Below are 67,591 nucleotides of genomic sequence, written 5' to 3'. Positions count from 1 at the left end.
TCCCCCTAGTATCCTAGAGCAGTAGTGCTAGTATTTCTCTACATACGCATACACCAAACCAATGCTCCAAAACCCACCAAGGCCCCTCTCTGAGGTGTCCCGTATTCTACCAGTGATCCATGTGAAATTTTATGGATTTGACTATGACGAAACAATGATGTATGATTTCATTATCTCACAGAACTTCTTTCTTTTGCCATATCTTACTATTTTGGATGGCATATGTAGTCTTCTATTAGAGACTGCTAAAAAATGTTAAAACAAACCTACTTCTGTGGACAATGAGTGCAGAGACTAATGCTCCAAAGTATATAATATTGCACCAAACCACTACTCCGAAATATAAATCATAACTAGTGATACTTTGAAAAGGTCAAAGCAATATTTTTTTTGTACGTAACAAGCCTATGAATCCTGTCCCGCGCGGCTGTGCATATATACGTCCTGTGTATCATACACATATCTACGTATACAGTTTTATGGTTCGAAATAATTTTTATTAAAGTCTGCATGCAACTACCAATGGATAAAAGGAAATGGAGGCAAATTAATTAAGAAGAGGGGAAAAAAGACCTACCATGTCCAAGTGATGCATCGGCTCCATGGATTCCATTTGTAGCAACCCTGCCTCCAATGGGCCAGCAGTCGAGCAGGGTAGGCAGCAGAGGCTCCGTAGCTTCTTGTGATTGCTGAAAGATATGCTCCAAAAAACGTATAAAATATTTTGCCCGTACGTAGGTTTCAACGGTACATCATGCATCAGCATCCTCCTACGGTCTACTAGTCTCCGGCCTCCCCCGGCCTACGTGCGCTGCATGCCAAACAACCAAGAAGGGGATTAGATAATGTCCGGGTGTTTGTTTGCAATTGCAAGCCTTTAATGGAAGCATTAGCAGCAGCAGCACATGTCTCAAGATCACTAGGCAGTATCTTAACCCAGGCTACCATCTCCTAGCAAGTAGCACTAGAGACACAAACACCTGCTGTGTTGGGTCTGAAAAAGGGATCATTAGGGGGGCGGGCAGGGCCCATCCCCAATCCTCTTTCCAAATGGTGGTGTTCATGTGATGCATGCTTAGCAGTAGCAATTATAATATGTGTGTCTTTTAAAAGTATAATATGCGTGTCCCAATTAATTGCCTGCCTGTACCCACTTCATGCTGATGCTTCAGGGAAGTAAAAACACAATGCACGCATGCCATCATTCTGCCTACACCATCTGTCCCTTGATATTACTGTGCTAGCTACATGGATATATAGTGGATACATGAGACATTTCTTCATTTGATTATGTGATGATAATCCAAATCGAGCTTCGATCAGGGGGTAGTAGTAGGAGTAGTACAAGATGATGTTCATGCCCCGTGCAAACAGTGCAAGACATGTAGGAGAAGGAGCCCAAGCATGCATGCATGGGTACACACATATACAGCGTTACAGCTGGAGTACTGGGCCACTGGGGTCTAGCTAGCTCCTCCGGTGCCGGCACATCAAATCATTTGACCATGCATGCATGTACTCGGCACACAACCGCAAAGCATTCATGATAAAAATCACTACTCTAGCACCTAATTAAGCCCACAACTGTGTTCATTTTGCAACAAAGATGTCCCAGATATGCATGCTTAATTAGGATTTGGTTTAGTACTACCATTCAGCAAAAGCCAACCAATTTATAAGCCGTGATGTAGTAGATGTACTCGCCCATACTGTAGCATATAAACTGTGGACTGTTTGTTGAGGGGATTCTGATTCTGCATCTCAGCTAGCTCCCCGGTGAACAGTGCGACGCCGAACGGCCGGCATGTGCGGGTGTCCCGCTGCGCGCGCGCACGCACGGCACCCGGCTGTATCAATCAGCTGCTGCAGGCCAGTGTGTTGCGACTCCACGAACAGCCCGGGTCAATCGACGCAACAGCTGCATGCACGCACCAGCAAAGCTGCTGCGTGAATGCGCGATGTAACCCCCGGGCCGGCCCCTGCTGGCCATGGGGATCGACAAAGCTCGCGCACACGTGTGCTGGGCCAGGCCGGGTCTGTATCCGCGGGCCCGCGGGCCCTATCGAACGACCATGTCGATCTTGCCGCCGCCCCCCCCCCCTTCTTCCCCGGGTCTGAACTCTGAACCATACAGTTGGGTGTTACAGTCCCCTGAATGATGGTATTTCTGCACTGCCCAATGTCGATTATCGAGCCGTTTTCTTTCTGCCAGGAAAGAAGGCAGCATAGTGAGGAAATTGCGCACCAGTGTCTTCATTATCAGCAGAAAGATTTGACCAAGGAACCTTGGGACGTGCAGTGCTCCATCGACATATCTGGCCATAAAGGAAGCTGACTGGTGAACATGTAATACATACGTACTGTTCTGAATTGCGGAGTTCCAACTAATGTTGCTGATGAACCCATCTCTATCATCTCTATCAGACAATGAGACCAGTGAGCATTGAGAGGGATGTAATTAAGTGGGAAAGTTTTCAAGATAGCAATCCAAGACAATTCCAAAATGTGGCACACGCTGGAAACAGCTAATAGTAATACACAGAAAACGGCAGTGTCTAGCTTGTCTGGCCTGTTTGGCAGAATGTGGATAACTACAAGGGACAGAAATTCTGGTGGAACACAAGACACGGCAACATACTTGCACTAAGGATGATGGCAAACGTTAGAGATCAATATGTTAACATTACCAAGTGTTCGTATTGAGATGTACTGTAAATGTTCATGTCCTTCAAAAGTATTGTACATGTGCAAGTTAGTGTGGCAGCTCAAGAACAGCTCCAGATTTACCATGTCTTTCTCCAATTCCTGCATGCAAAAGCAGAGTGCTCTTTAGTGAACAACGCAAAATTAACACTGGTAAGCTTGCAAAATCAAAACGGAATATGAAATTACTTCGATATAAATAGATCTTGCTTATATTTTTGGACTATCAATGTTCTGAACATATTCCCTTGAAATGGTCAATAGGATTATAGGACCACTGAACCGCAAGGAACAGTAGCCAACAGTTTCAGATGGAGGAACACAGGAGTATAGGACATACTGTTACACTGTGATCGATGCAACAAGGTCCCCATTTTGCTTCAAGCCTTCAAGGAAAATCTAGAAACCTATTATCATCCTGCCTAGACCTACGTCCAACAAATCGAGAACATTAATTGGCTTCCAGTACAAATACAGCTTTTTCCAGGGAAGACACTAAATATACCAGATACGGCCAAATGAAAGATTGAAAAAATAAATCCTGAGTAAGACTCAGATAGAGCAATAGGCAGATCAGTGTTTTGATTAAAACAAATCTCAGCTCTTTCACTCTTTTGGCAGTTTCTGTTGTTGATTTGCCAGTTCCTGACAGACTGAACTGCTATACTGTCTGAGGGAAGAGAAATCGCAAATGTTTTTAGGGAGTTCATAAGGAACCAACCAGGTTGTCCCTGGCAAACTTCGTGCACATCTTACATGGGAAAGAGCCCTGGCGGATGGTTTGATCAGCCCCACAAACTTAGACAAAAATGATAGCCACCGTTATGCGTACACATTTTTCTTGTATATATACAGTAAGCTAGAAATATTTTCTTGAATGAGTAAGCTAGAGATGTTTGGTTAGTATACAAACAGTGCCATACTTTACCATGACATCGCCAACTTTGAATGAGTTAGTCTTTCTTCCAAAAAAAATTAGTCAAGTCACATGTTTGGTTCGTGTCATACTTGTGGGAAGATTCTTTTCATGCAATGTGGGTCCCATATGTCAGTGACTCAAAAGGCGTGGCAAGCTTTCCTCAAGTGTGTCAAAATGTGGATTTCATTTTGATTGCCTGACCTCAGACATGAATGGAAAAATGTGTGGCGAGCATTGGAAACCTTAATATACTAACCAAACATATCATAGCATAGTGTGTGCTAGGGGCCAGTAGCTTGAGTAATGCATTAATATGTGTGAAAACTTCCTAGTTGTTCTTCTTAAGTGTGACTCCTTTTCCTTTTCGCAGTGTTTTGGTTTTACCAAATTTAGTAAAACTAGCATATCCCTATCAGTCTTTCGTAAAAAAAAACCTTAAAACCAAGGCCTGCTGTAAATACATTTATTTGCCATCCTGAATAAGTTTTCCTGGGACCTTGCCAGTAAAAGCGTCGCCTGTTCGACCAAACCACCTGACAGAAGATTGTCATATGATCGTCAGTTAAAAATGAAGAAAATCTAGGCGAATAAAATACCCAGTCATAGTTTACCTAGCTTGCTAAACTCTAAATATCATGCTATGGGGAAAGATGAGAGTTGTTTATGCGGTACACAACGGCAAGGTTGTGATCAACTGAAGAGGAAAACCAAACTTCTTAACTCTGTGCTCAAATGTTAAATGCTAAATCATATATATGCATGCTAGCCTTGTTCGACATATCTGATCCTGAATGTACACTTTCAATTAACTTACCATTGAGAATAATTCTGACCATGAGTAGTTTTTATGGGTCTGTAACTCTGCTTGAAGTTTTTTTTTTGCGAAGAACTCTGCTTGAAGTACAAATATCACGATGTACAAACCACTGGTGCCAAATGCTGCATATGGACAGATACAGACTCTTGTTGCCATGTCAAAAAGCGTCATATACTTCAGCAATCAAATCATATGGACAGATGCAAACTCTTGTTGCCAACTAATATGCCTAATCAAAGTACTGCCAACTAGAGAACAAAGTGTTTCCCGAACCCGAAAAGCAGGAACGGTTTCATGCCTTCATATAAAAAGGGAACCAATGATACTACTGTACCATTATTTAGATTAATTTTGGACGATGGGCTGCGAATGTGTTCATATCAGACTCCTCAACAACGAACCGATCCCTTGTTCGATCTCTTCTCAGACTGTCAGACATCGGCACCAAAGTCAAATTCGATCGGTTCTGACGCACCCTTCTCATCGATTCACAGGTAGGTACACACACGCGATTGCAAACAAAGGGAAATTCACATCCAGAATAGTACCAGCAGACGCAATTTCCTAACCTCGCAACACTTGGATTGGCGAGCAGGTCGAGGAAGGCAGGCTGACAGGGGATAGGTGAAGAGAACAAACCTCCGTGGATCGGCTTCTGGGTCGCCGTCGCCGGCTGGGGCGCCTTCTCCGTCCCTCCTCAGCGCGCGAGGGCAGCGGCGTCGGAGAGGCTGACAAGGGAGCGGATCACCGGAGCAGCGAGGGCATGTTTGGGCCTTTCGAAACGACATGGGACAACGAAGCTGAAGTCAGAGAGGATGAAAACGTGTAAGCAGAAGCCCGGTGAAAAAGGTGAAGTATTAGTGGGCTTGGCCCAAGTAACATGCCGACCTGCTCGGCCAGTACCGGTCAATTAAAGGGTTCCTTCCTGTAACAGAACCTCGGGTACCCCGTACCCCTCAAAAAAAAACAGACAGAACTTGGGTTTCGATCGATCGAGTTCTACAACTCTCGACTGAATCTTTCATCAGTACACTGAGATCGATGTAAACTTGTAGGACTCCGTACTAATTATATAGACAAACACTTAAACAGTACCATCGGTAATCCAAAAAACGGGGAAGAACATTACATCGTGCTTTACAATGTATACTGCTGAACTACTGAACTCTAAAAAAAAAACATTGTGCTACTATTGAACAGTTAAACAGTACCATCAGACTACTGATCTAAAAAAAATTGTGCTAGTACTGATCTCTCTCTAAAAAAATTTGTGCTAGTAAAAAAAACATAGTACTACTGAATCTGGTCTACCTCTGAAGCTCGTCGGCTACGTCGCTACCTACGCACCCACGCGGCGGCCGTGCGAACTACGGCCAAAACTAGCCACGGCCATGATCGCCGACGACGGAGCCCTGCACGTACGCGCGAGCCTCGTCCACCAGCGACACCTCGGTGCCGGAGCAGGACGACCCGCGGCGCCTCCACCTTCCTCGAGCCTAACCCCCGCCATGGCGCACGTGGCGCGCACGGCGGCGTCGCGCGCGCTCGCGCTCCCGGCGCCGCCGCCGTGCCGGAGCTCGAAGGCGACGTAGGCGATCCAGAACGCGGCGTACTCGTCGGCGGTGCCCTCGGCCGCGCACACGCAGCCCAGTCCAGGACGAGCTCCCGGGCGGCGGCCACGTTGCCCGCCGCGGCCTCCATGGCGACCCACGTCTTGTAGACGGCGGCGTAGTCCTCGGCGCCGGGGACGGAGAAGGCGCTGCGGAGGAGCTGCCGCGCTTCCTCCCTGCCCTCGGCGGCGCGCATCGCCCGCACCGCCTCGCGCAGCCGCTGCGCGCTGCCGGGCTCCAGGGCTGCCGCGGAGTCCAGGTCCAGGGACTCGTACGCGCGCATCCGCCGCCGCTGGGTCGTCTCGCCGGGTCCGGGCTTCGCCTTCCCCATGTCGATGGCGCCGGATCGAGCGACGAGCGGAAGGCGGAAGCAGAGAGCAGAGAGCAGAGAGCAGAGAGCAGGGAGTCTAGCGATTAGGATCCTTGCAGCTCCTAGGGGGCAGCAATTTGTATGCAGAGCTGCAGGGCGCGGCTGTACGACGCGGTTCCAAATCGGAAATCTCAAAGTCGGCGCTTGTACATACTACGAACGGAATTCCAAAACGGAACGGAATTCAGCTTCAGTTCTTCTTCCCGAACAGGGCTCGGACAACCGACCAGACTCGCCCCGGCCTGCCCACGTTCATCTCAGGAGCCCGCCTAGGAACCAACGGAAGTTTAGAACTATCTTCGACGGTTTGTCGTAGCCATAAATTGGATTTAATCGTTGGTGTTGACTTGGTATACTATTCCATTGTAGTTGTAAATAAAGATCTTTTCTAAATCCATTGCAATCTTTAAATAGAGATCCATTCGAAAAACAGGGGACTAGTGGAAGTAAGAAGTCTACAGTTCCATATTTTTTTAGTGGAACCTTAGCCGGTTTAAAACAAGCTTCTAATAAAAATTATCCCTAAATTCGAAACTAAAAGGAGCGTGCGGAGTATAAAGCAATGCTTCCATAGATTCGATCGTGTTCTATTTACAATTATAACTTCCACACCTATTCATTTGGCATTTGGCATAATTTCCCATAAAAAGAAAAAAAACCATATACAAGAAAAGAGTACTTCCTCCGATCAAAATTACTTGTTGAAATATTACACGTATCTATACGCTTTTTACACATAGATACATCCGTATTTGGACAAATTTGAAACAATTAATACCGGTCGGAGGGAGTAAAAGAAATGATGTGAGATATTTCCCGTGCCAAATCAAAAAACACCCGTGCCAACAAATCTGTTGATCCTGAAGCGACTAGGCTGATTGTATTGAGAAATACCATGGAGGTAATTTTGCCCCCCAGCTCAATGCCCAATAGCTTGCAAGCCTAGAAGGTCCTAGCCCAACAGTCCAACCGTGAACTGCGACAGAGAAAAGATCGGGACTAGTCGTATTCTCTCTTCGCCAGGTCGTATTTGATCGACTTGTCGTCTCCTGTTTCTTCGCCCACACCTCTGTTGTCGCCTGCTGTGATGTTGTCTGCTCGCCGCCGTCGCCTCCTAATTTTTCCATCTCCCAAGTCCCAACAAAAATCATAAAGATCAAAGGGGAGTAGCATCCACTGGGCTACTACTTAGGTCTGTAACGGTGAGACCATCTCCAATGGCATCCCAAAGCAATCACAAATGTTTTATCTGAGGATATGAACGTTTTGCCCTCAAAATCATCTCCCAATAGCGTACCCTAAACGGACAAAATGTCATATTTGTCCGGACACATTCCCCAATTTGGGGGAGGTTTGGAGTGTCCGGACATTGTCTGGTGCTCTCTTTTGGCCGGGACTCCCGGCCCCACGACAAGAGATGGGAAAAGAAGAAGAAAAAGAAAAAAAGAGAAGAGAAAGAAAAAAAAGAAGGAAAAGCTAATTTGGCATAGGAATTTGGGAGATGTGGTTTGGTGATGAGAACATGTCCACTTGCTCCCCCAAATGACAAGAAAAAAGATATTTTGGGACAAAATTTGTTGATCCCGCTGGAGTTGTTCTTAGTCCTTGCTTCATCATGTAGTTTGAGATTTGATTATTAGTCAAATTTATGCCCTAAAAATTAAGGAAATAATTTCATTCGTATTCTAGAACAACCGGCATATTTGGCTATATAGACCTTATGATTTGTACGTGCTGTATGTTCTAAGAATTCAATTTTTTGACAGTTCTACTTCTAGCCGCCCCCTATCTTCAGTTCACTCCGTCCCTTACGGTTTTGAACTAGTTCTAGTTCAAATCGAATTTAAAATCGTGTCAACCTTTATGTAACGGAGGGACCGAGCGAGTACTTTCTTTTTCTTAGTAACAAGTCATAATAACAACTTGTCATAGAGGTTATTATTATAAATAAATTAAAATTACTCTCTTCTCTAAATAATAGCCACAGTGAGGTACTACTTGTTTGGACGCCCTTATATCGTTCAGGCATGCAAAGGATCAGATCATATTTGCTTGGGGGTTGATACGTTAATCATCGGTACAGGTACTCACTCAGTACAACATTCCAAGCGCCTGCAGGATACAACAAGCTGTCGGATGATCACGTGGTTAGGTGTAGATGTGGCTCATTCCGGCACACAATGCCGAAAAACTGTCAAGATGGTGACAGATCGACAGTAAACATGGATGGATTGTGTATCCTAATTAAGTTTGCTGTTAACTAATGAGATTATTTGCTGCATAAACGGTTGAAAATCAAGGGATTTGTTATTCTACGGCAATCCTCTCGCACATGACCGAGATAAAGTGCGACGCTGTAGCAAGAGAATCGATTATACACTATAATCGTGATTAGGCAAAAGATGAGAAGCTGTTGCAGCACGTGCATTGTAAACAAGGCGACGAAGCAAACAGGTCAAGAAGAGGCTAAAAAAGAAAAATGGAACCAAGATCTTGGCTTGACACGCACGCCACTCGGACGGCTGGATCTGATGCCCCACGGCCATCGGATGGCTAATGCTCGGCCAAACCGAGAAAGAAGCGTCGTCCGTTATTAATCCAAAAAGGGTCACGCGCTAGCCCAACGTGCAGCAGCGAGTCCCTCCGTCCAGCCAGCGACCGCCTCAAGGAAACGCGTGACGTTACTTCCATGCTAAGTTTTTCTTTTGCTAAGTTTCTTTTCCTTTTTTGAACATTCGTGCTAACCGTTAAGCTTCAATCGCCGGCCAATCACATATGGCGATTGATAAACGAGCCGTTCCTATAATAATCTTTGGTACTCACTCTGATTCTAAATTTTTGATTCAAATTTGTTCAAATATAAATGTATTTATTTTTTAAAAACATCTAAATACATGTAATATTTCGATAACAATTTAGAATCGGAGCAAGTAATAATTTCCTTTTGCGGGTAAACATAATACTAATCCTTTTTTATTATTAATACTCTGTAATACACCTCTGGAGGAAGAAATGTACTCCGTACATGCAGTTAGCAACAAGAGTCGTTAGTTTGTTAGTTACAACTCGCAAGCCCTTTGATAAATCTAATGTTTTATACATAATTACTGCAATCTGTAGGGCTCAAATCGAAAACGTCCCCCACAGCGCCGCAGAAAACTAGGATCCTAATTACGCTAAAGTATGGGGACCAAATCGAGTAAACTACTCGTATAAATCCTCTCTGGTAAACTACTCGTAGTAACTTTGCTCATAACCCCCTCCCTCTAGCCTCGCCTCGCCTGCTCTTCCCACGCCCCCACTGTACCCCTTCCGCATTCTCCTCTCCCGATTTCGCCATTCCTCTCCTCTAATCCGCTCCGCGACACCGCACGCACGCGCGGCCCTTCTCCTCCGCTTCCGGCGACTCGAGGTTAGGGTTCCGGCGACTCGAGGCCTAGCCCTGCCCCCGGGCGATCGCGGGTGAGATCCATGTCCACAGACCCGCCCCCGCTCCCTCCGCCGGCGCCGCCGCCGGGCGCGGTGGATCCCGAGCCGCCCGCACCGCCCCTCGAGCCCCCTGAGGTGATGCACAAGACGAGGACCGTTGACTTCCTCGGCCGCCGCACCCCCATCGTCTACCAGAACGACAACGGCCCGTGCCCGCTCCTCGCCATCTGTGAGAGTCCCCCTCATCTGGTCCCCCGCTCGGTTTTGGCCGACTGTTTTTTCTCGATTCCGCGCGTGGCGTCATGGTTGCTAGTGGTTTCACCTGGGTTTTGGCGCGCTTGTTTTTTTGTAGGCAACGTGTTGCTATTGAAGAATGTGATCAACCTGGACCCGGATGCTGGCGAGGTGTCGCAGCCGAAGCTGCTCTCGCTCGTAGCTGACCGCCTCATTCTATCCGACAGCAGTATGCAGGTTCGATCAGCTGATCCGCTCTCGTCCAAGTAAGGTTCTGGTTATTTATGGTGTTCATTTCTGAACGGGGTTGGATTGCGACTTGCAGGGCAAGGACGAGGAGTATGTCCGTAACTGGGAGCACAATATCTCAGACGCTATAGACCTTCTCCCGCGTCTTACCACCGGCATCGACGTGAATGTGATGTTCAGAAAGTGCGTTTCAGGTTTCCAGATTGTCGGTCGATGGTTTTATAGGCAGGCGCGTGCGCGCGCGTGTGGCATTGACTTTGTTGTTCTGAGGTGCATTTATGTGGACGTTGCAGGGTTGACGACTTTGAGTTCACCAGAGAGCGCGCCATATTTGACCTTCTGGATATCCCGTTATACCACGGATGGATAGTGGATCCTCAGGTATGCGATCTTCTTATGGCATATTAGGTTTACATGTTCATTTGCCACAATGACAGAACACTGTATATTGAATTACTCCCTCCGTTCCATAATTCTTGTCGAAATATTACATGCACCTAGACATTTTTTAGGAATAGATACATCCATTTTTTGGCAAATTTGAGACAAGAATTATGGAACGGAGGGAGTAGTTGTTTGATGACCCACAAGTAACCTTGGTTTTGCTTGGTTCTTACTGAGATAGGTATAGTCTGTCTCACCTAAATGGCATACAACAGCCTAAGATAAATAAAACCTTATATCTTTTTAGTGAAATGTGTCATATTGTATTTAAAATTACATGACCTTGGGTTCACGAAACTTGAGAAATTAATATTTAGGTCCCTGGACTTGATTAATGTTGCAAGGCTATCTTACATATATACATCCTTTGAAGCTATTTTCTTCATCCTATTTACGCTGTCAACGTTTCTAATCATTTATTACATGGATGAATGATGCAGATTATGCGTATCTGGGAATGATTAAAGTTTATATGAATAAAATTCTGATCGATGTAGGGTGTAGAATGTTTTTTGTTCTGATGGCATTTTTATGCATGTGCATCTCGATTTTTTCAGCTGTGGTCGGATGCCTATATAGAGTGAGTTGAATTTTTCATCTTTGAAATGTTGGGTTCTATGAGTTTAATAATATGTTTGTGCCACTGGTGGACTATACCACCCTCGCCTCCCCATATGTCAGTGCTTTATGATTTGGACTAGTTAGTCCCCTGGCTGGTCATTAATTTGGTCCTGTGCTCCCGCATAGTAGCTGGTTAATTAGAGGGAGTTGTGACACTCAATGCGATTAACCTGGTGCCATCTCTATGGGGTGACGTGGATGCAGTAGCAAGACACTACATAACTATCTAGTAGACCAATATTTGTTGCTGCCTACATGCAGTAATTATTCACAACTCAATTAATTACTAGAGTGCAAGCCTCCTCTATCCCTCTCAGTCAAATGTGTGTTGGGGGGGGGGGGGGGGGGGATAGTCCACGAGGGGCACAACATCCGCTCTCTTTATGAGCTTTGAGAAGAAACATTTTCTAGGTGTTGTTTATAGCTTTATATGACTTCATATTTCTCCTCTGAAGTAGGCGATATTTCTTGCTATTGTTTGTGTGACTTTATATTCAGTCCCTGAAGCCATTTTTCTTGCGACTGCATGCCCTGTATCTATTTGACAGAGAATTGACCTGCTTTTGCTACCATTTATGTGATATATTTTTTTCCCTGTGAACTCTTGTAAATATTTGGATTAGTGGTTCAGCTGTACTAGATGTCTGGTGTCTCTTTGTATTGGTGATATGTACCATAATTTGACGTTAGGTTGTGACCTAAACCTTCTATTGTGGTTTTGAGCTATTCTTTTGAGATAAACTGTCAACAGAGAGAGCTGTCTCTTCTATTCCTGTGTCTGTATATTTGTGAATTTTAGTGTCACCTGGGTTGTTTCAGCAAAAGTTGATGCTTGCATGCAGACATGATATAGAAACCATCTATTATAGGTTTGGCAGCTTTGTTGTTTCTATTGACTAAAACTCATTAATGAAAGGTTTATTTATCTTGTGCCGTGCAATTTCACAAACTATGATGCACGACAAACGTGGTTTTTGAATGTACATCTGTAAATGTTAGATGCACTCTTGTGCAACATGTGTAATGTTGTCTACAAAAATGATGCAAAATTACTTTACTAGTCATGCCTATAACACCATTTATGTGCTAACACTGTTTCATATCTATTTATAGGATACTGACACTGCTACGGCCATTGGATCCAAGTCATACAATGCTCTTGCTTCTGGGCTTGCTGAATTTAAGTCAGGGAAACCAACAGAAGAGGATAAACATGTTATGGCGGAAGAAACTGTTGATTTTGCTGCTGCAACAGCAGCAGCATTAGGGGTTCCTTCACCTAGTGTTTCTCGAGAGATGTCATTTGATGAAAATACACTCGCAGGTTCAGCTGAACTGCAAATAAGACGAGGCGATCGTGAGGAGGACGAGGAACTAAGGAGAGTCCTCAGTCTATCTAAAGCTGAAAGTGCGGGTGCTGTTGATGGATCTGTTTCCTTCAGCACTTCACAGAATCATTCATCTTCCAATATGGAGGAAACAACACATAGTGAGAGCTTTGGATTAGAGGCACCTGAGGTGGTAGGACTGGCAAATAAGGAGGAACATGGCAGCCATGCTTTGATTCATGGTCCTATATTACAGAATGCAAATTCTGTTGCTAATGTTAGCAAATTTGAGTCTTCAGAATCCAAACAAGCTTCGGTGTCTAAAGAAATAGAGGATGACGGGAAAAGAGATATGTTAGCAGAGCACTCTGATATACCTGTTCTATCTTCAGAATCTTCTCTTGCTTGCCCTCCTCGTGACTCTTTTGTTACCGATGACCAACCTGCTGCTCCTGCTTCTGATCTCAGTGAAGCTAATAAAGAAACCTGCCCTGATCTTGCTGAAGCTAATAAAGAGACCTGCAAAGAGCATTCTGCTATGCAAATTCATGAACCCCAGGCTACTAGTGCTGAGACCAGCTGTGACTCAGCAACTGTAACTAGTCAAACTACTACTAGTTCTGCTAGACCAGAGTTGGATGAGAAAATTGATTCTTTAGATGCTCCTGAGCTTGTCTCTTCAAGTATTCAGGGAAGTGAGCCAATCTATCAAGGAGAAGAACACATACTTGGCTCTGCAAACATGGCATATCAAAATCAAGAGCCGGTGTATGAGGGTGAGGTGGTTCTTGCTGAACAGGCTGACAATGACAAGACTGGGGAAAGTAGTGAATGCTTGGAAAATGGGGCTGCGGACCATCAATGTTAGTCTTTTCCCTGCTGCACATGTGTAGTTCATGAATATTTATGAACAATATTTAGCTTTACACTCGGTTTATGTGTTCGCAGGGGACCTGATTGATAATTTTCTACAGAACACAGCTAACCAGCTGACTGTCTATGGGTACAGATTTGATCAATAGGTTTAAGCACATGTATTTTTCTCGTTCATATCAGTTATTAATATGTGGCCAAATTTTCTACATTACAGTTTGTTCTGTCTACAAGAGGGTCTTAAGGAAAGAGAGCTATGTGTTTTCTTCCGTAATAACCACTTCAATACTATGTTCAAGGTATGATAATCAGTTAAATCACTTTATTTTATTGCTTTAATAAGCTATTAATAGCTGTTTTATTTATTTCACTTTTTCTGCAGTACAATGGAAGTCTATATCTCTTAGCAACTGATCAGGGTTTTTTCAGCCAAATTGATTTGGTATGGCAAAAGTTGGATGAGGTATGTAAATGGGCTAATAGCCCTCTCCACCACCTTTTGATTTCACTTGCAATGGAAGTTTCTGATTTATTTTGTTCCCAATTGACAATTGTCAGGTGAATGGAGATGGTGTTTTTCTCACTAGTAACTTCACACCATTTAAGGCTGAAACTCCCAGAAATGATTCCTGGAATGAACAGCAAGCCATGACGACTACTGCTGTATGTGCAATATTAATAGACTGTTACTATTGTCACTGGTTCTGTAAGAGTAAGACTAATTCTGTTTGTATTCTGTCATCAGGACTATCTTTCTCAATTTGACAATTCCACTCTGCCAAACTCATCTGGAAAGTATGCCCTTCCTCCTCTTTTACCAAGTGTTATATTAATCTGTTTGCAGGTTGTGCTAAAATCACTGCTGTGCAACATTTTAACCTTTCCAGCCATGTGAATACTTGTATGGTCTTATATTGTGCAGCTAAACTCTGATACTGTGATGTTAGTTGAAGCTAGAGTATTCTACCACTCTGCTGTTTTAGTTATGACTTCTGTAATTCTTGGCTATGATCTGCTTGTTGTAGCCTTTAGATGGTTGGCTTATTGCATGCCAGTTTGTTGTGAACCAAGTGTCATGGCTATTTCCTACAATTAGTTCTGTGCCTAGTTAGGATCTTGAAGTTCGTACTTGACTTCTCATTTGGTTCTTACCTGAATGATGAATGCATAGGTGTGGTGTATGGGGAGTATGTGCCTGCTTAATGTGCTGTTGTGCTAGCTACATGACATGCAGTTAACATGTTAAAGTAATCTACAGGCATCTGGTTACTTAAACTGCAGCCAAGTATATTTTTAGTGAATGCATGATCAGTACAGTATGATGAAGTTTCTGATTTAAACAGATGGTTGTAGCAACTACTCCCTCCGTTCCATAATTCTTGTCGAAATATTACATGTATCTAGACGCTTTTTAGGAATAGATACATCCATTTTTAGGCAAATTTGAGACAAGAATTATCGAACGGAGGTAGTATGTGGTCTGGGTTAACATGTTATTACTAAGTTAACATGCATTTGCTTGACTAACAATATGTGCATTACTGCATGACCAAGGGAATTGCACAGAAGCAGGCGAAGTACAGTAAAAGAATTATGATACGATTATTCCACATTTGCTCTAGCCAATCCTTGATATTTTAATCATCTCGTGTACTTCTTTCTGCACATGTACCAAAGGCCTAACTTGTGCACTTGGTTTTCTTTTATGCTGGCAGCTCTGATCTAGAGCTAGCTATAGCACTTCAACAACAGGAGTTTGAACGGCAACCTCAACGACAGCAGCCTCCACCACAGCAGCAGTCACAGCAACAACAGCAGCAGCAACAGACGCAGCAGACATCCAATCAATCATATGGCGCAGGCCGGCCAGCCCTTGTTGTTGGTCCAAGGGTATGTTTCCTTTGGCTTTGAAGGACTATGCTAGTGTAGCAAATCTCTATTCAGTACCACCAGTGAACATCTGATTACCATGGCCTGTTACAACGGTTAGATTCAGTTCATATGGTGTATGCCATTCCATAGTTCACACTGGTAGATGAGATTAAGCATGTGTGCCTTGGTGGGCATCCTGGTATATAAGGTTAAACAGCCAGCCTGCGCAACACGTGTGTTTTGTATTAGGACTGGCATTTTAGATGAGTGAAATATGATCCAACCCATAGTTAGGGATGGCAAATTACTTTACCCTCTGCCTTGGTGGGCTTCCTGGTATATAAGGTTAAACATGTGTGGCACTGAGCCAGCCTGTGCAACAAGTGTGTTTTGTATTAGGACTGGCATTTTAGAGGAGTGAAATATGATCCGACCCACAGTTAGGGATGTAGCCTCTGCTGCCCATGAAGGTACCTAGGGGCACACATGAAGTGCATCTCTAGAGAATAGAAGCAATCAAAATTCAAGCAATTCGACAGGTCATTAGTGACCCAAGCAAACCAATTGGTAAAACCGCCATCACTGACCATAATCCTGGGTCACATTGTTTCCCTGCTTACGAATCCTGAAAACTAAGTACTTTGCTCAAGTCACATTTGTTCTCAATTGGTCTTTTAGGGTCAAACCTTGCTGTTAGAATGTTAAAATCACATGCTCTGTGTAAGGTAGTACAGTAGTTTACATGTGAACCCAACAAACTAATCTGTAGAACACAGCCTTTACTTCCATCAACATTAGCATCCGCTGGGGATGCATTGTCATCTATATAGATCGTACTGTGAAGTTTACCTCATTCCTGTTGTTTTCACCTCCTGTATCAATCACTAATAATCAGGCATATCTTGGCCTTCGGCTACTTCACACATTGCTATACCCTGTGTAATAATAATTATCATGCGTATTGCTTCATTCTGCACGAGAACACTTGTCTGAATCACTTGTGGTTTCAATTCTCCAGCAAAGGACGAGTGCCCCACCACCGGCAAGAAGCGAGTCGAAGAAAGACAAGTGCATTGTGATGTAAAGATATCCCGGGAACAGAAAAAAGGAACAGACAAGAAGCACCATATATATACTGTATAAAAAAGAACTTCTTGTCTCGTGCAACGGCGCGGCATAAAGCTGATTTCCCCTCTTCATTTGTCTTCTTTGTTTTCTTTCCCTGGTGTAAATAACCTCTCAGCAAACATATAAACAGACCTTGTCGATTGACAACCCTCTGAGGCTCTGACATGTCATGTGATTGATTGACTCCGTCTAATTACTACTCCACTGCATGGGCGCACTCTCGTTTGATCATTCAGGTTTAGATCTCAGCCATAAAGTTAAAAAAGTGGCAAGACAAATAGACGCAAAAGTTGCTTGCATTTCGAGTACTTCCATTCTCTACTGATAATATTTCCGTTACATGGGAGAAGGTTTACAGGCTTCCTATGTGCACATCCTGTTTTGTTTTGTAATACATGCAGGACCCAGTGTCCCGACTCCCATCATTCCTACTATCTATATAAAAACCCATCAAAAGAAAAGCAACAAAATTGCCGCACAGTACTGGTTAGCCAGTTCGCAGGCTGGGTTTTGTATGTCTCGATAAAATGGGTTGTGGAGTGTCGCATTCGTCCCCTAAATAAACCGAGGGGGCATTTACAACTCCATGCTCCATAAATCATCATACTATCTCGATGTAAACTTCCCCGTTGATCCGGGCGGCAAAGAGAGCGATCAAGAAAGGGAACCTAGCAAGGCATGCTATGAAATCGTCCTTGCTGATTTTATCGTCAGCATCAAACGTCTGGAACAGCTTCGGCATCTGAAATCAGAGCCGGGGGTGAGTCAAGTCCGCGCAAAGATGTCAATAGGAATACAAAGGAACCTGAAGGCAGAAAACTTTACCGCGATATCTGCTGGCGGAAGAATGCTCGACCGGAGTGCATCGGCTAGCTGCACCGGGGAGATGGTAGATGTTTCAGGGTCCTTGCACTTCTCGAACGCGGTTAAACACGCACCCTCAAACAAGGGCTGCTTTCTGAGGTGCGCACACCCGATCAGAAACTGTAGATCAGATAATAGACGAACATAAATCAAGACACGATTAAAAGAAAAATCATCTATGTAGAACCAGAAGGCAGATATGAGATCGATCACATTCAAGTATGTACCTGACGGAATGTGATGGACTCTTTATTTTCGAAATCGAAGTAGTGAAATATCTGAAACAGATACGTCAGTTCAGCAAAGAGGGAAGTTCCAAGTAAGTTTGATGGCAAAAATTTAAGTAAGCTAGAAGGCATTTGCGGGAGGAAAAATTAGTACCTTCTTGCATAGAGGACTGCAGTCTAGACCAAAAAGAGCCCAAAAATCTCGTGCTTTAACACGCGCACTGCATGGATTGATTGATGTTACATATCACAAAATTGTGGAATAATAGAATAGCCAGGCACATACTCATAAGCGAGAACAAAAGCAGCTTTGCATCCTTTAAACTATCCTTAATGACCAACAGTAGCTGTCAGTTAAGGGAAGGACTTACTTGCTGTCCGGATTCATAGCCAAAAAGTGCTCCAAGAGTTCCATTGCTTCTGTTGTGCTGACGCCATAAGCCTGAAAATAGATATACAAAATCAGATACCAAATTGCTGTAATGCTACATGGAGCATGAAAATTTAAATCACAATTATTCCTCATCTTTATAGCAAAGTAAGAGATCTATGCCGTCTAAATGCATAGGAAATCATGCATAAAGCAGGGCTGTACCACAACGTTTGTTCAATGGTAGCATAATTTTATCAGCTCCTTTAATTTTTTTGACGGCTTGTTCATCACATTCTACAATGACATGTGGTGAAATTTAGGAAAGACTTACTTCTTTTACCCAAGCCATTTCCACCATATAATTTGAGCAATTCTCCTGGGAACAAAAGATTCACTAATTAGACTCCAATTCTTACGACTGAAGGCAGGCATGTCTCGAGTAATGACATTTGAAATTTGCGATGACAGGTCAAAGCTGATACATGAGTTAAGATTTCAGAATTTTGACCGTGCTATATCTGGCCTTCTTACCTTTCCAGCTTCTACTGCTCTTGCCATAATCATTGAGTCAGCATATGAATAAGACGTCGGTAAAACATTAAGGGCATGTGCCATAGCATAGCTGGTCTGTAAAATCAAAATATTACTATCATTAGAGGGCAGAAACCACATGATGCTGAATGAAAAATTCATTTGAGTTGCATATAGTTACATTCTCTGCAAAATGAAGGGCGTTCTCTTGCTTGATCTCAGGCGGGTAAACAATAGGGAGGTACTCTACCTGTAAAATATAATATTGATATTAGGCTGAGTGTGCATGGAGTTGCCCCATATAGACATGACACACATTGCTAGGGTGAGCTGAACAAGAAAGCGCATACCTCCATGAAATTGTGAAACTGGGTGAACATCTTGAACATGAGCTTCCCTAGTGATATATTTCCCCTGAAACACAACAAGGGTTAATCAAATAGAATAGCACTGAGGCAACATAAGAATAATGTATTTCTGTAGCGAAAACTTGCCATGACTGGTCAAAGTGCACATGTGGATAACGAACAACAACAGGTTGAACAGGGTAGCCAGGTATGAATGCTCCATGTTGGAATGAAATCAGAAATCTCCCGTTTGTTGTGGTGCCTTCAGGAAACAACAGGACTCGCGGAAAGCTATTGCCAGCCGCCTTTCTCTGAAAGCACATCCTAAAATGTACCATATGAACAAAATAACTAATAGACAATCTCGCTGTTTGCATTATTTTACAGGAGTTGCATGGAATTAACTTTTAGAATAAATTACAACGTGCATTCTAGATGACAGTAAAAACAAGCTGCAAACTGGCGATTTGAAGCACCTCTTATGGTTTTCATATACATAAATCTACTGTGTCAACAGTCATGTATAGTAATTTGAATCCTAAGAACTATAACCAAGAGAAATTAACAGGAGAACATGCATGTGATATGTTCATTTTTACCAAATAAAACCATGTTTAACACCAAGAAAGAGAAAAAAACCCGCCAACTATATCTAAAAGATCACATACACAATTTGATAAATAATGCAGAGCAGCCATGGGGCTGAGGCTGATGGGAACCAATCTAACCTTTATTTCATTCACAGCTGCCTTCCTTGAAGCTTGAGAGAATCTATCAACATATATAACCTGTAAGATACGAACACGTTGTCAAAAAGTTTGACACATGAAGAAAATTACACATTGAGATGCTTTAAGAGGAGAATAGAAAGGCACATACGGACCTGCATTGCTCTTATGATTGTCCCAACAAATGGTATGGCATCATGGGAATCCGAAGAAACAATGGTGGGGAACAATTCATAGAAGAAGAATATGGGATCTATGTACGATACATGATTGGAAACAACTATAGGTGCAAGTTCCCTAGCCGCAGGCTTTCCTTTCTTTCTGATCCAATGATACCTGACAGTGGAAACGATTGGCCAACAAAGATCAGACGGTACTCAGTACAATCGCAAGACGAGAAAATATGATAAACAGTACAAAGTCAAAACCAGCAATCAAGTAGGTAGAAATAAGCAGTAGAAACTATTGTACAAATAAATTTTCATTTCGAATTCTATGCCAGTTATAACTATGTGGTAGTCAGTATTCCAAAAGGAAAACTATGGTGGAAAACGAAATACATTTACTGAATGATCAGACAATACAAAAAACAGGGCAGCAGGATGAAGCTTGGGACTCGTTAGTGAGCATTTTTCATGCCGTGAAGTCTTTAACAGAATGCATGTAATTCTTGTATTACTGTGTAAATCAATATATTACTACAAGAACGAAAATATTAAGTCAGTTGGTTTTTCACTTTATTTCATGGGCAAACTTTTCAGGGAAGCTCAATAAGCAAGGTATCTGTCTGCTGCATCACCAGACACCACCTGCACATAACAATTTTTGCATTTTCTTTGACATTGTTTTGAAAATATCAATTACTATCCAGAATGTCCAACTGAGAGATTGCCAACTGATTGCCAGTAACATAAAGCGTACGTCCCACAAACAGAATTAGGGACTAGGCGAATTTGTTAACTTCCTGCATGTGGATATCATCCTTAACTGAACCATGCACACACTAAGGACCACCTGATTCCTGCCCCAAATTAACCAGCATGTTCCGATCTAAATTCCGTGGGAAGCAAACCAGAAGCACCGTACAGAAATCAGTTTCGGATGTGAATTGCAATACCCTGCCACGCCTCTTTTTTCCTGCCAGCCCCTTCCCAGCCTCATTAAGTGCAGGTCATGACAAACAGCGTCACGCACACGGTCCTTCACCCTCCAAACTGATACAGCGTCGGCGTCGTCCCCACCAAACAAATCAGCGATTGCCACGGTCGCCCACACCACACGTGCAACAAATCCCCCAAATTCAGCAAACCAATCAAACATCTCCCGATCGCGCCATACATCCGCAGCTTTCGCATTCCTCTTCTCGCAACCCAAATCTAATCATCTAAAATCAAATCGAGACTTCCCAGAAGCTAATCGATTCGTCAAATGTTCCAGATCAGATCGAAACCCGATTCGGGGCAGAGCTAATTGCGCGTTTACTGATGTACGTAGTAAGCAGAGCAGGCACTAACCCGAAAGAGAAGAGGATGAAGCGCGCGGAGATCCGCGTGACCCACATGAGCCGGCGGCGCCAGGCCGGCATGGGGCCGGCGCCCTCCCTCGGCCGCTCCCTCGAGTCGGTCCACCCGCGCAGCGCCACCCACGTGGCGGCGTACCCGATCGCGATGGCCAGCCCGAACAGCACCAGCCGCGCCACCGCGACCGGCAAGAGCAGCAGCGTCCTGGCCCACCCGTACGCGTCGCCCCACGACGGCGTCCCGTTGCGGAACGGGTCGGCGGGGGACGCCTCCCGCGGCTGCGGCGGCCGATCCTCCGAGAGGAACGCGAAGGGGTCTCCTCCCTCGCATACCGACGCGGCGGCCTCGTGGTGGTGGTTCGCGTGGCCGTTGGCGACGCGGGAGGGCGTGATGGAGTCGGAGAGGAGCGGGGTGGAGAGGGAGGCGGGGATAGGGTTTCGCGAGGCCATGGATTGTGGCCGTGGCGGCGGAACCGGGCACGCGGCGGAAGAGGAAGGTTATAAAAGGGAGGGAGAGGGAGCAATGGCGGAGGCGAGTTATGGCTTTTATGAAAGCGAAGCAATAGCGACGCCAGGAAGGAGACGATCCTTTTTGTGGTCGTGGGCTCGGTTATTTGCGTTCTAGCCCTCCCAGATCTTGCATTTTCTGTGTTCTACGGAATGCAGAAAACGGTCGGTGAGTTCTCCTTGTCTTCTCGCCTCTGGGTCTTTTTCTCCGGTAAGCACGCTTTGTTTTTCTTAATCGCCTTATCTCCAATGCATGGTTCAAATCATTTTTCAGGTAAGCTTGGTTTAGTTATTCTCGTTGATAACTTTAAAACTTGCCGATATGCATACTTTTTAAATTAACTTTTCAGATTTAAAATTGTTTCGCTTCTAGATAAGGCAGCTTTGCAACATTTAAATACGGAGTAGTTATGTAAAACAATGACATGGTGACAGGGAGCTCAGTGCTGGCTGGGTGCACATCTTCTTACACATAGAAAATTTTGGTTAAAGTTTGATCAAGTTTATACAAAAATTCAACAAAATTTAGAATGTGAAACAAAAATCACGAGATCTATCACGAAATGATTTTTTTGAATGATTAGTTTATTATTTTTAAATTGTAGGTTTGATAAATGTAAGACCGACCAAAGTCTAGAATGTTTGAAATTAAATAAAAATTGTGCGACTTACTACTGCTCCCTCCGTCTCATATTAAGTATCGAAATATTACATGCATGTAAACGCTTTTTAGATATAGATACATGTAAATTTGGACAAATTTGAGTACACTTGATCTGGGACGGCGAAGTATATTTTTAAACGGATGGAGCATGGTTGCCGATACAAGCGCCTTCCTCAAAATCAAACAAGCCATTTACGAATTGCATCGGGGGCACAATGAGAAATATTCCTGGCAGAACCGCAGAACACTCGGGCCGGTGATTCGGGCCGGATTGCTGCGCGCAGGTCGACGCCCTCTAACTGACATCTGGGCCCCAAGTGGTGTAACTCGACAGGTACGGGTGACCTGGCGCGGGTAAGCTGGACGTGAGAGTAAAAAAGGAAATACAGAAATGGGCGTGGGGTCTCATGGCCGCTTATTTATTCTCCTTCTCTGGGTCCTAATAAACACTGGCGCGACGCGACACGCACTCGAGATGTGCCCCGAGAAACTGGCCCGTAGGCCCCGCCGAAGGGAGAGCCCTCGTCCAATTGATCGTCCTCGCTTTTTGTACTCTGCCCGTCGTATCGTGTGGAACATAGAATTGACAGCCGTGTGCACGGTGATGTGGTGATTGGTGATTCTTTACTGCTACTTAATTTGCAGTTGCGTCCGTGGTAGACTGGTAGGCTCGTACGTCCATCATTTAAATGAAATTACATCGATACCACCGCCCAGGCGCCCACCCAGATCGCTCTCCTCAGCCCTCGACCAAACCATCTCACCCCACCCATAACCCATTCCCTCCCATCGCCCCATCGCCGCCGCCCACACCTTCACCTTCCCCTGCAGCACGCAGGCGCTCCTCCCCTACCCTGGCACGCCGCCCATCCCCGTGTTCCGCATGGACCTCGTCAGATCTCCGACCACCGCCGCCTCCTCCCGGAGCACCCACCCCTTGCTCCCTGCTCCTCTGGGTCGCCCCTTCCTCCTCCCTGTTCCTCCACCTCCCGCTTCTTGGTGGCATGAGGGCCTCCGTTGCGACCCCGACCTCGCTGCCACCCATCCCCTGGCCACGGCGACGCCCCTCGCCCTGCGTGCGCTACGACTTCCAAGCCGCCGCCGATGGCAAAAAGATGGTAAGCGGCGGGATCAACCGGAACACGCCACCAGCCCGGCCGGCGATGTCGTCCAGCAGGTTCTCGCCGGCGCTGCAGGCGTCCGATCTCAACGACTTCATCACCCGTCCGTCGCCTCCTGGTACCGTCAGTCTCCTCGGCGAGGACCCTTCTCTCTGTGTTCTCCCAAATATTTATCATTTTTTTCCGCTGCGCGTGCGACTCTAGCGTCAACTTGCCCGTCAGGACCAAATGCGGGATGCTTTGCTGCTCATCGATCCAAGTCCAGCGGTGATTCAAATTCAATTCCACATTATTTCTCTTTTGCAGGGGACCACCGCCTCGCCTGAGGGTTGTTAATTGTCCTGAACGCTACAATTTGCAGGGTACTGGAAGTTTTCTTAAGATGCTGAAGGTTCCTTGCTACTTAAGTTTCAAGGAGATGAAGGGCTCATGGGAGCAAAGGGGAGGACAAGAGAGTTACTAGATACAACTAGAGATCACATGGAACCCAAGAACAAGATGTGGGCTTATCATTAAAGGTACATTTTCCTTTTCTCCTAATTTAATGTTAGACCATGTGGATTTTTCAAATATATGATTGTGTAGTTCTGCTAATACTTATTCGATAAACATGCATCCAACAAAATTTATGATATCTTAGTGATTGCAAAAAGAATTGCACGGTCAGTTGGTGGTTATGCCTGATACATGCATCATCTTATTGCAGTTTTTATTGCACTCTGCTTTCCCCTTTACGATGTTGAACTCGTAAGTTTAATACTGCAATCAGCTTTATCAAGATCAAATGCATATATTTGTAAGCCTTTTCTTTTGATTTGGTTTCAAGTTATTTGCTTCGGAAGATGTAATGTTAGCTGCATTGCTTTATAGACTTACAACTTCTCTATTTGTGTTTTCTTGACCGAAAACTGTAGGAGAAGCTCCAACATTACACAGCGAAGAGTTACAGGGGATGTATAGAAACCAACCAAATACACATGGAAGAGTTACAGGGGGATGCATGATTTCCCTATTTGTGTTGATGGGGTTGGTGATCTTAATCACAAGTACAAAACATCTGGTTGTTTACTTAACAAACAGAACAAAAGTTGAAATGACATAATTAGACCAGTGTACAATATATCTTAAGTACTCCCTCCGATCGTAAATTGTTGTCGAAATATTACATGTATCTAGACGCTTTTTAAGAATAGATACATCCATGTTTGGGCAAACTTGAGACAAGAATTTAGGATCAGAGGGAGTACAATTTACTTGTAGCTGCAAGGGCACAATTAGATCAGTGTACTTGGATCGATGCTCTGGTTAGTTGATGGCTGTAGCTTCAATTTGTAAGATACAGTTGATGGCTGTAGCTTCAATTTGCAAGCAAAATCATTATTTCTTTCATGTCTAACCATATTCATGTATTTCTGTTAGATATATCAGAAGCTGGCATATGTTTTCAAGTTGAAGAATGGAGTTGTGATTGCTAAAGTTGATGTTCCCATGCTCTGGCATTGTGTTCAGGTAAACAAGGCTTTGCGATGTTATACTGTAATAATAACTATGGTCTACCAGTTATGGTGCCCTTATTAAATCATTTCCGTAAACAAGCCAAGGTTGCAACAGCTTGGTTACGTTTTTTTTTATTCAATTTGCCCAAATATGAATGTATCTATACCTAAAAAGCGTCTAGATACATGTAATAGAAAGTCACTTAATATGGGACGGAGGGAGTATATAATTGCTGACTAAAATTCACATCAGATAAATGGAGTTCTTTGTCTAATAAACAAGTGTATGGCAGCTTTGTCGAAAATGAGGTACCCCACTATATTCCCCATCTTTCTTAATTAATCACATCTCTTTGTGACTTAAACTAACCATAAATTGTAGTATGCCGTCATATATCTTTTCACTATGTGAGAAAAACGGAGGGAAGCATCTGCTTCTTAAAATAGCATGCTCTAGATTGTCCATGTTTCCTTGCTATTTGTAAGAAAAAACATGCCAGCTAGCCATAATACCGTTACTTGGTCCAGAATGTTGAACTATATTAAAATCATCACATGAAATTCCACAGATTGTTTAGTTTACTCTCTTTTACAGCTTTGCTACCATTCATGATTCATGTGTGATGTCTATTTAGAGATAAATCGTTCCACAGTCCAATGTATTTCTTCTGTTAGCTTTTTCTTGTTTGGAATATGCTTCTTACCTACATCTTTTAATCTTGCACGATACTAACTAACTCATGTGGCCTAAAGGCTAGAGGCATCCAAGGTTGGTGAGCATCTATACGTCCAACCTCTGCAGCACGGTAATTTTCATGCTGACTCCTGCATCTGTTTCTGAAAGAAAGCTTGCCGGTCTATTTGATGGTTCATCGAAGGCATTGTTTTCTCAACACATGTACATGTTTTGATGCTACAGTGGTAGTAAGATCACACTTTGGCTTAATTAAAATGGTGGCAGTCCACTTGTACTCTTAATTTAAATGGATGATGTCGTGGTGGTGTCACGGCAGATGCCATAGGATGGCTTAACTTGGGGCCGATGGACGATGGAGGATCCAGAGGAGGGAGCACGTGAAGAGAAACACACAGAAGTTGCACAAGCACACACGGATTTACCCAGGTTCGGAGCCCTCTTGCCGAGGTAAAACTCCTACTCCTGCTTTGTTGTATTAGCCGAGATAGAGAAGCTCTACAATGGCGCTCCTTGAGGTGTATTCTTGAAGAAGAAGAAGAAGAAGAAGAAGAAGAAGAAGAAGAAGAAGCAGAAGGAGGAGGAGGAGGAGGAGAAATCCTAAAGGTCTAAGTGCAACCCTCCTTTCTACAGAGGGGTAAGGTTCTATTTATAAGCCGCCCATGTAACACTGACATGTGGACCGAGTCTAACGTCATCTTCTTTGGGCCCCGCCGGGCACGCGGCTTGGTTCCCTCCAGGTGGCATCGTAGGGGACAAGACAACTTTACTTTTTCCTGGCACCCTGCAGAAAGTATTGCTATCCTCTGCCGGCTTCCGTTAGAGATTTTCTTTCGGTGCTTCCTCTCTGCAGTTGCCTGGCATCGGTACGTAGGTGCTGATCGCTTTTCCTGAGATGATGATGGCGCTGCTTTACTTTGCACCGCGTGGTCAGGATAAGACCGTTGAGAGATCTCGGCTATCACCAAGATCAAGGTGCTCGTCCTTATCCTACAAACTCATAAGACAAAATAGTCATGCCGGCATACGCCTGGGATGCTGGTTTAGTGTTAGTTTGACTTTACAATGCCAGCATATATAACTATGCCGGCCTTGCCTCCGTCATCTCGGTTAGAGTTGTGTCGCCATGATCCTACCTGGGGTCATCCCCCCGACAGATGATATATCATCTCCAAAAGAGCAGTGTACATGTTTTGATGCTACAGCGGTAGTCAAGATCACACTTTGGCTTTCTTAGTGAATGTTCTTCGTTGTATTTTTCATCATTAATTTGATTACCAGGGAAAAGAACGTCCAAATTTGGTTCTGTTATTGTCTCGTACCTATGGTGCACACAACAAATAAAGAACTAACATTCATCAAGACAAACTGGCAACATCATATACGCTGTTATTTGAGATTCCATAGCAACGCGCGGGCACCTAACTAGTTAAGATAAAACGTAACATGCCGATTAACTTTGGCAACTAGCTGGGGAAGACACGTGCTTCTCTTGCTTCTTCTTCATCGATGGCTTCCGGTGCGGGGCAAAAGATAATTACCCAACAAACTCATCGTCAAGTATCCCGTCGAACTTTATGGTTTTAAAGCAAATTCTCAAGTGATGGTTTTCTTAGAAAGACTTACTTATGACTAAAACTGAAAAATGAGTTACTCCCTTTGATCCATATTAATTGTCAAAATATTACATGTATCTAGACGCTGCATAAATACATCCATATTTAGGCAAATTTGAGACAATTAATTTGGATTGGAGGGAGTATTACACTTGTTCCCTCCGTACACAAATAAGTGTAATTTTAATTAAGAGTAAATTTCACAAAACCACACATATTGGGTCAGGCTTCTCAAGAAGGTACCGGTTTTGCTAAGTTGCCCGAAAAACCACACGTTTTCAGTCACAATGTACCAACAAGCCCAAAATGATGTGTTTAGGTAATTTGACAGTTTTCCTTACAAGCCGGGTCCACCTGTCAGGTGACACATCGGACAAAAAAGACCCGACCCGATAGCCCGTTATGCCTGCGTCACTGCTGCACGCCCGGGACTCTCCCTTTCTCTCGCTACGCACCGGGACTCTCGGTTCTTCTCCCTTCTGTTCCCCGTCCTCCCCTGCTTCACGCCCGACAGAGGGCGTACTGGCGCCATCTCGCCGGTGTCCCGTCGCGGACCACGCCGTCGCCTCCGTTCGGCCAACTCCATTGCCGCTTATCCATATCCTCCCCCTGCCGCCTCTCCTATCTCCTCCCCGGGTGCTCTCTTTCTCCCCCTCTGTATCCCTCTTCTTTCTTCTCCCCTGGCACCTCCGCCTCGGTGCTCCCCCGACCCTGCCGCTTACACCATGATGACTCGGGAACAATTAGGAAATAACCATTGATTGCTAGTTGCCTAAAATTGCAGTTACGATTAGGAAACATGTTTTAATTGATAGTTGCCTAATCAAATTGATTGATTTTAGCTGTGATTGGAAATCATGCCGCGACCGAGTAGTTTCCTAATTGCTGGGCAACTCCACTGCCGCGATTAAGTAGTTTCCTAATTGCTGGCCAACTCCACTGCCGCGATTGATAGGGCTTAATTGTTGGGTCGATGACCAGCACCACCACCCCGAACGTTCCGGGCTTCTATGCGCACGACGTCCCGATGACCAGCACCACCACCCCGAGCACCCCTCCCTCCTCCACTGAAGAAGGTGGCGATGTCCGTCTTGAGCCCGCTGGACGCGAAGTAGAGCGGCATGAGTAGCTCCTCGACACGTTCCATCACAGGCCCGCGAACCATCGCGAGCCCCATCCGCATGGCGTCGTTGTTGTAATCGCCGCGCCACCCACACGCCCGCGAAGTAGAGCGGCAGGTGCCGACGAACACCGCGCCCAAGAGCAGCACACAGGGGGACGTCACCCGCGGGCTGCCAGCAGCCCATGCAGCCAGGGCGGCGGCGGCCGGACGGAGCAGGAGGAGAAGAAGGGAGAAAATAGAGAGGATAAAGGAAAAAAAAGAATAAATGGCTATCTGGTTTAACGGGCTATCGGGTCGGGTCGTGTTTGTCCGACGTGTCACCTGATAGGTGGACCCGGCTTGTAAGAAAAACCGTCAAATTGCGTAAACACATCATTTTGGGCTTGTTGGTACATGATGACCGAAAACGTGTGGTTTTTCGGGCAAATTAGCAAAACTGGTGCCTTCGTGAAAAGCCTGACCCAATATGTGTGGTTTTGTGAAATTTACTCTTTAATTAACTTCAAAATTTGTCCATAAATAGTATACTTCTCTATTTGCAAAGTACTTTAGAGTAAAAAATTGCTTCTCTCTCATCACACGGAAATCAAATCCAATAATATTTTTCCATGCACTTAGCTCATTGGAGGTGAAAAAATTAGAAAGGAGAGAGATGGTGGTTGTCATGTTCCCAATGCATGTTCTACTTACTTCATAATTTGTCTTGAAATTCCCATATGTACACTTATTTGTGGACGGAGAAACTATTCATTTATATTTGAGCGAGTAAATGCACTTGATTGAAAACATGTGTAACATGGGCGGCTGCACATTCCGTAAGCTCCGTGCATTTTTTTTTGTTACAATCTATTTGGGCTGGCTAATCGCAGTGTACGTCTTCTATGCCTGCATAGCGTGCGTCCGATCAAGCGAACCAATTGATCACAGCATCTCGCACACCCCGCGTGCCTGTGTCGCTCTCGTCCTAAGATGCAGCACCTTCTCCAAGTTCTCTTCTTGCATGTAGCATCTCCTTCCGACATCCTCTTGCATGTAGCACCTCCTACGAGCGTCTCCGCGTCCCACATCGTTGCGCAATGCCCTCTCCCAAGCACCATGGATGGCTCATGGTGGATCTTGAGTTCACCCCATCGATCCTATGATCACGAGGAATGGGTCTAGGGTGGTCAGGTACTCGGAGACTTAGATCTAGCTCTTATGAGAGGTCTCTGTTCATTGGATTTGTCACGTGAGTACCCAAGGTGGTGAGGTTGGTTTCAAAAAAGTGTTGGATTTCGAAGTTGGTAATCTGAGTTTTTTCAATGTTGCAAAGGTTAGTTTGACATGTCGCAAGCTCGTACATGTTTTGTTGCATACACACAGAAGACATGCTGCAATGATTTTGGGCATCTGTTGCAAAGACTGATCGTGCCTACAAAGTTGTTTTAGTCTTGCTGCATATTTTGACTCCCATGTTGCGGCATTTCTCTCAAATTTATGTTGCAATCGATAGATATTTGTTGTATATATATAAAAAGTATGTTGTGATGTTTTTGCATAATTTTTGACACACCATGAGACAAATGTTCTGTATGTATAAACAAATTGTTGCGTACAAGACTATTTTGTTGTAGTGAGTTGAAAAATGAAAGATGGGATGATGCAAGTGTGGCCGATTTTCTCCTGCGGCCGCCCTGTCATTAAGGAGCGCACACCCTTTTTTGCGCAACTATAACGCATAAAAGAATCGATGTACATTATTTGCGCAACCACAACGCATACAATAATGAGTGTACATCGTACACTTGTAGCTAGTCTTGTAGCATGCATGTGACTATTAGCTTATTGGAAGACACTCCCTCTGTTCCTAAATGTATTAAGTCCGAGTTGTGTTTTAAGTCAAACTTTAAACTTTGACTAAGTTTATAGGAAAATATTCCAACATTTACGACTGTAAATTAGTTTTATTAAATCCTTATGGTATATATTTTCATAATATACTCGTTTGATATTCTAGAGTCGATACATTTTTCTATAAGCTTGTTCAAACTTAAGAAAGTTTGAATCAAGACAAAATCAGAATTCCTTACGTTTAGGAACGGAGGTACTTTCGGTGTGGTCTGATGATATCTCTCTTTCCTTGAAAGAAAAACATGTGTGCGTTTTCTAACGGGAAAAACACGTGAGATAATCATCAGTGTGTGGACTGAATCCATTACAAAACAGCGCGCGGCTGGATTAAGAATCCGAAAACCACGTCCCTGTTCTTCTGTAGCTCCCACCATCGTCCTCAATTAACAAACGGTTTCCCCACGTAGATCACACGGTCGGTTAGTGGGCCGAAAAGGACAGATCTTGCATTCTTCTTCCTTTTTTTTTAAGTTCCGAGACACAACGAGATCTCGCGTGGTCTCGCCCTTAAACTCCGTCTGATTCCTCACGGCCACCATGTTAATTACTCCAGCTTTAGTTCCGCAAAGCATGTGCAGGAGACGGAAGGCGCACATGAGCCGCCGGCGCCGGAGATCTGGAATCAGGACCGGGTTAATTCCGCCGAGATGAGATCGGACCCCTCCCTGATGAGAAAATGGACGGATCATGGGCGTGTGGCTTCAAGTGGCTCAAAAACACACCGCAAATTGTGCTTGGATCTCAGCCAGCATCGCTGGCAGAATCCTGATGGCGCCAGCGGATGGAGAGCGATGGACGTCAAGCAGGCTTGCGTACCCGTTATCTCTTTGGTCAGATAGCTGTGATTGGTTGACTAAGAACAATTCAAATCATCTTTTTATGTTGCTTTATACAGAAAATCCTCTACTTCCTTTATAAAGAAAGGTACTATGCCGGATGTCCAAATGGAGAGAGGCCAACAGTATTTTGGACGCCACACCAGTATAGGAAGAAGACGAACAGACGTGTTTGACTGTCCAAAAGGAAAATGTGGTCTATCTACATGGCAGCCGTGTGCCCGTGTGGCTCCCGGTTCCCAAAGTCGAAAAGTTTTTGGGGTGGTCGAATTCGCGAACCTTTTGACGACATGTCGTTCTCATGAATTTACTGGTACAGTACTATGCTACGCAAGCCTGCAACAGAAACAGGAACAATTGCAGATTCTTCAGTTAAGGCAACGGTGCAAAACCATACTACAATCAGCAACGATTCATGGACGAGGTGTTTGTACTTTGCTCTGAATTCAACCATGGCCACACAGAACGGACACAGCTGGTTGGTGTTTGCACTTGAATGACACCATGTTTGGATCCTGCTGAATTCACGTGTACTTGATTTTGGCTTGAATTCGCGTGTCACCCGGATAGTTTAACCCAAAGGCCAATCTTTCAGTCAGTACCTACTGAATTGACAGAGTGTTCTGAAATTTCACCGAAAATGAGAACTAAATACAAGTACTAGCACTACATTATAGCGAAGATGATCAGGGGCAAAAGCCCCCCGATTATAGCGAAATGACACCAAATTGTTCGTGCGAGCACGGGAGACGTTTTTCTACTGCGCAGCGACGGCCTCGGCCTCGGCGGCCGGCGCGCCGGCGTCCCTGTGGTCCTCCTGGTCGTCGATCCATGCCCAGTAGTGGCGCTTCACGGTGATGGCCACGCCTCCGCCGTCGTGGCCCTCGCCCTCGCCGGCCTCCTCCGTGTCGAACTCCCCGTCCTCGGGGACGCCCTCGACCACCTCGGCGTCCACCGCGTGCAGCACGTACCTGGCGGGGAGGCCAGGGTAGGACGCGGAATCCCGCTCCTCCACGCGCCGCGGCTCCGCCTCCGGGCCCAAGATCCGGACACGGACGAGCTCGCCGAGCTCCTCGCGGACGGCGCGGGCGGCGGCGGCCTCAGGGGTTTCCCCCGGGCGCATCTTCTCGGACAGCGGCCGGGGCCCCCGGCGGCGGAGCGTGCCGTCGGAGAGCAGCTGGCGGGTCTCGACGAGCAGCGCGCCCCGGCGGTTGCGGATGCGGACGGTGGCCACGTGGACGGCGCGCACGACGAGAGCCGCGGGAGGGGAGGAGGCGGCGGCGGGGAGGAGCGTGCAGTCGCCGCAGGAGAGCTCGAGGAAGAGGTTAAGGAGGTTCTTCGTCCCCGGCGCCGTGCCCCAGGAGGCGAGCGCGGGGCCTGGAAGGCGCGGCTTGAGGTACGCCGCCAGGGAGTCCAGGGTCGGGAAGGCCAGCGGCCGCGGCGGCGATGGCGGCCGCATCGGCAGAGATTTGGGGATTCTCCACGCGGATTCGTTTCTCCAGAGGCTCCGGCGATGGAGAACTCTCTCGTTTTCTTTTTTGAGGGAATGGAGAACTCTCTCGTGGGTTGCGCGGTGCAGGACTGGGACACGTTAGCCTCGAATGATGAAACGTGGCTCGGACAAATGGGCCAGTGAAGGCCCATACTGACCAAAATTCAGTATCACGGCCCAATACGAGTTGGATTCGGGAGTGGAAGCCCAATAGGAATCGGGGTGCGGTCCAAACCAAAACAAAAGAGAAGGGACGAACAAGTCGAAGATTTCTGGAGGAGACGCGTCCGATTCCTCCCCAATTGGCACCGGAATTCTAGGCGCGTCAAATCCATCCCCGGCGGCGGCTACCACGTGCGCCGCCGCTATCACCGAGGCCCGAACGGGCATTGAGGCTGCCCCTCCTCCTCCCTACAGCAGCGCCTTTGCGGCCGCGGACAGGGGAGATGGATTTGGGGACCGAGAATCGCATCGCGGCGTTGCTCCTCGAGGAGGCGCGGCAGCGCCGCTGCAGGCGGACAAGGAAGGCGTGCTGGCCTATCTGCAGAAACCTAATGTCAGGCACCGCCCCAATTCTCGGTTCCTTGCCGCCACAGTTCTCGGGGTTCAACAAGGTCGGTTAGTCCCTCGCTTTTTTTTTCGATTTACTCTTTATGACATGGACTGTAGTTGTGGTAGTTTAGACTCAATTCTTTGCTAATCTGATTGACTAACTAGAATGCTAGGCCTCCCTACGATAGATAAACTTCCATTTGAGAGATGATCTTTTGGTGGGAACTCACCTATATGTGCAAATACTTATCTACTGTGGACATTTTTTTTGTCTACAGCAAATCGAGTTGTGGAGGTTGATGAGATGTGGCGTGCCAGGAAGAAGGAACTGGAGCTGGAGTCTAAGACGAAAAGCAGAATTAATGGTCGTATGCAGTTGAGATCCGAAGAACGCAAGGATGACTCAAGAGACGAACTTTGCGCCTCTAAGATTGAGCAAGACAGATCATATGCTATGTCTTCTTCATCGAGGGATTCAGATGGTAGTTCTTATGTGGACCGGGAGGATGGGCTTGGCGATAATGAAATCGAAGAGTTTCTTCGTTCAAGGTTAGTTACGACATCCATCGTTTAATCGCTAAAAACATCGATGCATTACATTAGACACTGATAAAATTCCTGCGTAGACTGAAATGTGGCATCTCATGTTTATCTGTTACTGCTTATATTCGTGGGCTGACAATGTCTTCATCATCTTAAAAAGAAATTTCTTCGTTGATGCATTTTCCAATTGTATCATTGGACCATCTCTCTGCTCCGGGTTCACTAAAGATGTGTTCTTGTGTGTTTGCTAGGGTGAAGCGGGGACGAGGGGCCATTGGTTCGAGGATGGATGAGCCTGGCCCGTACCTGACGACTCCTCCATCAGGTAGGCGAGACAACTCATCAAGTCTAGATGTACCAGTGGAAGAGTGGAAACGCCGAGTTCATGGTCCAGAAAAACCGCTATTTTTTAGATCTAAATCCTCAGATGAGTTCCAATCCACATCTAAGCACCAGAGAGGAGAAAAGAGAAAAAATGACAGCAACAGAGAGAGGGAGGAGAAGGAGAAGAGCAGGTCCAAACATCACCACCATCAACATAAAAAACGAAGGGAGTGATTCTGATGAATAAATAGAACAATGTATACAGGAAAGTGTTACGGATTAACGCGACTAATTTGTGTTCTGTTGTTGCTCACTTGATTGAAACTATTGTACCAAAACATGACACCATGAGACAAATTAGGCGGTCATTGTCTCGTTCAAGTTCTAGCTAGTCACTTGCATTGCTTTTTTCAGTACTCATTTGCAGTTCTGAAGTACTCCGTAGTTTCGAATAAAACACGCGCAAAACATGTTTTTCATTGCACTAGACTCGAAATGGCAAGCTAGAAAATGGCATCCATTCAGAGATTTGCCATGTACACAGGCACAAGTTGTGAAGTTCATTGAACAAAATAACAAGATAGGTACATATTTATTGCATGGTACAAAATTGCATAACAGTGTAATTGTAGGGAGCTCATACTAAGCCACAATCATCAACCAGATGAAACTGAAGCCTACTATCAAGGAACGTGCAGCCATCAAACTCATGTGATGCCCGGTGCCTCCGCTGGTCGTTGGCATGGCCGCTGCAGAAGCACGTAAGGATCAGTCACAAGCAATAAAAATTTAGTTAAGTTTGTGGATGGGTTCAGAAAGATATGTCCAGGCCAGCAATTCATACTGTTGTAGTATAAATACTGGTACAGATCTGTGTTATCCAGGTAGCGCTTCTTCTTTTTTTTTTACGAAACGGATGCAGCGATCCATTTTATTGCCAAAAAGGGTCGCCGCTGCTAACACTCCAGTGTACTATTGGTCAGTTGGTAAAAAAGGAAGCACTGCCAGTGAAGTAGTACCAAGTGGCTTTTTGTCTTTGACAAGACAACATCTTTTTCTAGATTCTTGAAAAGACAGAAATAATGTTGTCTGAAGCAGAGGTGTACGTACCCGTAGAAGCAGCAGTTCCCGTGGATGCTGAAGAAGCGGCAGTACTAGTACTACCTGCAGTGGCCGCACCTGCAAGAAGGATTAAAACCACCGGTGATCGATCAGCACGCCGTCAGTTAACTGCTTGAATATGGCAATGACGTGAAAAAAGATCCAAAATCGTTATGGTTCTGATCTGACGAAGATCTAAAATTAGACACCGTGTTCTCTGCAGGCAACGCTTGTGCAGCAAGCTGGCTGTTTCTTACTGCATGGTGCATGCTAACTGCAGAGTGCAGCTCTAGAAATTGACGGTCAAGCTAGAAATTGAAGGAACAAAGAGAATAAAAGGAAAAAAAAACATTGCAAGCTTTAGGAGGAGGAAACGACACTGTTTGGGGCGGCAAGCAAGAAACAAAGGACGAACTTTTTTTAGTCAGGAATAAGCCACCTTGATCTGATCCAACGACTGCTGTCAGAGCTTTGGACGTACGTGCGTGCCTACTGCCACTGCCACGCTAGGATTAAGCAAACACGAAACGGGCACGGAGCCCGATCTCCTGCCGATCGGCAGCCAGCGAGCGAGCAATGAGTAGTGAGAGGCTCAGCTAGTCAGCTCAATTAGTTTAACGTACCTGCACCGGCGGCGGCGGTGTACTTGGCGCAGGTGGAGGCGTCGGTGTTGACGCCGCAGCGCAGGGCGAGGCCCATGCCTTGCTCCGGCGCGACGCCGAGCGCCTGCAGCGCGGCCGTGTCGGCGAGCACGGCGCACATGCACGCCGCCTCGGTCGTCGCCACCTCCTTGAGCGGGTCGCAGCACGACGCCGGCGGCTCGGCGCCCGTCGTGTCCTTCAGGTACGCCCCGCACGGCGCGAGCTTGGACGCGCACGGCGGCACGCCCGACGCCGCCGCCGTGGCCTGCTCCTGTGCAACCGCCGCGGACATGCAGGCGCCGGCGACGGCCAGGGCTTGCAGAAGAAGGCGCGTAAGGCCACGGCTCCACATCGTGCCGCGAGAGTGGCCGTGTCTGGGTGCTTCGTCGAGCGGGTGGAGGTGGCGAGCGAGCTGGTGGTGCTACTCTTGGGCTCTTGGCTTAAGCTTGTACCGAGCACTACACATTTGAGCTACTACTACTAATGCCGTAATGCTGTGGACTGTCCCACCAGGAGCGAGAAATTGGGCCAGAAGCCCCCCGCGCCCACCGGAGCGCGTGCGCAAGCCCAACCAACGAGTCTACGGGCCTGATTGTAGCTGAGCTTTTTTTCTTTTCTTGGAAAAAACAAAGGAAGGCAGCTGGGCGAAGGAAGGACGCCGGAGACTGCGCCGAGGGGACTCGAGCCTCGACGCCGCAGCCTCTGCATGAGCTCCTCTATGTTACGTTCCGAGCTCAGTGATATATATCTCGTGTGTCTACTTTGTGTACGATGGCCTGCTTTAGTACACATGTCGTAATTTAATGCAAACTTTTAGAGTGTTCTCAATATTTAAAAAAAGAAGATATTATCGTGGAATACTCTAGAATGTGAAATAAATAAAAGTAGAAACCTTCTAGTATTTAGATATGTATGAGGATTTGTTTACAAGTTTTGGAATACTCTAGAATAGGAGATAAATAAATTTAAAATAGGGAACCTTCTAGTAGCTAGATATTTAGGTAAAAGTGTGTGGAAGGTTTTAGATACTTGTATCAATGGCTATGATCTTGACACATGTCAAAGATCCAATGGCCATGTAACCCTGTAAATAGAGGCCATTGCCTCATGCCTAGTAGTAGAGAACAAGGAGGTGAAGAAGGTGGAGAACAAGGTGTGAGCAAGAGTAAGGTGTGTATGTTTTCTTTGTACTAGTATTCATAAATCAATATATTAGTACTTTGTTCATATAAGTCTTCCGGTTAGGCCTAGTTATTTCTAAGTACTTAGTGCGTTTAAGTTGTGATTTAACGTGAGCGGATTCGTCCGGAATCACAACGGTCTTGTTTCAACGTGAGTGACATATCCGCCCAGATTCAAGACTTGCTTTGACGTGAGTGGCTCTACCTCAAAAATCCTCATATATATCTAAATACTAGAAGATTTCTACTTTTATTTATTTCACATTCTAGAGTATTCCATAGTAATGTCTTTTTTTTTGTAATATTGAGAACACTCTAGAAATTTGGATTGTATTCTCCAACATGGCCACATCGCAACGTGCAGCCATGCATCAACGCTAGTATTAGCTTCGCTCCTTACAAAAATCGCTTTCACTTTATATGTTTTCTACACATTCGAACTCAATTGACTGAACTAATGTTGAGATATTTGGGCGTCCTATATACATTTGTCTTAATTCGGCCTTGGAATGGGATCAACGAGGACTGTAGGAGGTCTTCACGGGGTAAAGAATAAAGAAAACGAAAATGAATTCAGTGCGCACATATAATCGCTTCCTTAGCTAGTATAGCTTCCAAACTAGACTTTGGCTGACAAGATTAGCTTCAGTTTGTGCCCTGCCTCGGCAAGCTCCAACATACGGTACATCTAGCGCAAGTATTCTCTGACTTAAATCATCTTGTCACAAAGTACATCTAGCGCAAGTATTTTCTGACTTAAATCATCTTGTCACAAAGTCAGGTGACTTAAATCAGAGAATCCACGCCGCTGGCGGCCTAAAGCGACCCAGTTTACGTGGTCGTACATGCATTTAAGGGGTCAAATTGCTGGCGCCTGCTTAATTGGCAGGTTTGGCAGCTGATCAGGGAGAGTTAGGCTCACGTCCTAATATGCAATTAGTAGTAACAGATAGCCACCGTAGGCATTGACACTGAAACTTGCACGTGCCCAGCCCGTGTTACAACGGATCATGTACAAGGCTAAGGTCGTGCAAGTCTGAAACGGGGCATTGTTTTTGCTTGCAACTGCGTTGGTTCAGACACTATAGCTAGACAGGGCACCCAATAGGTCTCTTTCCTCTTCTGTTTATCATTTTCAAGAGGCTGGCCGGCGACCATTATTGCACTTCATTATCTGTTTCCCGATCTGCAGAGCAGTGTCAGCGAAAGTCAGCAAAAGGGTTGAGCAGGGTACGTACGGGGCAGTACTTGATAGATTCAATTGATTGTTAACTGACACGGCCTAAAAGGGGATCGAGGAGGAATTGAGTGACGTGTAAAAGAGGGTTGAAAAATGAAGAAACATCGTTAGGTGTTGTCGATCCAACCCACAATGAGAGCGTGAGTGTGGACCAAACATTAGGCCATATCCAACGTAGCGTATTTTTTTCAAGGTAGTTCAAAGTATATTTGATCATTTGCATGGTTCTGTCTTTATCCTTTTCTGCCTCCACCCAAGATTTCGCAGCATCGTCATGGAGAATAATATGGTTTGTTTTTACTCCTTCGATTCATTTCTACAAGATGTTTAGTTTTATCTTGAGTCAGTTTATAAGAAGATGTGCTCCTCCCGTTTTAAAATAAGTGATGTGAATTTTTATAAGAATATATATAATTTCATATCACTTATTTTGGGACGGAAGGAGTACTAATATTTGATCGCACGCTTGCCTATAGGAGGCCGTCGGTAGGGGCCTCTCCATCTTTCAGTTTAAATCTGCAACCAATAGATGCCAGTGTTGTAGGGAATTTATACTACTTCCTCCATTCAACAAAGGATGTCTCAATTTTGATTAAATTTGAATGCATCTATACACAAAGTTCTGTCTACATACATTCAAATTTTGACAAATTTGATACATCTTTTGTTGGACGGAGGGAGTAGTAATCAAACTCTCAGATTCCGAACTTATACTAATTGTGCAATAAAATTGTAGAATTACAACATGAAAAAAGCATTACTTAGGCATCATAAATGGGAGATCACTTTTTTCAACATTGAATTATACTAATACATATTGAAAAGAATCAAAAGTTTAGTTCCAATGAATCGTTTGCTTTTTTATCTTATTGGTAGTCTTGGATGCGTGACTTTGAGTACAATTTTCACTTTCACTTATAATGTGCCTATAATAGTAAAAGAACTTATGGTATAAAAAGTATGTACTTCAAATAGTTGTACGTATATTTATAGTTGAAGTTTTAAAACATTAACCCAAAGGTCACCCCTATTGGCACGCGATATGTTTTTCCAAATAAATGTAGGAATTCATTGAAAATAATATCTGAATACAATTTATCATTAAATAGCCAAATATTGAACCATGACAAGTGGTTCAATCACACATTCAATTCACACCAAACTACAGGACCATTCCAGAAATTTTCTTCTTCATTCACATGCAAATGTCTTTATCCATGCAGGCCCAAACTGAAAAGAAAGGGAAAATATTTCCTTATATAAAGACACACATGTTGTTGGTGATTCCAAAACAAATCAATCAAGCAACAAACACGAGCCAGCCAGCCAGCCCACACTCCCACACCACTGTGTCTCTGTAGTCTGTACTCCGCATTGGAGCAGCTCAATAATGGCTGGCTCCGGCGCTCGCATCCTCCTCGCCGCGCTGCTCCTGGCCTTCGCGGCCGCGGCGGCTTCCTCTTCATCACCAGCGAAGGGCGGCGGCGCGACGGCCGCCACGGACTTCATCCGCAAGTCGTGCCGCGCGACGCAGTACCCGTCGGTGTGCGTGCAGAGCCTGTCCTCCTTCAGCAAGCCGCCGCCGCGGAGCCCGCGGGAGCTGGCCCGCGCGGCCCTGTCCGTGAGCGCGGACCGGGCCCGGTCGGCGTCGGCGTACGTGGGCCGGCTTCGCGGCGTCGCCGGCGGGGGCCCCGCGAAGGGCCCGGCGGGCGACTGCATGGAGAACATGGCGGACAGCGTGGGCCACCTCCGGGACGCGGCGCGGGAGCTGGGCTCCGGGCTGGGCCGGGCCGGCTCGGCGGGGTTCAGGTGGCACCTGAGCAACGTGCAGACGTGGTGCAGCGCGGCGCTCACCGACGAGAACACCTGCCTGGACGGGCTCTCGTCGTCGTCGTCGTCCCGCGGCGCCGACGCCGGCACGCGCGCCGCCATCCGGAGCAAGGTCGTCGAGGTCGCGCAGGTCACCAGCAACGCCCTCGCCCTCGTCAACCGGGTCGGGCCCGGATACTAGCCCAGCCCAGGCCCAGGCCCGTTCGCAGACGGATTGCCAGCTCCGTCGTATACGCCTAGTTTGTATTTGGTTGTCGTGGGTTAATTATCTCAGTTTCGATGTCTTCTTGATTCGCCTGTAACCATTGTAAGTTGTAATTATAATGTTATGAGCTCGATCTTCTTGCTGGCAGTACTAAAAGTACATACTTCCTGCTCGTTACAGCAAGACATTTTTTGTTTTACAGTTAAACTACTCTTCAGTTCATTCCAGATTACTGTCTCAGAAACCGAATTTAGGATGGAGGACGACGCATCTGCTTTTTGTAGATTGGCAGAGTCTTGTTTCTAGTTGCAGGATGAATTAAAAGGCCTTGCGATGTAGCCAGGATTGGGTCGACACCCACCTTCCTGCTGCCATGCCCAGTGCTTGGGTCAGCGAAAGAAAGATATGCGTCCTACCGTGCACATGTGGTGTCGTCGTGTCGATCCAGCGCATCATCATCGATTCATGATATCTATACGCACCAGGATTGGGTTTCCTCAAATCATCCGGAACAGACCACTGGAAACCTCGATGGAGTTTCGTTGTCTACCTTTACAGGGTTCATTCTGCCAGCGCGCGTTTGGTTCATACATCTGGACTCGGTAGGCTGCAGTCTGGACCTCTGGTGATACGAGTCATGACTCTGGATCTTTTTTGACCAACCTCGTCAAGACGTCAGAGTGCTCCTGCAATTTATTAAGAAGAATAGAGTGGTTCCGTTTATAAGGGAAACCGAGTCGAAAACCGCACAATGCGCAGCTTATTTAAAAGAAGCCATACGAAAACCTTGACTACGAGTATAACAAAGCACAGCCGACAAAACAAGTCGCAACCGCAAAAGCAAACCGCCACCCTCTGCAACGACTCTGGATCTGAACTTCTTCTTTTTCACTCTAGGTTTTATGAGATGAGTTAAGCTGGGCTATCTATGAAGACTATGATAAGTTGATAACGCACGACGAGTGTCTTGTTGTGCCTGGAATATCATGCAAAATGCTCCTGCAACTCTTTTTTTTTTTAGGAACACAGTACAACCGCAGACGCTCATAACACGCGCGTTCACTCAACCCTATGAACACACAAGCACACTGTATCCTTATGAGCACCTTCGAAAGACTGGGCCGGCGGATCTTGAGAGTTTGGACTTTGAACAGAGCATCCATTGATTGACGGCTTAAGTCTTGGAAAATGACGGTCTTTCATGGTCATGTGGTCGAGGGCCCGCACGGGCAGTGCCAGAAGAACGCTAGTGGACACGTATAGCTGGAATCGCAGAGATGTGTTCGCTTGTTTTTCTGCTCAGAAGGAGCTTGAAATCACAAAGTTAGTGGCATGCTACCAGACTGGAACAGTCGAACTCCCTCCCGGCAGCAATGCAGCGTATATAATTCAAACGGCGAGTCCAAGGCCATAAGAGTATAAGACACGGTGTTGCTTTTGCCAAACTAACTTTACGGTTTTTTCATACTTGCCGCGGTCGTGGTTTCCAGCGCCGACGTCTAGGTCAGACACTCAGGCCGAGAGCCCTTTTTTTTTAGCGAACTCTTTTTTTTTTTTGAGCGGTTTTGAGCGAACTCAGGCCGAGAGCTCGCGCGCGGGGACCGTGGGAGCGAGTTGGGCTGACAAGTAAGCCTGTATGTTACAGGCCGTATGTGTGCCCAGGCCCGACTCTAGGATGGGCTTAGCCCAAATTACTTGTGGCCTTGTACAACGGGAGCCTGAATAACCCGACCCAGAAAAGAATATGGGACAAGGCCTCATGTGTCATATCTCGTTTTTGAGACCCATCTCGGGATCTCTGAAAAAAACAGTGAAACCAAAAAATGAAATTACAGTTCTTGCCCTAAAAAAACAAAAATGGAATTACAGTGAAATGTCATATTTTATTGATGTTTAATTTTTTTCGAGGTTGATGTTTCATTTTGAATTCACAGAGATTTTACTTTGATTTTACTATAATTCATTGAAACCAAAAATGGAATTATAGTGAAACCAAACTGGAGATATAAGCTTTGCTTTAGGACGTTCCCTGTTGCTGAGAGCCTGAGATGGATGTTATCTGATTAAGCTGCGTACTTGTGGATGGATGGCTGCCTCCACTGGTGACAGTGTTTCTTTTTTTTTTCGAAAAACACTGGTGACAGTTGTAATACTGCAGAAAAATGAACGCTGAACCGACTATGACTGCTAGTTTTTATCTTACCACATGCGATTAACTACAGCTAGCTAATATATGCCACGAGCACATGATGCATTGATGCATGATCTCTTATCTATGGTCCAAAATGAAGTGGTTACGGCCAAAGCCGTGCGTGCGAGAGTTCGACACACACATGATGGGGACAGGGGCGGAGAAAAGGTCATTTTTGTCCATAGTGCTGTATATGTATACTCCATGCTGAATGTAGACTGAATGTATGCTGCAAGCAGCCACATGCATCAGCATCAGTCTGCATATGACTATTTTATTTTAATTGATTGCCGACTACAAGTCTACAACACACGCATATACAACGCTTAATTTGGCCGGCAGCTGGTGGATTGGGTTGATACTATATAACTACTCATACCTAGGTCTCTTCTTGTATATTGACATATATAGGGATGGTATAGGAGACACCGCTGGTTGAGCTGTTGATGACACCTTCTTTTCTAAGTCGCGGTTTTCCTCCATACGTTAAAAATATTGGATATGAGTTGTTTAATTACGTGCAGCATCTGAATTCGTTGACATGTGGGCCGAGTGGCCGAAAAGGCTATGTTTGGCATGTTCTGTACATCTGCAACACATGGCCACGGCCCCCGAGATCTGGATAGATCCTTCGTCGGTTCTTCCGCTCCTTTTATTTTGTTATTTATTTTCGCTTTATTGAATGGACCATCTTGTTGCCTGTAGCATGTTTATAATGAAGTGGTCTAGAAAGAGAATACTATCTGGAGAAAATTGAGGCCTGAAGATTGGATTTAGATCAAATATATTTCTGCAACAAAAGACCAGTGAAAAAAAAAAGAAACAGCAAAATGTTCCTCGAAAGAAAAAAAAAAAAGAGGAAAAGGATGGCCTTTGGCTGTACTCCCTCCGTTTTTTTATGTAAGGCGTAAAATTAACGCAAGCTAATCCGGTAAACAGTCCAGCGCGCACCCCGCATAGCAACTGCCGCATGCATGGCCGGATCCGAAAAACTTTGCTGCCCGGCCAATTAGCAGGAGAAAACATGCAGGCAACTACCCAAGGAAACCGGAGGCTGTTTTTTCTCCACGCCCGCAACTTTGCATGCAACGAGCACTAGGCTCGCATGTACCGGAAAAAGAACGCGTGCCTTGTAATTGGGAAAAAGGATGAAAAACTTACGCGTCCTATATTAAAAAACGGAGGGAGTATCGAACAACCCAACACGAGAATCACAATTGGCAGAGCTAGCCAGGATTCTTTTCTAAGAAATAGTATATGACTGTAGTCTAAGCTGTCCAACTCAGAATTTCTGAAGGAAATAATTGAAGCATTGCAAGTAATCATCACCGCTTCGACTTCATGAATCATGAACGGTGTACACAGAGCCAGCCAGCCGACAGTTTTAAACTTCAGTTTATACCAACGGATCTGCCAGCTCAATATCGAGTTATCTGACAGAACGAGGATCTATCGTCAAGGAGCAGGGGATCCTAACCCATACATACAGACATAAACAGCTGAGTAATGTAGTCCCGAGGGAAGGGCACGTGACCAATCTGGCTCCTTGGTGTGCGCAAAGGCCAAAAGCTACCTTTTGGACGCATCAGTTTGTTCCTGCTAGCTCCACAGATCGCGTGGCCACTTGCCAACATGTTGCCTCGGTTGGTTCATCTCCTTTCTCGCGGCATCCAAACCACGAGATGCATGGCACCTGCTGTCATAATTTTTGTTACTGTTTTAGTTCAAATTTATGCTAAAATAATGACAAGAATTAAAATCAAAACCGGACCGTATAGAAAGTGAAATTGTATATCCATTGATTCCTGCTGGCGAGTATCTATAAAGGGCTTGTTCGGAGTTTATCCCTTCAAATTAAAAAACACTAGAAAACCCAAAAAAGTTGTTTGGCCGGGAGGAATTAATGGAGTTTTTCTTCACAAAACATCTCGTTTTTGTATCAATTAAAAACACTTCTCATATTAGTGATTTAGGATGAAAGGAGTTTTTCAAACTATTTTGGGTGAACAACGAATTCCCTCAAAACCCAAATACACTTGTGACTAAGAGATGCACTGTTACCAAATAGGACCTAATGTGTTTACTCAAACTTGTTTAATTTTTCATTTCATTATAAATCCACCATCCTTTCTTTATAAATGTGTCAAGTTGTTAATTTTATAAATATGCAAGGAAAATGTCACTGAAACCCTACCTCATGAAGAGGATATGACGAGGCAAACCAGTTTACTATATGCCTATATGTACAGTTTGCTTTATGTAACCTTAAATAGGAGGTTGTGTCGGAAAATTAGGTAAACAATATTTGGAGGTTTGCAATTAGATTTGACGTCGGTAGCACGAGTCCATGCATGGTTAGTGTGAGACAACGGGAGAGAACATGACGTACACCGAATTTGGTGGGGTAATTAAGCATTTACAAACTGTTTTTGTCGGATTTTTTTTGCCATTTTTGGTAAAAATTTATTTTTGCTTGTTGGCTTTTAATTTTTTCGAACTTTTAATTTTTACTTTTTGAACTTTTAATATTTCGAATTTTTACTTTTTATTCGAAGGTTTTAATTTGGACTTTTATTTTTTTAACTTTTCATTTTTATCGATTTATTTTAAACTTTTAATTATCTAGGAAAAAAGGAAAAAAACTTGCTTCAAAGGCTGCCTTCGCCTCAGGCGCCGGCGGTGTACATGCGAGGCTGGGGCGCGCGAGCATGGCTGGGGAGATCGGCCGCACGGTCAGATCGAGCCGGGAAAGCAGGCGGCTACGGCGGCGGGCGCGGGGTGGGGAAGGAGGGGGGAGCCACTGGGAAGGAGGAAGAAAGACGCCTGGAACAGATTCGTCTCAAATATACTTCATAACAGAGATCTAACAGGCAATCGATCAGACGGTGCGGGAACACGTCTCATCCGAAGATGATTCTCCGGACTTTCGCCGCTGAATATTTCTCGCTTAGTAATTTATTGCGCATATAGCTTAGCCCGAGAAGCAAGCAAACATGCATGCCCATTGCCCAACGGCTCTGGAAGTTTTCTGGATCGCGGGAACCCGCGGGAGAAACGACGAACCGGAGCAGGTATGCGGACGGACGACGCCTTTTCGCGGTAGCGCAGCATTCGATTGATCAGGTGCAGACAAAGCTCCCATGCGGTGTGGTCCATGTTCATCCATCACAGCAGCCACACGCATCCAGATTCCAGCAAGATCGGTTTAATTCGTGCCATTCCGTGTTGTTCTCCTGCCCCGTCGCAAGTTCCCCAGCTCTTATTGTCCGAAATGGGGTACGCCGTACGCGTCGTGGTCTCTGAAACCGGCCTTGCCAGGTCCCGGTTTTCATCAGATACTAAATCAGAATCCTGTTCCTGTACACGACGGTTGTTCACCCAAAAAGTCCATCTCTCTTTTTTCAACTCAACCGATCCTTCAACTGGACCAGTGGTAGAAACAAAGAGAGCCACGCTACTCTACTCAAGATGAATCGGACGTCAGGATATTAGTGCCCTTTACCAACCACCACCTCAGCATGAAGGTATATGAACTAACAAAAGTTCATCAAAGGACACTAATCAATCAATGAACAGACTTAGTCCCAACTCCCAAGTTAGACAAGCACAAACGAACAAACAAACCAAAGTAGTAGGACTTGCTAGTGCCCATGATAAGATAAAACTAAGCTTTCGCAGGCACATACACAAATTAATGCAAGTTATTGTTTACAACTAGCCCTAAAAAGGCTAGTGATTCCATAAGAGGTTGTTGATCGATGCACCTTGCCTGCTAATTAAACCTCCGAAAAGGCAAGCAAACAGACAAGCAAAATAGGACGGGCAACTTTACACATTGAATCCGCCGATTGGTGCGCCTGCGTTGGCTAAACGACTGTCTCCAACTTTTCTTCTGGACATCAAGTGGTCACTCCGCGGAAAAGTCCGTGGATCGTTGATGTACACCCGTACGCGTGCAGCCGCTATCCACATCATCTTTACAGAAACATAAAAGACTAAATATCCGAAATTCGTAAAGTATAGACCACAGTCTGTGGGAATGGTATCGCCAGGAGTTGTCCATCTCGAATCAAGTAGCTTAGGGTACGTATAGCACTTGTATCTGTATGCACCCCTAAAATATTGCTAAATTATACTTCCTCGTTTGACCAATTAAAACACACATGGTATATTTTGGGTGGCGTCCAATTAAAACAAATTTATGCAGTTTCTTTCACACAAGTTTGCATGGGTGCATTTGGTGCAAGTCTGTAGATACAAGATCGATAGGGATGCAGTTCGTATACTCAAAATGAACTAATGTAATACTATTTCAGTTCAAATTTTATATAGAGAGAACTTTTAAACATGTCAGGTAAGCTTGCCTGAATTAAATGCTTAGCGAGATTGACTTTTATATTTTGATTTTTGCATCGTTAATTGTGTATTGGTTCCATTATCACAAAACCACTCCCAAATTTGTTTGTCTCCATTATCACAGATGTGGAATTATTAGGAATTGGCTCTTTTTCTCGGGTGGGACAAAATTGTCACCGATTAACCATTTTTCTTATGCTAGGGTTCATTCTAGAAAGATACCAATTCCTCATAAATTTATCTTGGGTAGCGACCTTTTAGCTTTATTTTAGTTTTGCCAAAGCAGTGACCCATTTTTCACCATAATTTCTGACTTTTCGTGTAGGACTAGATACAAGAGGTAACCGGCGGCCTATGGCTATGGTTGACCTTGTACCGAGCACTGTAATTTAGCTTTTGCCATTACTCCGGGTAGTTCCTGACCACATGTCATATGTATAGGACCAACTAGGCCATAAACTTGAATACTACTTCCTCCGTCCCATATTATATGACTCAAATTTGCTAAAATATGAATGTATCTATGCTTAAAAAACGTCTAAATACATGTAATAGAAAATCACTTAATATAAGACGGAGGGAGTATATGCAACTCTTTTAGAGCAAACAAATTGGCGTTTGGTATTAAAATTGTTCGGCTCGAAACAGATAGTTAACCGTATAATAGTTGATTATGTTTTCGAAATCTAAATGTACATATTTAAAAAAAAATCAAAACAGAACAATCAGACGGAGTGGTACCACTGTAGTACTATTTTGGAGCAAAAGTTGCGTGAGCTAACCCCGATGAACGAGTAGGTACTCCCTCCGTCCAATAATATGAGACACATACATATCCCTAAATCGTCTATTTAACTAACTAAAGATCTTTCGATAAAAAATCTAATTATGTATTTTTCGTTCAAAAACATGCATATTTAATTAATCAAATTTAAGAACCAGATGCGTGCGTTCCTCGTGTTTTGGATACTCCTACAACACAGGCAGCAGCATGGGCTGCGTGTACCGACGTACGCAAGCCCCGCGTGGACCGGAGGGGCTAAAATAAAATAAAAAGGCGGACTTTGTCTTGCAAACCCAAGTCGCGAAAAGGCTGGAATTGTCCTGGAGCTTCTTGCAGCCTCGGGAACTACGGAGAGCCGGATGATGGGAAGTCAGGCTGAACGGGAGGAAGGAAGAAACCCCGATCGATCCAAGAGGCCAAACAACGTGCTTCCGTGCCGGCGCCCGCCTGTTCGGTTGCCGTAGCACATACAGCTGCGCCAAATCTCCCGTCTCCCACACGGCCACACCACAGAAGTACAGAACCACGCACAGCTAGCATCCCACCGTTCTGTTCCCGGCTCCTCTTCCTCCCCTGATCCTGCGTTGCTCACTTGCTCTCCTGCACCTTTCCGGATTAATTGCCCCACGTCACCAAGAGCACTATTAATAATAGTACGGTCGCCGTGCTCGCAGAAGCAAAGACGGGGGCGACACGCACAGCTTATACCAGTAACGCCTCCCATGGCTGCACCCGCGGCGGCCAAGCGCCCTTGTTGCAAGCCTTCTTCTTCCCCTTCTTCTCCTCCCCGCAACGACCCCAAGCGGCAGAGGCACCGGACGGCGGTGGCGGCAGCGGCGCCCATGGACGACGACGACGACGGAGCTGCTGCCACGGCGTCGTCGTCGCAGCCGCTGCTCCCGGGGCTGCCGGACCACCTGGCCCAGCTGTGCCTGTCGCCGCTCCCGCCGCGCCTGCTCCACGCCGTCTGCCGCCCCTGGCGCCGCCTCCTCTACGCGCCCTCCTTCCCGCCTTTCCTCTCCCTCTACGCGCTTCTCGAGCCCGAAGACGTAACCGCCGCCCCCGACGTGTCCTTGGCGGCCTACGACCCGTTGGCGGGTCGATGGGACGAGGTCCCGGCGCCGCCGATGCCGTCCCCGCCGCCGACGCTCTGGCACCCTTCCTTCCTCTGCCGCCGCCTCCCGCTCCAGTCCGTCTCCGCATCCGGCCGCCTCGTCCTCCTCTCCGGTTCCACCCACTCGCTCCTCCCGGCTCTCCCCCGCCCCCTCGTCTTCGAACCGGCCGGGAACCGGTGGCTTCTCGGCCCGCGGATCCCGTTGGCTCCGCGCAGGTGGTGCGCGGCGGGAGCGGCGCGCGGGCGCGTGTTCGTGGCCGGCGGCGTCGGCGCCGCCTACGACCTGGCCGTGGCCCGCTCCGGCGCGACGTGGGACCCGGCCGCGACGCCGTCAGCCCCGTGGGAGCCGATCCCGCCGCTGCGGGACGGGCGGTTCAGCAGGGAGGCGGCGGAGGCGGTGTGCTCGGGGGGGAAGGTGTGCATGGTGAACCTCCGGGGCCGGGGCGCCAAGGAAGGCGCCGTGTTCGACCTGGCCGCCGGGCGGTGGGAGGACATGCCGCCCGGATTGCTGGCCGGCTGGACCGGCCCCGCCGCGGCGTCCCCGGACAACGACGGCACGATCTTCGTGGTGGACGAGGAGCAAGGAGATCTGAGCGCCTACGACTGGGGCAGCGACCGGTGGAGGGCGGTGGTGGTGGCGGCGGGGCGGCTCAAGGGCGCCACGGAGATGGCCGCCGGCGGCGGGAGGGTGTGCGTCGTGGTTGGAGGCGGCGAGAAGGTGGCTGTCATGGACGTCACGACGCCTGCCAAGGCTGCGAGGAGCAGGAGAGGGGAGACGTTCACGGCGCCGGGCATGTGGGAGGTGCCGGCGCCGCCCGGGAGGCGTGTGGTGGCCCTGCACGTGCTCCCCAGGATGACGCGCCCCGAGTAGGCTCTGCTTCCTTCCTTGAGTTCCTTCCCGCCATGCTACTGTACAAAAAACAAATTCTCTTCCTGCAGCGATCCGTACCTCTCCTATTGTGTATTAGTACTACAAGTATGTTGTTTTCTACCTTCCTGAAACCACAGGATTTTTTTTGTGAAAATTTTGGTTACTGCATGGTTCTGTTCATAGGCAACATGGATTCGACTCTTCCGAGATACACTATAGTTCTTTTTTCAGTTTTTGCATTCTTAGGTTCTTCTGTACTGTACTTCTGTCGAGAGAGAAAACAAGATTCAGATTATTCCTCTGTTAAGAGTGTTCCTGCCCTGTTTCGCCTTGTCCCCGCATTATTTACCGGAATGTCGGGTAGGGTGGCCGGCGGGCGGAGCTGAGCGTCTGAGCCTATGAGGCACGGGCGTGACCTGATGATATTTTCTCTGTTCGGCTGCCGCGTCTGCACACGCAAAGACAGGATCGCGGCCACGCCACAGCTTTTCGCTTTGCATTCTCCCCGTCTGGAGCTGCCGCTAGTTTCCGAGGACAGTGCGAGGACTCGAAAAGGTCGGCACATGTCATTACGTCAAATGCACCCTTGCCGGCGGGTCCTATCACAATGCTGTGGATTTCGTGTGGTGCTGTTGGCGCCTTTTCCGTCGGGGCAACTGAGGAGAAAAAAAAACAACGGTTCAGGCAAAAAGTTTGGCGCACGCATTCACTAGAGCGGAAAAGGGCCGGCGAGAGCGACGGGGAGTGAATGGCCGGCCGGGGACGGCGACGGCGGAGTGGGTCGGGCCGGGAAAGGCTGGCGTTAATTCAGCGACTAAACGGACAAGGGCTAGGCGTCCAATGCCCCTTCGCTCACGCCTGATGTCATTTCACCTTCGTATTTTATTCCACCGTTTCCACCCCTGGGCGCGGAATATCGGGTTATTTTTTGCGGTGTGGTAGAGTGATTCCGTTTTCCACATCCAAAAAGGTGTGATTTCTGCGAATCATACTCATTTTCAGAGACGTAGAAAATGAGGATGAGATCTCTAGAGCCCTTCCAAAGAACAAAGGCAAACGACAAGCGTCTCATTGTGAAGGTAAACAACAGTTCAGATGAGGGGTTATCAGTTGACAGGTTAACTATGCATGGACAAGCATAAACAAACAAGGGAAGTTGTGCCGGTACAGTCATGGATTAAGAAACGTTATTGGTACCAGCTTACTTACTGCAGTCTGTGTCGCAGAAAGGCTGAGAGCCACTGAAAACCGCCAAAAAGGACGCTCTGCCCATCTTCCATAAACGGGCTGGGCCCACGCCCTCACCTGCTAATCCCTGTTGTGCATGATTCCTAATCTGTCTTAAGCGGCCGCGTGCTGAAAGAGAAAGCAGACAGCTAGTCCGTCCTCGGATCGAATCATCACAGATTCACAGACGGGACATACAGCACCAGGCCGTACCAATAACTTCTCTAAACACACCTTTACACCACCACAACCAATTATATTCCTTGCTTCAATCTCCAACGACCAATTGTCCAGGACCACGGCTGATAAATGGCAGCGACGTCCCACGCACAAAACACATGTGAATTCGAACGTCGGCAGCTAATAGCTGCTCCAGCCTTTTCAGCCTCTCAGGCCCGTATGAGGAAAGGAAAAGAAGAGTAGCTCGTTCAGCAAGTACAGCCAAGAGTTGCACATGTCCACCTGAGCATGTGTGTGCAAGGGCAACAATCAGCAAGTACATGAGCTTGGCGACTTGTGATCCATGGAGCACTCCAAATGCATGACTTGCTAAGGACACGAGGGGTTTTCGCATTGGTTGGCATGCTCATCCACATTGATCAACACCAAATGACACAGACTTACAGTTTAAGTATTTCACAAGTAGAAGCCCAGAAAATGACACTTTCATTTTTACATCCACTGAAAGATGTCGGTATTTATGTGGACGATAATGCGCAAGTAATTGTAACATGGAGATAAACGCTCAATTCGACAAACAACTGTTTGTACATGTCTTGGCATATCATTACATTACAACCAAGTTTCATTTACAGTTCAGAGGAAATTGTTGACCACAAGTTACAAGCAAGAAAAAACAGGGAAAAGACATCAATCCGCTCTGCTAATTGAGGGTGTAAATCCAACACCAGAAAATTGTTCAAGGATCTTAATCTGGCAAGGCAGTCCCTCTTTCCAAATTGTTCTTGATCTCCAGCGTGTATTTGCCAAAGGCTCTCTCAATCTTCTTGTTGAAATGCTCATTCCGGTCGTTGATCGAGTCAATGTCTTTGTCTTCGTTGAACTTGCGTCTCCTGCTGAACGATTTCCGTTTCTCATCGCGCTCCTTGAGTTCATTGACCATTCTGTCAATGTTCGGTTCCGCCACTTTAGACACCTGTGCAATGCAGAAGGCAAGGCATCAATAAGAGCCAAGAACTCTGGGCTCCTAACTAAAGGACCATAAACAGGATTACAAAAGGTTGAGTAACTGGGCTTAATGGCAGTACCTTCCCATATTGAAGACTCGAAGCGTCGCGGTAAAACTCAGGATCAGTTTCTTTTGCTTTATTATATGACTCCATGTCAACCTCTATGTTCTTGGTCCGCTTTTTGTATGCATCATACAAAGTTTTCTGGTTGAAAACTGCAAGTACGAAAACCTCATTCAGATACATGTAAGAGACTTCAAAAAACAGTTACACTGCTTGTATAAACTGCAAGTACGAAAACCTCATTCAGATACATGTAAGAGACTTCAAAGCAATGACAGTTATTTCAAATGACAAATTGCAACTATTGTAGCATAGAACCCTCCTAACTTAACTTTAAACATATACGATATTACTTTTATCTTCATCACAAATTAATCATGTAACGCACCGCTTGCAGTCTGGCAGTAAATGTCATTCAATACTAACTAACAAGTAAAGCTCTAAACTTCTTTGCAATGTAGGAAGTTGTATGCAAAATGATACCAATATTATCTTTATCACAAAATTAATCATGTAACTCACCACATGCAAGTCTGGCAGTACATGTCATTCAATATTAACTAGGGAAAATTGGCCACAGCACACCGTTATTTTCCGGCCTTTGCCGAAACACATTGCTGGATTGTGTCTTTGCTCAGTACCATTACAATTTGGCCATTTGCCAGAACACACCGCGTAGCCCAAAACGGAAAGTTTGACTTTTTTTTTCTCTGGATGACACTTTTTGCTTGGGAGGATGATGGTTTTGAACAGTTTTTTTTTTTCTAATTGAGAACTTAGCCCCAAAAGACAGTACGTAAGTGTCAAATTTGGACATTATTTGATTTCAAAATTGTTCAGCATTTAGCCTCAAATCGAACCATAATAGTCCACAAAATCATAGGTTTAAAATTCAGGTCTGGGGGCATTGTGGAAAAAGTGAAACTTCCGTTTTAGGCTGAGCGGTGTGTTGTGGCAAATGACCATGAAATTGTAATGGTACTGGGCAAAGGCACAATCCGGCGGTGTGAGGCCGGAAAATAACGGTGTCTTGTGGCCAATTTCCCCTATTAACTAACAAGCAAAGCTCTAAACTTCTATGCAATGTGGTTTCTCAAAAAAAAAAAACTTCTATGCAATGTAGGAAGTTGTACGCAATTTGATAGGAAGCATTTCTCAATAGTACATAGAAACATTTTTCTGTTCTTTCAAGAAACAGAACTTACTTTGTTGGCTCATTCATTAAATGCAGGATAAACTGAAAGAGCCATTGGATAAATTAGGTAAACTTTACTTAAGCTCTTTGATTCTGTCCGTTCTCTAGCTTAGAAGGAACAATGCCTCAAAGGTCACTAACATACAGCACGGTGACTACCAAAATCAATCCAAATAACAAACTTATACTAGAACTAGATGGGGATAGAGCAAGATACTGGATAACACTAGCACACAGCTAGGTGATTATCAGAAGACTGAATACCTAGTTGAAATTAAGTTCATATGCAGACAGTTGATCATGAGATGGCAAAAGAGCAGTATTAACAGTGCATGGAATATGGATTTGCCAATATTCCACTCAAGCTGTGAGCCATCACTCCACCCCAATTAAATGAACAATGAAATGAATAAAGTCAGGTGACGAGCTCACCATCCCAGCCATGTGGTGCAGGTTCCTTCTCCCACTTCTTGTATTTTGCTTCTGCCATGTCCTGTGTGTCAAGCATGTAAGACTTTGACATATCCAGGCCATTCGAATCGAGCAGCTTCCCGATCTTCTTCTTCCTGTCGTCTAACCACTTCTGCTTAGAAACGCCTCTGCTCTCGCCACGAGGCTCCATCCTCTTCTTCTCTGCAACCATTGCCTGCTGATTCGCCTTCCTAGCTTCGTTCTGCCAGTACATCAAACACAAAGGGGTTAGTTTCGACTGCACATGCACCAGCTGCATTAGCGAAACAAAGGGCACAGAATCACCAGTTCATCGTACCATCTTGAGCTGCAGCTCAAACAATTTCTTCTGCTTCGCAGTCATCTGGGGATAACCCTCATCTGCGCCCGCCTCCTCCTGCCGACTGGAATCATCATCACCATCAGCCTGCTCAAGTGCGATGTCTGATTTGCCAGAACCTCCAGCAGGATGCTCCTGCTCCCCACGCTCCAATGCTAACAATAACTCAAGCAAGTTAATGGTAAGGATATAAGCAGCTCTGATAACGTTAAACTTACAAATGAAACAAAAGGCAAGGTCATACCAGCTTTGGCGTCAGCAATCTTCTTAAAGCAATACTCAGAGCAGCCATGATAGGGGTTGGAGGCGTTGATACAGTCAGGGTGGACGGTGCGCTCCTCCGGGGGCCGCGAGTCCGGGAGGTCTTCGGCGAGGCGCCGCTGGGCCTCGGCGATCTGGTGGAGGCAGTAGTCGGAGCACTCATGGTACGGGTTCGACGAGTTGATGCACTCCGGCTGCGACTTCCCCGCCGCCTCCTCCTTCCCCATGGAGCTCGCACGCCTGCGGATTCGACGCTCGCGTTTGCTCCTAGAGGTAGGAGTACACCGGCGTCGGGTAGGAGTCAGGCGGGGGTGGCGGTTGTGCGGACTGGCGACCGGCGACGGGATTGTGACGAACCCTAGATTCGCCTGGAGAAGCACTAACGAAAGGCCTCTTTGGTCGAAATCGTGGATGGGGGATTTTAGCCGATGGCAATTAGTCGGTAAATAACTCATACTCAAAGGATAAAGTGGTAGTCAGTCCTCGCTGGGCTGGGATTCCGATTGGGTTTGGCTATTGGGATTTTGAGTACGTTTTGGGCCGTTTTTAGTGGGCTTTCCGATCCGTGTTCACGGGACAATCTGCGGTTATTCTGATCTCATCTACTGCCTGAATCTGTAATAACTATTTTAAAAAATACTGACCGTTTTCTTTACCGTAGTCAAACTTCTCAAAACATTTGTGTGCCCTTAAAATAGCATTTTCCAAAAAAATTATGAGTCCCTAAGATTAAGATTGCATGTATATTAGGATGCGGCTTGCCTGTTCGGCGGATCTGTTCCCATCTGTGTTCCCACGCAACGTGGCAACCATCCGTGCGTCGTCCTCTTCCGCGCACTGCCAGCTTCCCTGCCCGGCATGATTTCTCAGAGGGAGCACCGCCCGTCGACCGCCGTCAGCCGCCTCCTCCGACGAGTACCTCCGCCAATGGCCTAAAATCCGCCCACGACCATCTCCGCTTCTGATCCTCCGGCCATCGCTGCCTCCGTCGGCCAACAGCAGCCACAGCCTGCACGTCTCCGCTATCATGTACGGAGTAGCAGACCCGCACCGCCCTCCCATCCTTGGTCGCCTCTCGCCCTTCTCTACTGCCCGGAGTCAGTACTAGGAGGAGCGGTGCAGACTAGCAGTAGAAACAAGTTCGGAAAGAAATGGATTGGTGCGGCATGGATCTGAATATGCAGGTAGTACTGCAATTAGAGTTTTTTCTTCTATGCTCACAGTAGTGTTTCTGCTTTTGGAGCTAATGCTATCGTGGTCGCTGGACAGAAGACTGGCAACCATGGCGCCGGTAGACTCCACCTTTCAATGTGCTCGTGCTCTGGTTTGATGCCTTGATGGCTGCGGCGGGACGCACTGCTGGAGAGGGATTTTGCGGCCGCCGGAGAAATTGCTAGAGGCGAAGGGGATTCGGTAGCACCCTGCTGCACGGCGGCCTTGACTGCAAACTCTGAACCGTCTGATTTTTATGATTGATGGCAGGACCTTGGCCGATTCCAATTACCATTGATGCAGCCATGATCTCAAAGGTGCGCATTTGGATCTTTGGAGAGTAATCAGGAGGCCAATAGCCTTGAACAAAGGGGTGAGAATAACGTGGGAGTCAAAAGGAAGAAGTATCGCCGGAGTGGTGGGGTCAACATAAAAAAATCTGAACCGTCCAGATCTGACGAAGCATGGATGGGAGCAGTAGAGCGGAACATGCAAGCCGTGTCCTGCACCGAATTGACTGGAACTCCGCGAGTGAATCCATCGCCTGCGGGATCGTTACGAGAGTCGGGCAACAACTCCGAATCTGACGAGAAAAAGATCGCTCCGCCGAAACACTACGAGATTCGGAAGATGAGACCCGATCGAGCACCCATCGGGCAAGGAATCGAAGCCACGGATGTCACCTCTGTCTCCTAAGCGCGTCCACGGCTGGTCCCGTCTCCCGTTTCCTAGCCACGGCCATCTCCTCCTAGGTCTAAATTACACGAGGAGATGACGAATTGTTAGAAGAGTCTGATGAGACAGACTGCGAGAGAGAATGGTAGCGGCGCCTAGGACATGGTAGAGAGAGCGAAAGATGATGGCTGAGTGTAGAATGAGAGATGGGAGGAGGCGCCTCGATGACTTTCTTCCGTGAGCCTGACTGAGCGAGAGAGATGGCCAAACAGGCTAGGTTGATGGGTCATCGAGTCATGGGTACTGGGCCAATTTTGTGGTTGGTCTTTATTTATGTTTTTTACAGTAGGGTTCATCCGTTAATCCTTATTGCATCAAAGAGTCCACATTTTGCTAAAAAAAATCAAAGAGTCCATATATTATATAATAAAAATAATATTTATTTAATTAAATATTAACTGTAACACCCATCGGGTACCCATGGGTATAAACCTATAGCCATACCCTATCATGACTAATCGGGCGAGCCATCAGGTATACTCATGGGCGTAAACGTCGACCCATATCCTATCCATTTGGGTCGGATATCCGCGGACGAGTTGCCACATTTAATACTTGTCGGCCATATAAAACAGACTCCAGCCGCCACGCAGAGACAGGACTACGAGCGGACAGATAGCCGAGAAGCCAACAACGTCAAGTGGTCTGAATTGCCCACAAGTCAGATCCGCCGAACAACTCGAACAATCTAATATTGATAAGCTCCTTCAGAAAACCAGCAAAATTAGAATAGCCATACTCAACAAAATAATCAAATGTCTATACTCATAAACGAACATTCAGCTGCCAAAACATAAATTTGTTACCCCTGTAACTCTTTGTTTTAACGGGTGAATTAAGTGAGATAGTGGAAAGAACTAAAAAAAGTTAAGTGATTCCGTCTCAAAACTTGTTTGACCGGATGATGTTATATAATTTTCAGAAGGAAATGTATTGTTCTATTTTGAGAGACTAGAGTATAGAGACACAATCTTCGAAAGAAACTTTTTTAAAGGGATAATTGGTGATCGTTAAAAAAGAGCAAAGAGAGTTTTTTATGCATGGTTTTGAATGTATCACTTTATTTTGTTGTTCCGTTGCAACCCACGGTCATTTCAGCTTAGTATTCTAAAAAAGAAAAATATACTCCCTGAAAAAACTGTTCTTCTAAAAAAAACTGTTGCATGCACAACCCAGTCAAAAGTCAACACCTAGACCGAGAGATACATTTCTTTTGACTAATTGGTTAATTCGTTTTCATCGAGCGGGTGAAACAATTGTCTGTTCCAGTGGGATCGCCCTTGAAAGTCACCGTGGAAATCACAGTCGTCGTCGCGTGCCGCCATCGCCATGGTCATCCACCAACCAACATCAGCTCTGGCTGGGCATCCATCGTCAGAAACACCTCCCAATCTAAATACGAGTAATAAAGTAATAAATATGGTTGTCGCCGTCAATGCCTTCACAAGAGGTGACGAAGCTTCCAGAAATAAATGAAAAAAAACCCTCACCATTTCACCAAAAGACCTCCCATTTGTTCCCGTCGTCACGCTTGGTGCAGCGTACGTGCCCTGGGTGAACCATGAAAGAAGAAGAGGACGAGAACTCACGGCTCACATCAGCAACGCACGTGCTAGAATGGAACGAGATTGAATCAAGAGATAATTTATTGGATGATTGACAGCCCTATATAAAGGGTACAAGAGGTGTCTCTTCTCGGGCAGACGCGAGCAACGGCCGCGTCTGTTCGGGAGAATTGCGCACGAGGACACCCGGCGGTTTGCACGCAGGCAACCGTCCGGTGCTAATTACAAGATAATGATTAAACTAATTAATTTCTTAACACTCTCCCTAATCATGTCTTGTCTTGTCCTTGTGAGTTGTTCATCATCTTTGAAAAGTTTCTTCAGAAAACCCCGTGGAAAAAATCTAAATAAAATTGTGTTATGTAATATGCCGTGAAAAACTCCTTTAAAATCCATCGGGAAAAAGAGGAGAAAAATTCTTGTATTAGCATTGTCTCATTAAAAATCTTTTATGACAAACCATATATGGAAAAACTCATAGGAGAAAAGAGTACAATGTAAAGGATCTAATGATCATAATCAGGCTATATATATTATCAGGAGTTTACCCTCCCGAATCTTATAAATCTCGAAGTCGTCTCATACCAATTCCATTTACATACTTCTGGAATAAAGAATTTGGTAAAGACTTGGTAAATAAATCTTCTAGATTATCACTGACTTCGTTTGCAAAATATTTATCTCTCCATCCTTTTGTAATTCATGAGGATAAAATAATTTAGGAGCACCGTGCTTTGTTATATTGCTCTTTATATAACCTGTTTGCATTTGCATAATACAAGCAGCATTATCTTCATAAATAATCATGGGTGATTCCAATGAACCAATACCACTTGAACTTTGAATAAAATTCATCATTCTGCGTAGCCATACACATTCTCGTGAGGCCGCATACAAAGCAATAATTTCAGAATGATTAGTGGATGTAGCCACTAAAGTTTGTTTCGTTGACTTCCAAGAAAAAGCCGTTCCTCCATACATGAAAACAAAACCAGTTTGTGACCTAACATTATGGGGATCCGAGAGGTATCCAGCATCACAATATCCAATCATGGTCTTATCTTGATTTTTCTGATAGAATAAACCAAGATCTCTAGTGCCTTGGAGATATCTAAGGACATTTCTGACACCAACCCAATGTCTTTTAGTTGGCGATGCACTATGTCTAGCTAGTAGATTGACTGCAAATGATATATCAGGTCTAGTGCAATTTGCTAAATACATGAGTGCACCAATAGCGCCGAGATATGGAAATTCAGGTCCCAACATCTCTTCATCATCGCTTTTAGGTCTAAATGGGTCTTTTTCTCTATCAAGAGATCGAACGACCATAGGTGTTTTTGAAGGATATGCTTTATCCATATTGAATTTTTGAAGTAACTTTTGGATATAAGATGACTGGTGTACTAGTATCCCAGAGGGAATATGCTCAAGTTGCAAACCTAAGCAAAATTTGGTCTTGCCCAAATCTTTCATTTCAAATTCCGTCTTAAGATGAGTACTTGCCTCATGTATGTCTTCTGCCGTTCCAATGATATTGAGATCATCTACATACACAGAAATGATACAAAAACCATTTGATGATTTCTTTCTAAATACACATGGGCAATCATCATTATTAGAGTAACCCTTTAGAAGAAGGAACTCACTTAGTCGGTTATACCACATTCTTTCCGACTGTTTTAAGCCATAAAGAGACTTTTGAAGCTTCACGCAATACATGTTGCGATTTGCTTTCGGATTTGGAACATTTAGTCCTTCCGGGACTTTCATGTAGATATCCGAATCGAGTGACCCATATAAGTATGTAGTCACTACATCCATTAATTGGATAGACAAATTCATATTTACTGCCAATGATATTAAATATCGGAACGTAATTCCACTCATAACAAGAGAGTAGGTTTCATCATAATCAATGCCAGGTCTCTGCGTAAAACCTTGTTTTCCGCGGACGCTTTTGTGAAGTTTTGTCTTTTGTGTCCAGAGTCCTACCCCTCTTGGGTGGTTGAGTGGTTTTATTAATTATCTCCGCTCTTTCAGGCACATTCATCGCGGGAACATATGATTTAGTGACACCTTTATGGTCAGTAAATGCATCAGGCATATTATTTGCAATAAGCTGCAAATTGATAACTTTCTGAACTTCAGATTCAGATTCATTTGTACGTGGATCAAGGGACTGAATGCCTTTGACATTCCAATCTATTTCCCGGCATTCATTGTGGTTCTTATCTCCCCCTAATGCCGGAAAATTGCCCTCGTCAAAAATACTATCAGCGTATTGGGCCGTGAATAAGTCTCCTATTAGAGGCTCTAGGTACTTTATAATTGACGGTAAATTATACCCTACATATATCCCCAGTTTTCTATGGGGGGCCATTGATGTACGCTGCGGTGGTGATATCGGTACGTATACAGCGCAACCGAATTGTCGCAGATGGGAAATATTTGGTTGATTTCCACGTACTAACTGCAACGAAGAAGCCGTATGGTATGCAGTTGGATGAATTTGTATTAATTCCGTGGCATGTAAAACCGCATGTCCCCAACAAGATGTTGGAAGATTACAATTCTGTAGAAGTGGTCTTGCTATCAATTTAATTCTTTTTCTAAGAGATTCTGCAACACCATTTTGAGTATGTACATAAGGTACAGAGTGCTCCACAGTTATGCCCAAAGATAGACAGTAATCATTGAATGCTCGTGAACTAAATTCAGCGGCATTATCCATTCTTATGGACTTTATCTTATGCTCAGGATAATTTGCTTTTAATTTGATTATTTGAGCAATAAGTTTAGCAAAGGCATGGTTCCGTGTAGATATGAGACACACATTTGACCATTTTGTAGACGCATCAATAAGTACCATGAAATATCTGAACGGTCCTGATAATGGTTGTATAGGTCCACATATATCTCATTAAATGCGTTCAAGAAAATTAAGTGGCTCGTTCTTTATCTTTAGGTAAGAAGGCCTTGTGATTAATTTTCCAGTAGCACAAGCCGTGCATACAAAATATGAGGATTTCAGGAATTTTGTAAGTGATAAGTTGTGTCCGACGGATCAATCAATAATTTTTCTCATCATTCCAATTCCTGGATGACCAAGGCGTTCATGCCATACCTTGAATTTGTCAAGATTTTGAAAAATTATTTTAAATGCCATATGTGGCTCTGGTTTTACGTATGTATAATACAATTTAGATGATAGAGAAGGTAGTTTCTCAAGGATTTGTTTTTCACATCCTTTTTGTTGAGTTATAAGGAGGCTCTCGACCTCATTTTGTTCTTGAGTCTCAACATGAAATCCGTTCTTACGGATATCTTTAAAACTTAATAGGGTACTAGTAGAGTCCGGAAATAATAATGCATCTTGGATCACAAGTTTTGTACCCATAGGGAGAGTAATTGTGGCCTGACCAGAACCAACAATTAATGTGTCACGACCAGCAATTGTTATTACACTTCCTTTGCTCTTTTTTAGAGTTTGGAAATATTTAATCTCCCGTAATATTGTATTAGTAGAAGCACTATCTACTAGACAAATTTCCTCCATTGGATTTTCCAGAAGATTCTATACAGAGTAAAAGAATAAATTTAGTAATTTATTTCAACTCATGTAGTAATAATACATATATTACAACACTTCATGTATGAGGACATATTACAAACACTATGTCTGATGACATAAATATTACAATACTGTATGTTTGAGGACATTAATTATTTGACAACACATATTATGTTCAAAGGACATAATTACGATACTTTATGGCAATATAGTATTGTAGTTGTATGGTTTTCATGATGACATATCAATGTTGAGACAAGATCTGATCCTCGTAGATGTCATTGGAAGTGAACTCCACTAACATATTGTCATCAATGGGAGGAAAATCTGCCAATAATTCTTCATTAGTGAAAACAGGTGGATCATCCTTCGGCTGAGCTTGGTCTGATTCATCCATGTTCTGAGGAACATCCTGATATGCTTCAACCATTGGGGAAATATCTTGATGTCCAGTGAAGTGTGCTTCATATTGGTTTCCCTGGATCTTCTTCCCTTTGCCAATTGATTGCAGGTACAGGTCCACCAAGTGCTTTAGGGTTCTGCACTTTTTGGTAGGGTGAGAGAAACCACCACAACGCTGTCATGCTTGAGAGCCACCACTTTTGTCATATTTCTTGAACTAACTCTTGTTCTTTTGAGGTCCATTCTGTTTCCTATTTCCTCTCCACTTTCCTTTAAATTTCCCATGATTTTTAGAACCATGGAATTTATGAGTACCATGTGAGTTGAAGTGAGCTTGAGGAACTGGCAGTGTCCTTGTCGGATGAGAAATGTGATTCTTTTGAAGTAGCTCATGATGCTTTTCCTCCTGAAGGAGTGAATATATCAACTCTGAGTACTTTTGGTACTTTTGTTGGCGGTATTGTTCAGCCAAAATTCTCATAGAGGGGTGGAATGTGGATAGTGTCTTCTCAATGAGAATAGCATCAGAGTTTGCACTATTGCAAAATCTCAACTTCGAGTTTATCTGATGCACAGCAGAATTGTATGCTGCAACCGACTTGAAATCCTGAAAATGAATGTGTTGCCATTCGCGTTGTGCTTCAGGTAAAATCACCGCCCTCTGCTGATCATAATGCTCCTTTAGGAAGTTCAAGAGATTTAGAGAATTCTCTTCCATTAAATATTCTGTTTTCAGATCAGGGTGAATGTGATGTCGGATGAAATGTAACGCAACATACTTTGCAACCTTGGGGATTGTTGGACCTCCCTGAATCGGTGTTATGATTGTTGCACCAATATTCCAGGCCGATAAATTGATCTTAACGTCCATGGCCCAGGTTAGGTAATTGCTGCCATCAATGACGAGTTCAGCAAATTCTTTCTTTGTTAAGTCAACCATATCCTTTCTTCTCCTCCTTTGGTTCTTTCTGTTCTTTCTATGCTCTCGGTAGAGTCTGTGCGCGATAACGTGTTAGAATGGAACGAGATTGAATTAAGGGATGATCTATTGGATGATTGACAGCGCTATATAAAGGATACAAGAGGTGTCTCTTCCCGGGCTTTGCTCCGAGGACGCCCGGCGGTTTGCACGTAGGCAACCGTCCGGTGCTAATTACAAAATAATGATTAAACTAATTAATTTCTTAACAGCACGCGCAGATCAAGAATCTCTCGAGTCAAAAGAAACGGGAGCTACAACCAAAAACGTCGCTGAAATTTCAAGCTCATCTGCAGCGGACTCCTCATCTTTTATTAGTTGGGTCTTGTAATTTCCACTTTTTAGTTTTCTCCTCCTATAATGTACCTGACCGCGATGAGTTGCTGACCTTGCGCCCGTGATGCCCCCGTCAGCATGACAGGGATTCTAGAATGCGAACCAAACTCCATAATGCAATGGGCCAAGAATTCCAATCCAACCAGAAATACCAGCTCAATTCATGCTTGTCAAAGAGCTTGACCTCATAATCAGCCGCCCCTCGTCCATCAAGGATGACCGATGGCATGGCGGAAATAGAAAGGGGAAATTAATGCACGCAAATCTTGGTTTCGAAGCCAACTCACTGACAAATATAGCATCCATCAGCCTCGTTTTCTTTACAAGCATAAAGGCACCCACCGGACAGAAGAAAAGGAAAACCGACTTAATGGCGATACCTTACAAAAGAATATGACCCATCTATTTTTACAACCTTTGGGTGATAAATTACACTGGCCTATATATGCAAACTCATTGGTATGGGATGAACGCTTACAAGTGCAAACACCAGCAAGATGGAGATGCTGCAGTCACGCTACAAAATGAGCCGACCCAGCCACGGGTACTACTGCCACTTAAAAGGCTACTGCCGCAAGAATTACTTATTTTTCACCATCATCGTCTACAGGAGGAACGGTAGCTTTGCCAGCCTAGCTGCACAGGAGGGGACAGTGTCAACAAAGAAGGATACCTCAATCGTATGATTGCAGCAAGTAATGAAGTTAGACATGTGCTACTTGTGGTCACTGTTCTCGGATGTACGCAAGGAAAGAAATATGCATCACATATAGATAGAGTGCGTTTTGCCATTTTCACATAGTAGCGATACTGATTGACAGAGTACTCGAGTAAACTATTACGATAGTTCAAAGCTTGACCAAAGAAAAATGTACGAAGTGGGTGTAAATGCGGTAAGTATCTTTACTAGTAGGCCATATTTGATCTGGGGGCATGGCAGGATTCAAACAAAAACAAAAGAAAAATCTTTGATTCGTAAGCCTTGGCTTGGCGCAGCAGCACCTTAATCCAAGTTTGATGTGTTTGAAAGGGAAATCTAATAGGCATGCAGTATGACAACAAGTTCTTTCCATGCTATAGGTAAATCTTAGTGGCTTCTTTTCTATGATATCAACCCATTACATAACTTGGACCAAATCAATGAACACAAAAACAAGCACAACCAGACATATTAAACATCACTTCTATATGTCTATTAAGCTGCTGAAAGTAGATTGCAGATAAGGAGTTATAGATCTACATGGTTCTTCGGAAAGTATGAAAGTTGATGTGCTCATGGCTAAGTTAGAAGTACATGGGTTGAGTTACTAGCTGTGGAACAATAACTTGGCAATTGACTGAAGCATGACCAAGTTGTTTCTAAATTAAGGGTGGACTCAGTCAAAAATAAATTGAGAGTCAACTTTCCATAACTACCAAATATTAACCAACCAGGGTTTCAAATGGAAGAGCGAACTTAGCCAAAGGACTTTGCATGCTAAATTTTGTAACTTAGGAATCAGTCGATAAAATGCCGGTATATTCAGTTTAAGATGCAAATCTAATAAAAGAATCTGCTTTTTGTTATGACAACTTCAATTGAAACCAATGACCAAGTACTTTCACATTACAGTTTAGAGAGTGAATGCAAATCACCTTGTCTATCTGTTACCATTTCTCTTGCAATATTCTCCACACTTGTGGTAGGGGTTGGATGCATTGACACAATCAGGATTGATTTCTCCTGTTTGCGCCGCTTTCATAACAGCCTTTCCTTTTGTGTCTGAAAATAAACATAAATATAGTTGAGCATAAAAATGGCTGGCAATTGGACCTTAAATCAATGCCATGTATCCATGCATATAACACTAGCAGGTTGAAGGTAACTAGGAAAGACACCTGGTTTGCTTGAAGGTTTCTGTGCAGCTTCATTCAAATGATCAAAGCAGTACTGGGCGCATATATGGAATGGGTTCCCTGCATTTGGGCACCTTGGATCCACCTTCCAGTTTGGCATCACTGCAATATCCTTCCCCCCTGCAAGGCAAACCAACATCAGTTAAAACAATGTGAACTGAAATTCAAAATTCAAAGTGAAACTCGATTAAGTAACCGTTAGGATAAAGACACAAACAGAACAAGCATTCCATCTAACGGTTTAGAATTTGAAATAAATAAAATTCCTAGCGGTTAGTGATTTTCTCATATGAGAATGACCATAACTGTGACGGAATCATCAGCACCATTGCAGTGCCACCAATTAAGACATAATTCCATATCAACTAGAGGAAGCCCAGTATGTCACCTTTCCTTCGAGGCGACTTCTTGTCTGTCCTCTTCTGCTTCTCCACCTCCTTCATCTTGGCAGTACAATGCTCTCCACATTCATGGAATGGATTACCGGCATTCGGGCACTTTGGATCTGTCTTCTTGCTGCCGCCTGACTTGATGCTACCATCTGGACGCAATCAACCAAGAGAACACGGCAATTATGACCACAAATATACATCAACCGAGGGTCCCAAACATGCCGGATCCAGCAACCCCATGGATACAAGAGATGCTGTCAGTAGCAAGTGATGAGGCAAAGGACCAACCTTCAGAGGAGGAGGTGGAGCGGTTGGAGCGGCGGGAGAAGAGAGAAATGGGGGACTTGCCGCCCTCCGACGAGCGTCCAGCTTCGACCATCTTGGCGAGGCAGTGGTCGGTGCAGACGTGGAACGGGTTGGGTGCGTTGGGGCACCGGGGGTCTACCTTCTTGCCTTCCCCGTCCGAGCCTTCGCGCACTGCAGCAGCAGCAGTATGAAAATTATTGTTCACAATTTCTTCTTAGAATATGTACACGCGTACTACAACAAGAACTATCATTAGTAAATTGGGGGAAGCAGAGGAGGGAAGGGAGGGTTGCTCACGGAAGACATAGAGGGGGAGGCCCCCGGAACCGCCGGCCCGGTCGCGGCGGCGCGTCTTGGGCTGCAGCTCGCCGTCGCTGTGCGCGCTACCGCCGTTTTGAGCCGCGACGCCCGGGGGCAGCGGCGGAGGTTTGGCCGCTGAGGCGGCGTTGGAGCGGTCCGGGTAGACCTCCCCCCGCTCGGCTTCCTCGCCATCGCTGTGCACGGTCCCGTTCTGGGCCGCGCGGCCCGGCGGTGGCGGCGGAGGCTTTACCGCTGGGGCGGCGACGGGGCAGTACTCGGCGCAGCGGTGGAAGGGGTTGGCGGCGTTGGGGCAGTCCGGGTTGACCGCCCCCCGCTGCCTCCCGCCGCGCTCGGCTTCCTCGCCGTCGCTGTGCACGGTCCCGTTTTGGGCAGCGCGGCCCCGCGGCGGCGTCCGCGGCTTGACGGCTGGGGCGGCGACGGGGCAGTAATCGGCGCAGCGGTGGAAGGGGTTGACGGCGTTGGGGCAGTTCGGGTTGACCGCCCGCCCTCTGGCTTCGTCACCCATCGCCGGCCGTTAGCCACCTACCTACCTCCGCCCTCCCCGTCCCGGGCAACAGATTGAAGATTTTGACTCTGTAAACAAGGTGCCGCAGAGAATTCAACGGACGGAGTCGGAAGCTGCAGCGAGGAGGAGGAAGAGGAGAGGATGACTCGAGGTTGGCTTCCCCGTGTGTTGGAACTTGTAAAGGAGAGGCCGGGGGGGGATTAGCGAAGAGAGAGGTGGAGGACTCTGGGAAGGGTTGGAGAAGAAGCGGTCCAATCTGGTAGCGGAGGGTCGGTCCAGTCCAATCTGGTGGTCTGTTTCCACGTCTCTTTCTTCTTCTTCTCCATTGTCGTCTTACTTATTCTTTTCCAAATATACTTGTTTCATTTTGTATTTTGCGGATCAGTACCCTCGAGTTTTAAAAAAGAAGGGTCATGCCATGCCAAACACGGTTGATTGTTTATTAGTAGTTCCTCCGTCGCAGCACGTAAGGTGTACTTTGATCCGTCGATTATATTAGCAATAATTATTCAACTAACATGCAATTCGTGTGACATTTTTTTATTGAAAGGTACAATTCATGTGACGTGCAATATTTAATGTCTCCGGTTCATGGTCACGGTAACTTACAATTGTGAATTGTGAGTAATTATATGCCAAATAACAACATGTCAAATAATTATACCCTTCGTATTTTGCAACGGAAGAAAATACTGTCTAAAACAAGGTACTCCCTCTGTTTCTATATGCAAGAACTACACATATCTTTAGATCGCTGATTCGACCGATACAATGTGAAATGTAAATGCACAGTTGTGCCATTAGATATAACATTTGAATTTTCTAATGGTATAATTTTTGTGATGTAAAACTAATATTATGTTGATGAAATCATCGACCTAGGATATGTGCAGGCTCTGTCTATATAATGAAAAGGAGGTAGTAACATTATTTTACACAAGCTGAGCTCTTAAAGGGTAAAAGTAGCAGCATGATAAATCAAACAAGATTGTTTCCCAAGCCTAAGCAAACATGCGCTTGTCATGACACGTTTGACATTGACATTGCCTAACAAAAACAAAATGTTAAGCGGTGGTGTCATGAA

At 45.4% G+C, this 67,591-nt stretch overlaps 9 protein-coding genes, 1 long non-coding RNA gene and 1 pseudogene across 25 annotated transcripts; 5 read left to right on the top strand and 6 right to left on the bottom strand.

The window, feature by feature from the left end:
* Positions 1–1,618: 1,618 nt before the first annotated feature.
* Positions 1,619–5,256, bottom strand: LOC104581509. Of its 11 annotated transcripts, none has more exons than XM_024461919.1 (4): positions 4,437–5,072; positions 4,084–4,155; positions 2,688–2,805; positions 1,619–2,315 (listed from the first exon to the last, which is right to left on the bottom strand). In XM_024461919.1, exons 1-4 carry the CDS (start codon positions 4,608–4,610, stop codon positions 2,260–2,262), a joined length of 420 nt encoding a protein of 139 aa, XP_024317687.1. In that variant the 5' UTR covers positions 4,611–5,072; the 3' UTR covers positions 1,619–2,259. The 11 variants fall into 11 exon arrangements, 1 of the variants encoding a protein (XP_024317687.1); XR_729481.3 differs by lacking the exons at positions 1,619–2,315; positions 4,437–5,072 and adding exons at positions 3,044–3,131; positions 5,079–5,249 and having other exon boundaries at positions 2,459–2,805; XR_002965227.1 differs by lacking the exon at positions 1,619–2,315 and adding an exon at positions 3,044–3,131 and having other exon boundaries at positions 2,459–2,805.
* A 4,411-nt stretch (positions 5,257–9,667) lies between these two features.
* LOC100832934 (ubiquitin carboxyl-terminal hydrolase MINDY-2) lies at positions 9,668–16,747 on the top strand. Its single transcript, XM_003563505.3, has 12 exons — positions 9,668–10,077; positions 10,201–10,319; positions 10,408–10,514; positions 10,625–10,712; positions 12,510–13,587; positions 13,673–13,727; positions 13,815–13,896; positions 13,980–14,060; positions 14,156–14,260; positions 14,343–14,392; positions 15,313–15,487; positions 16,488–16,747. Exons 1-12 carry the CDS (start codon positions 9,891–9,893, stop codon positions 16,551–16,553), a joined length of 2,193 nt encoding a protein of 730 aa, XP_003563553.1. The 5' UTR covers positions 9,668–9,890; the 3' UTR covers positions 16,554–16,747.
* Positions 16,748–16,887: 140 nt separating this feature from the next.
* On the bottom strand, positions 16,888–21,749 carry LOC100832624 (lysophospholipid acyltransferase LPEAT2). Its single transcript, XM_003563504.4, has 13 exons — positions 21,182–21,749; positions 19,823–20,003; positions 19,668–19,727; positions 19,087–19,250; positions 18,943–19,006; positions 18,774–18,842; positions 18,593–18,688; positions 18,393–18,437; positions 18,060–18,130; positions 17,843–17,909; positions 17,689–17,739; positions 17,423–17,581; positions 16,888–17,339 (listed from the first exon to the last, which is right to left on the bottom strand). Exons 1-13 carry the CDS (start codon positions 21,634–21,636, stop codon positions 17,199–17,201), a joined length of 1,623 nt encoding a protein of 540 aa, XP_003563552.1. The 5' UTR covers positions 21,637–21,749; the 3' UTR covers positions 16,888–17,198.
* An 830-nt stretch (positions 21,750–22,579) lies between these two features.
* LOC104581508 lies at positions 22,580–26,622 on the top strand. Of its 5 annotated transcripts, none has more exons than XR_002961612.1 (8): positions 22,580–23,596; positions 23,701–23,745; positions 23,840–23,996; positions 24,393–24,504; positions 24,898–24,987; positions 25,728–25,780; positions 25,988–26,305; positions 26,409–26,621. It is a non-coding gene; the product is annotated as an uncharacterized LOC104581508 (long non-coding RNA). The 5 variants fall into 5 exon arrangements; XR_002961611.1 differs by lacking the exon at positions 22,580–23,596 and adding an exon at positions 24,185–24,274 and having other exon boundaries at positions 23,626–23,745; positions 26,409–26,622; XR_729479.3 differs by lacking the exon at positions 23,701–23,745 and having other exon boundaries at positions 23,785–23,996.
* Positions 26,623–31,652: 5,030 nt separating this feature from the next.
* LOC100835592 lies at positions 31,653–32,627 on the bottom strand. Its single transcript, XM_003560498.4, has one exon. The coding sequence runs from the start codon at positions 32,590–32,592 to the stop codon at positions 31,891–31,893; it is 702 nt and encodes a 233-aa protein (XP_003560546.1). The 5' UTR covers positions 32,593–32,627; the 3' UTR covers positions 31,653–31,890.
* Positions 32,628–32,666: 39 nt separating this feature from the next.
* LOC100835284 lies at positions 32,667–34,425 on the top strand (annotated as a pseudogene).
* A 117-nt stretch (positions 34,426–34,542) lies between these two features.
* On the bottom strand, positions 34,543–36,555 carry LOC100834975 (lipid transfer-like protein VAS). Its single transcript, XM_003560497.4, has 3 exons — positions 35,769–36,555; positions 35,155–35,223; positions 34,543–34,793 (listed from the first exon to the last, which is right to left on the bottom strand). Exons 1-3 carry the CDS (start codon positions 36,136–36,138, stop codon positions 34,687–34,689), a joined length of 546 nt encoding a protein of 181 aa, XP_003560545.1. The 5' UTR covers positions 36,139–36,555; the 3' UTR covers positions 34,543–34,686.
* Positions 36,556–39,480: 2,925 nt separating this feature from the next.
* LOC100832312 (21 kDa protein) lies at positions 39,481–40,449 on the top strand. The gene has a single exon (XM_003563503.4). It carries the CDS (start codon positions 39,598–39,600, stop codon positions 40,216–40,218), a length of 621 nt encoding a protein of 206 aa, XP_003563551.1. The 5' UTR covers positions 39,481–39,597; the 3' UTR covers positions 40,219–40,449.
* A 7,391-nt stretch (positions 40,450–47,840) lies between these two features.
* On the top strand, positions 47,841–49,859 carry LOC100831714 (F-box/kelch-repeat protein SKIP25). Its single transcript, XM_003563501.4, has one exon. It carries the CDS (start codon positions 48,296–48,298, stop codon positions 49,556–49,558), a length of 1,263 nt encoding a protein of 420 aa, XP_003563549.1. The 5' UTR covers positions 47,841–48,295; the 3' UTR covers positions 49,559–49,859.
* A 1,645-nt stretch (positions 49,860–51,504) lies between these two features.
* Positions 51,505–54,700, bottom strand: LOC100831412 (pre-mRNA-splicing factor syf2). Its single transcript, XM_003563500.4, has 5 exons — positions 54,268–54,700; positions 54,003–54,178; positions 53,666–53,906; positions 52,054–52,190; positions 51,505–51,941 (listed from the first exon to the last, which is right to left on the bottom strand). The coding sequence occupies exons 1-5, from the start codon at positions 54,509–54,511 to the stop codon at positions 51,714–51,716; spliced, it is 1,026 nt and encodes a 341-aa protein (XP_003563548.1). The 5' UTR covers positions 54,512–54,700; the 3' UTR covers positions 51,505–51,713.
* An 8,637-nt stretch (positions 54,701–63,337) lies between these two features.
* On the bottom strand, positions 63,338–66,797 carry LOC100831110. 2 transcript variants are annotated; one of them, XM_010229162.3, is made up of 6 exons: positions 65,979–66,797; positions 65,664–65,852; positions 65,372–65,524; positions 64,966–65,103; positions 64,723–64,849; positions 63,338–63,719 (listed from the first exon to the last, which is right to left on the bottom strand). In XM_010229162.3, the coding sequence occupies exons 1-5, from the start codon at positions 66,505–66,507 to the stop codon at positions 64,728–64,730; spliced, it is 1,131 nt and encodes a 376-aa protein (XP_010227464.1). In that variant the 5' UTR covers positions 66,508–66,797; the 3' UTR covers positions 63,338–63,719; positions 64,723–64,727. The 2 variants fall into 2 exon arrangements, with proteins under 2 accessions (XP_010227464.1, XP_003563547.1); XM_003563499.4 differs by having other exon boundaries at positions 63,338–63,723; positions 65,979–66,796.
* Between the last annotated feature and the right edge of the window lie 794 nt (positions 66,798–67,591).

Source organism: Brachypodium distachyon, chromosome 1 (assembly GCF_000005505.3).
Source record: "Brachypodium distachyon strain Bd21 chromosome 1, Brachypodium_distachyon_v3.0, whole genome shotgun sequence".
In the NCBI taxonomy this organism is placed as follows: domain Eukaryota; kingdom Viridiplantae; phylum Streptophyta; class Magnoliopsida; order Poales; family Poaceae; genus Brachypodium; species Brachypodium distachyon.
The sequence above is the reverse complement of the archived record's forward strand: the minus strand, read 5'-3'. Positions and strand labels throughout refer to the sequence as shown.

Excerpts from the sequence above, each read along its gene's own strand:
- LOC104581509 (XM_024461919.1), bottom strand. The coding sequence starts at position 4,610 with ATGACGCTTTTTGACATGGCAACAAGAGTCTGTATCTGTCCATATGCA. Across the intron at positions 2,806-4,083 it reads ATTCAGGATGGCAAATAAAT|GAATTGGAGAAAGACATGGT; the intron begins GTATTTACAGCA and ends TTTTGCATGCAG. Across the intron at positions 2,316-2,687 it reads CATCTCAATACGAACACTTG|ATATGTCGATGGAGCACTGC; the intron begins GTAATGTTAACA and ends CTTTATGGCCAG.
- LOC100832934 (XM_003563505.3), top strand. The coding sequence starts at position 9,891 with ATGTCCACAGACCCGCCCCCGCTCCCTCCGCCGGCGCCGCCGCCGGGC. Across the intron at positions 10,078-10,200 it reads GTGCCCGCTCCTCGCCATCT|GCAACGTGTTGCTATTGAAG; the intron begins GTGAGAGTCCCC and ends GTTTTTTTGTAG. Across the intron at positions 13,588-13,672 it reads TGGGGCTGCGGACCATCAAT|GGGACCTGATTGATAATTTT; the intron begins GTTAGTCTTTTC and ends ATGTGTTCGCAG.
- LOC100832624 (XM_003563504.4), bottom strand. The coding sequence starts at position 21,636 with ATGGCCTCGCGAAACCCTATCCCCGCCTCCCTCTCCACCCCGCTCCTC. Across the intron at positions 20,004-21,181 it reads TTCATCCTCTTCTCTTTCGG|GTATCATTGGATCAGAAAGA; the intron begins GTTAGTGCCTGC and ends TTCCACTGTCAG. Across the intron at positions 18,689-18,773 it reads CCCTTCATTTTGCAGAGAAT|ACCAGCTATGCTATGGCACA; the intron begins GTAACTATATGC and ends TTGATTTTACAG.
- LOC100835592 (XM_003560498.4), bottom strand. The coding sequence starts at position 32,592 with ATGCGGCCGCCATCGCCGCCGCGGCCGCTGGCCTTCCCGACCCTGGAC.
- LOC100834975 (XM_003560497.4), bottom strand. The coding sequence starts at position 36,138 with ATGTGGAGCCGTGGCCTTACGCGCCTTCTTCTGCAAGCCCTGGCCGTC. Across the intron at positions 35,224-35,768 it reads CACCGCCGCCGCCGGTGCAG|GTGCGGCCACTGCAGGTAGT; the intron begins GTACGTTAAACT and ends TCCTTCTTGCAG. Across the intron at positions 34,794-35,154 it reads GGGAACTGCTGCTTCTACGG|CGGCCATGCCAACGACCAGC; the intron begins GTACGTACACCT and ends GTGCTTCTGCAG.
- LOC100832312 (XM_003563503.4), top strand. The coding sequence starts at position 39,598 with ATGGCTGGCTCCGGCGCTCGCATCCTCCTCGCCGCGCTGCTCCTGGCC.
- LOC100831714 (XM_003563501.4), top strand. The coding sequence starts at position 48,296 with ATGGCTGCACCCGCGGCGGCCAAGCGCCCTTGTTGCAAGCCTTCTTCT.
- LOC100831412 (XM_003563500.4), bottom strand. The coding sequence starts at position 54,511 with ATGGGGAAGGAGGAGGCGGCGGGGAAGTCGCAGCCGGAGTGCATCAAC. Across the intron at positions 53,907-54,002 it reads TTGAGCTGCAGCTCAAGATG|AACGAAGCTAGGAAGGCGAA; the intron begins GTACGATGAACT and ends ATGTACTGGCAG. Across the intron at positions 51,942-52,053 it reads CGAGTCTTCAATATGGGAAG|GTGTCTAAAGTGGCGGAACC; the intron begins GTACTGCCATTA and ends TGCATTGCACAG.
- LOC100831110 (XM_010229162.3), bottom strand. The coding sequence starts at position 66,507 with ATGGGTGACGAAGCCAGAGGGCGGGCGGTCAACCCGAACTGCCCCAAC. Across the intron at positions 65,853-65,978 it reads CCTCCCCCTCTATGTCTTCC|TGCGCGAAGGCTCGGACGGG; the intron begins GTGAGCAACCCT and ends CTGCTGCTGCAG. Across the intron at positions 65,104-65,371 it reads GAAGTCGCCTCGAAGGAAAG|GGGGGAAGGATATTGCAGTG; the intron begins GTGACATACTGG and ends TTTGCCTTGCAG.